This window comes from Chondrus crispus, genomic scaffold, assembly GCF_000350225.1.
Source record: "Chondrus crispus Stackhouse genomic scaffold, scaffold_29, whole genome shotgun sequence".
NCBI lineage: Eukaryota > Rhodophyta > Florideophyceae > Gigartinales > Gigartinaceae > Chondrus > Chondrus crispus.
The window spans coordinates 681-69,390 of record NW_005179194.1 but is presented as its reverse complement, the minus strand read 5'-3'; the positions used below and the strand labels follow the sequence as shown (position 1 = coordinate 69,390).

At 50.9% G+C, this 68,710-nt stretch overlaps 13 protein-coding genes; 7 read left to right on the top strand and 6 right to left on the bottom strand.

Annotated features, from left to right (window-relative positions):
* The first annotated feature begins 30,602 nt into the window (after positions 1-30,602).
* CHC_T00005389001 (hypothetical protein) lies at positions 30,603-32,069 on the top strand. The gene has a single exon (XM_005717254.1). It carries the CDS (start codon positions 30,603-30,605, stop codon positions 32,067-32,069), a length of 1,467 nt encoding a protein of 488 aa, XP_005717311.1.
* A 64-nt stretch (positions 32,070-32,133) lies between these two features.
* Positions 32,134-33,508, bottom strand: CHC_T00005388001 (hypothetical protein). XM_005717253.1 is given in 2 exon segments: positions 32,134-32,512; positions 32,513-33,508. The coding sequence occupies 1 exon segment, from the start codon at positions 33,506-33,508 to the stop codon at positions 32,513-32,515; it is 996 nt and encodes a 331-aa protein (XP_005717310.1). The 3' UTR covers positions 32,134-32,512.
* Positions 33,509-33,512: 4 nt separating this feature from the next.
* Positions 33,513-35,519, bottom strand: CHC_T00005387001 (hypothetical protein). The gene is made up of 3 exons (XM_005717252.1): positions 34,789-35,519; positions 33,628-34,448; positions 33,513-33,541 (listed from the first exon to the last, which is right to left on the bottom strand). The coding sequence occupies exons 1-3, from the start codon at positions 35,517-35,519 to the stop codon at positions 33,513-33,515; spliced, it is 1,581 nt and encodes a 526-aa protein (XP_005717309.1).
* A 401-nt stretch (positions 35,520-35,920) lies between these two features.
* Positions 35,921-37,075, top strand: CHC_T00005386001 (hypothetical protein). The gene has a single exon (XM_005717251.1). It carries the CDS (start codon positions 35,921-35,923, stop codon positions 37,073-37,075), a length of 1,155 nt encoding a protein of 384 aa, XP_005717308.1.
* Positions 37,076-37,353: 278 nt separating this feature from the next.
* Positions 37,354-41,284, bottom strand: CHC_T00005385001 (hypothetical protein). XM_005717250.1 is given in 2 exon segments: positions 37,354-37,675; positions 37,676-41,284. 1 exon segment carries the CDS (start codon positions 41,282-41,284, stop codon positions 37,676-37,678), a length of 3,609 nt encoding a protein of 1,202 aa, XP_005717307.1. The 3' UTR covers positions 37,354-37,675.
* Positions 41,285-41,617: 333 nt separating this feature from the next.
* On the top strand, positions 41,618-42,341 carry CHC_T00005384001 (hypothetical protein). XM_005717249.1 is given in 4 exon segments: positions 41,618-41,849; positions 41,850-42,017; positions 42,130-42,288; positions 42,289-42,341. The coding sequence occupies 2 exon segments, from the start codon at positions 41,850-41,852 to the stop codon at positions 42,286-42,288; spliced, it is 327 nt and encodes a 108-aa protein (XP_005717306.1). The 5' UTR covers positions 41,618-41,849; the 3' UTR covers positions 42,289-42,341.
* Positions 42,342-43,575: 1,234 nt separating this feature from the next.
* Positions 43,576-43,809, bottom strand: CHC_T00005383001 (hypothetical protein). The gene has a single exon (XM_005717248.1). It carries the CDS (start codon positions 43,807-43,809, stop codon positions 43,576-43,578), a length of 234 nt encoding a protein of 77 aa, XP_005717305.1.
* Positions 43,810-43,813: 4 nt separating this feature from the next.
* Positions 43,814-44,116, top strand: CHC_T00005382001 (hypothetical protein). Its single transcript, XM_005717247.1, has one exon. It carries the CDS (start codon positions 43,814-43,816, stop codon positions 44,114-44,116), a length of 303 nt encoding a protein of 100 aa, XP_005717304.1.
* Positions 44,117-44,546: 430 nt separating this feature from the next.
* Positions 44,547-46,292, top strand: CHC_T00005381001 (hypothetical protein). Its single transcript, XM_005717246.1, has one exon. It carries the CDS (start codon positions 44,547-44,549, stop codon positions 46,290-46,292), a length of 1,746 nt encoding a protein of 581 aa, XP_005717303.1.
* Positions 46,293-46,348: 56 nt separating this feature from the next.
* Positions 46,349-47,032, bottom strand: CHC_T00005380001 (hypothetical protein). The gene has a single exon (XM_005717245.1). The coding sequence runs from the start codon at positions 47,030-47,032 to the stop codon at positions 46,349-46,351; it is 684 nt and encodes a 227-aa protein (XP_005717302.1).
* Positions 47,033-48,960: 1,928 nt separating this feature from the next.
* On the top strand, positions 48,961-50,214 carry CHC_T00005379001 (hypothetical protein). The gene has a single exon (XM_005717244.1). It carries the CDS (start codon positions 48,961-48,963, stop codon positions 50,212-50,214), a length of 1,254 nt encoding a protein of 417 aa, XP_005717301.1.
* Positions 50,215-50,391: 177 nt separating this feature from the next.
* Positions 50,392-51,207, bottom strand: CHC_T00008556001 (imidazoleglycerol-phosphate dehydratase (IGPD)). The gene has a single exon (XM_005717243.1). It carries the CDS (start codon positions 51,205-51,207, stop codon positions 50,392-50,394), a length of 816 nt encoding a protein of 271 aa, XP_005717300.1.
* A 7,698-nt stretch (positions 51,208-58,905) lies between these two features.
* CHC_T00005378001 (hypothetical protein) lies at positions 58,906-61,801 on the top strand. XM_005717242.1 is given in 2 exon segments: positions 58,906-61,029; positions 61,030-61,801. The coding sequence occupies 1 exon segment, from the start codon at positions 58,906-58,908 to the stop codon at positions 61,027-61,029; it is 2,124 nt and encodes a 707-aa protein (XP_005717299.1). The 3' UTR covers positions 61,030-61,801.
* The last annotated feature ends 6,909 nt before the right edge of the window (positions 61,802-68,710 follow it).

The following is a 68,710-nucleotide window of genomic DNA, read 5'->3' as shown; positions in this document are numbered from 1 at the left end:
AAGCATCCGAGTTCCACATCGTTTTAGGAGAGCTGTCGGCTCGAGTGGATCTCGTCGAGAAGGAGCGAGGTGAGGCGACCGACGGTCTGGAGCCAGAGGTCCTAGCTTCGTTGAAAATTTCAGTCAAGGACGCAAGGCGCGACGCGAATCAAGCTTTGGAGTCCTTAGGTAAATTTAGAAGCAGTATCGACGACAGGTTTGACCGCGCCGCTCATCGTCTCAAGGACCTTGAACAGGTCGCCTGGCAAGAGCCGCTCCCAACGGGTCGACCGTCGATCGAAGAAGGACAAGGCCGCGGTACAGCGGAGTTCCAAGTCGAAGACTTCGAAGAAGAATCTGCGACGCCGGAGCAAGAGTCACGGTAGTGACGAGCCGGAGGACCAAGACTCAATGGCCGAGTCGAATGGTCTTTCCGAAGATGGTGACGACGGTTCGTCGAACCATGCCAGCGATTCCGAACATCGTTCAGAGGAAGGAAAAGGAATTTCGCAGGGCAAGAAAATTACCTCCAGACGGGGCGGGATCACTCCGTCCGCCTCGCGGAGAGACAAGGACGCTGAGCCAGAGGACGTTGCAACGCGACGCGGGCCGCGATGGGAAGAGTCTGAGGAGTAGAATCCGACCAACTACCTCTTCAAGAAATTACTTTCGTACCGAACGTACCGCTTGCTGAACCCGCAGACATATTTGTCAAGTTCCCGGCGGACCGCCGTGCGAAAAATTAGGAGAGATATTCCGCCTAAGGTGAAGAAGTACAACACGTTCACAGGTGACGACGGGGTCCTTGTGTTGGATTTTTTGGCAAAATTAGTTCAAGAGTTTGATACTCAAGAAATGAACGAGGGGCAAGCGATCCGCTTGTTGCCCGAATTTCTAAGCGGCATCGCCTTGAGACAGTACACTTCGGTGTCTCAGACGGCCGCGTCCCATCACGGAAAGGTATCCGTTTGGCCGGAGGCCGTACAGTGCTTGTTGAGGAGTTTCGCAACCGACGAGGCGATCCGTCAAGCCGTGCTTGCATTGCGAGAAGTTCAGCAAAGACCGTCTGAAGACGAGATGGAATTTTATATCCGTCTGACGGACGCGAGCAATCGATGTGGAAACGTATATTCGATGGAAGAACAAATGACGATGTTTATTGAAGGACTCGATTCGAGTATCAAGCCGATGGTATCGCAATACCGACAAGACAATCGGGACGTTTCGTTTTTGAGACTAGTTAATTACGCGAAGGTGCATGGCTCGGCGAGCCGCGCTAAGGACAAGAAGACTAAGAAGGTCACGATTCAGACGCCGTCGAAGATCAGGGCGGGTAAGAAGCCGAGGGCTTCTTATCCCGGTCGTAAAGTTCACGCCGCCGTCCACTTAGCGGAGTCAATCTCCGCGTCAGATGAGCGCGGTGCGCACGGAAGCAGCGAACATCATTATGAAGGAGCATTGGTAGCCGAAGGCGAGTTTATTGAGCCATCGGAGGGCTACGGACACGAGGACTACGGGGACAGCGGGTCGTCAACTTTACCGACGCCCGCATACACGACGGCGTCGTTTTCAGAGCCCACGGATCCTGTGATGATGTTTCGGGGGCGCGGCCACACGCCGGCGCCGCGCATTCCGATGGAAGACAAGGGTACGACGTTCCGAAGACCAGGCTAGATGGGAAGGCTGCGACACCAAAGAAGGCCGCCAGCCCGTGGAGGACCTAGGCCGCCCAATCCCGTCAAGACGCACGGACTGGTATGGTATCATTGTTACGAAAAGGGGAACGCCGCGCCAACGTGCATTCTTTCCCTCCGGGAAATGCACCGAGTTTTGGAAAATTATGAGGCGTTGTCTCCGATGGAGAGGTTAGCGGTACCATCGACGAGTTACCTGAAGGTCAAGAATTGGTTCGATTCGCAGACGGCGAGCACGCCTAGTGCTTCAACGCCGAGGCCGAACGAACCCTTCAGAGGGCCCGCCGCGGGCCCCGCGTCGTCGGACGTGAGAAGGAACCCGCAGCGGCAGGAAAACGAGAGAGGGGAATCTCGCATGACCCGCGAGAGGCACAGGGTCGACGTACTGTGTCCGGGGCTCGGCCCCGCTCCCCGTCTCTAAGGGAAAAATCAGACCCCGATGAGGAGGTTGTTGGATTGGTGGATAAGCCCAAAGGGTCAGCTCAAGTCAAGAAAATTTTGAGCCGAGCCCGAGATCATCCGCTGGAAGAAGTTCGAAGACCCTGGTACAGGGTTAAGCGAAGGGAGTGTCCCGAGAAGATTTTGGTTCTTGCGCGAAAAAACTACAAAGTTTACGCGGACATTGGACTAACAGTCGGATTGATGAGCCGGGTGTTGTCTGTATTAGACACCGGCGCGGGACCGAACCTTGTGCGAAAATCGTAACTCCCGGCTGGAATGGAATCTCTAGTGTCCTACGGACCGACCCAAGACATTGGCGACGCGAACAACAGGCCACTCCAGACTCTCGGAACCATCAAGATGCCCGTGAGACTTGGACGATTTGTGGCTGCTGCCGAATTTATTGTGTGCGAGAAGCTCGCGGTACCGCTGCTTCTAAGAGCGGACTATTGCGATAGGTTCGTGGAGGCTATCTACCCACGGAAGAGGACAGTTGAGTTGGCGGATTTCTCGGAAGTTCCGATCGTAAGGCGGTTCTCGGCGAGAAAATCGAAGAAGCATCTGGTCCCCGGAGGGGGCGAAACTGATGCAAAAGGGGAGCGAGTTCCCCCAGGGTGAAGGTGGCAAGAGCCACGACCATTGAGCCAGGGACGCAACACGTAGTCGAATGCACCTCGAAGAGGACTGGCTTGGTCGTCGCTCAACCCTACGAACCCCTATACGACAAGCACGGACTGGTAAGCACCAACGGTGTAGTTCAGGTTGAGCCTGACAAACCTTTTAGATTGCTTGTAGCGAATTTTAGAAATTGCCCTGTCAGGGTTCAAAAAGGCCAAGTGGTGGCGGAACTACTACCGCACCGAGGGCCGTATTCAAGAGTAATTCCACCATTGGTGAGGTACTTGGAATTCAAGAAAGAGACGAGGAAAAATTTACAAATTCCACACCGCCGCCTACGGGCGAGCGAAGGTGCGAACTGTCGGAACAAGATCGCGAGGACCAGCAAGGAGAACGGGAGGAAGGGCTCTCCGCGACGGCAACTACGAAGCCGGAGCGGCGGATTGAGCCTCCCCCGCCGGACGTGGAGGAGCTCGACCTGAGCCACGTGCCGGACCGGCTGCGCGAAATATTCCGTCGGATGTTAAAAAAATATTCCCGCATGTGGGATGGGACCCTTGGTGAGATCAACACCACGGTCCACCGGATTGAACTGGCCCCGGATAGAAGGCCAATTGCACAAGCTCCCTACCGAGGCGGTCCAAAGGCTCGAGAGGTCGAGGACGCAGAAGTACAGAAGATGTTAGAAGCAGGAGTCATCGAGCCAGCACAGTCAGAATGGGCGTCGCCCGTTTTATTAGTGCCCAAGCCGGACGGATCGATGCGCTTTTGCGTAGACTACCGCAGGTTAAACGCGGTACCGGTGAAGGACACGTACCCTTTGCCGCGCATGGATGAGTGTCTGGACTCGTTGGGAGACACCAAGGTCTTTTCCGCGTTGGACGCGATTTCAAGGTATTGGCAGATGCCTATTCCGGAAGAGGACCGCGACAAGACAGCTTTTTCGTGTCACTCAGGTCTCTACCGTTTTTCTAGAATGCCCTTCGGGCTAACTAACGCGCCAGCGACGTTTCAGAGAGCCATGGATATTCTGCTCTCTCCGTTCCGCTGGAAATGCTGTCTGGTATATCTAGATGATATCATCATCTTCAGCAAATCCTGGGAGGAGCACGTCGTCCACGTTGACGAAATACTGTCTGTATTGGAAAAGGCAGGTGTGGAGCTCAAGCTTCGCAAGTGCGAATTTTTCGTCGAAAAGATCAAGTACCTGGGCCATGTCGTTCGGCCAGGCACATTGGAAGTTGACGCCGCGCGAACCGCCGCGTTTGAACAAGTGAGGTACCCTCAAACGCAGACCCAGCTCAGGAGCTTCTTGGGACTTTGTAATGTCTACCGCAGATTCGTTCCGCATTATGCGAAAATTGTGCATCCTCTAAACCAACTATTGAAGAAGGGACAACCGGTCCAGTTGGAAGGATTCGACGAACCATGCGGAAAAACCTTTCACAAGCTGAAAGACGCTATCTTGGCGCCACCGGTGTTGGCGCTGCCGAAGAAGGACCTACCATACTCGGTATACACCGATGCAAGCGACTATCAAATCGGCGCTGCATTATTTCAAACGCATCCGGATGCGCAACGTAAACCCATCGGGTTCTTTTCAAGAACGTTAGCCGCAGCCGAGAGAAACTATTCTGTATCAGAAAAAAATGTCTAGCGGTAATTTGGGCCGTACAGACTTTAAGACCATATCTATATGGCGAGCACTTCATTGTGCATACCGACCATGCCTCATTGAGGTGGTTGATGAACGTAACCGACCCCAGCGGGAGATTAATCCGATGGAGGCTCCGCCTCTCGGAATTCGATTTCGAAATCAAGTACAAGAAGGACAAGGCTAACAGCCAAGCTGATGCCCTGTCAAGACTACGGACCGCTGGAGAAACCGTCGACGAAATCGACGACGAAATCCCATGCTTTATGGCCGAACCGGCCGAGGGTACAGTGGAAGAAGAGGACAGTTTTGACGCGTTAGACGACATCCTCGCTCTTGAGGGGGGGACCGCCCCTGAGCGCCTCGATCAATTCCAAGCTGTCACTCCGGAGGAGCTCATTCGCGAGCAAGCCGTCGACCCCTTCTGCAACCGCATCAAGGAAGAAATGGACACCGGAAAGGTGAGAACGTTCAGCATGGAGACCGAGGAACTCGAAGGAACTCTATGCCGTACCGCGGCGGAGTTTGTACAAGTGGTGATACCACAATCGCTAAGGGACCGCGTCCTAGGGTTGAGCCACTACGCCAAATTGGCAGGCCACCCGGGAGGCAGGAAACTTTACAAGACATTGAGAAGATATTTTTATTGGCCTACGATGGCCCTCGACTGCTACGCAGTCGCGAAGAATTGCGCCGCATGTGCGCGGGAAAGGGTGAAGTTAAGAAAAAACACAAAGGAAGTGAAGCTGTTCACGCCCAAAGCTCCGCTGGAGTTTGTCACTATCGACATCCTCGGCGAGGTAATTACAACTAAACGAGGAAATCGGTATATTCTCGTGATCAGCGATCGATACTCGAAACTGGTACGAACCGTACCGTTGAAGAAGATATTAGCTGCGCACATCGTACAAGCCTTCGTTCACCATTGGGTATTCGTGTACGGACCCCCGTTCAAGCTGCTGTCCGACAATGGAACACAGTTCACGGCTCGGTTCTTTCAGAACGTCTGTCGAATTCTCGGCATACGCAATGTGTTCACGACTACGTACCACCCGCAAGCCAACGGCCAAGTTGAGAGGTTTAACCGCACGCTGACTTCACCGTTGCGAAAATATGTTGGAGAGCATCCCAAGGACTGGGACCTATTTAGCGAAGCCGTGACGTTCGCATACAACACGCAAGTTCATCGAACTACGAACATCGCGCCCTTCGAGCTGGTGTTAGCTCGGGCGCCGAGAAGCATTGCGTTACAAGCACAGCCAAGTTTGGAAGGATTTAGCTCGAATCGAGCGTACTACCTGAAATGGCAGTCGTGGTTGGAAAGCCTGATGAAAGGCGCTGGTAAGAGCTTGCGGAAAGAACAAGCGCGCTACAAGCGAAATTTCGACGCAAGGCTCCGCAAGCCGAAGTATGACATCCCTTCAGGGTCATACGTATTCCTTCGGAAAGAGCAAGGCACGGCCACCGAGCCGAAACATAAGTTGGCACAAGTGGCTACGGGTCCGTATCAAGTGAAGGAGTCAACTGGGAATACGGTCGTCATTGCCATCGGCGACCAAGAAGAGCGCTTGTCGCGAGATCGAGTCGAATTGGCCCTAGTCCCATGGACTACAAGCCGATATTCGGGCTACGACAAGCGCTACAATTCCTCAACCGAGAAGCAGAACGAGAAGAACTCGCCGCGCAAGCGAAGGACAGGACGGATGACGGATCGTTGGTAAATCAGGAAGCTGCGGGCACCCCAATCGATCTACACGAGATGGGAGGTTCGGAAGAGCAGGGTGAGGATGAGCCGCTGGCTCTTCGGAAGGGGGAAGGACGGTTGGACACGCAGGAAGAAGGAGGCGAGAGTCAGGAATATGTGATCGACAAGATCGTGGACCACGGCTACGACAAGGAGAACTTAATTCTCCGGGTGAAATGGTACGGCTATACGCCCGAGGACGCGACGTGGGAGCCATTCGAACACCTACCGCGCAGCACAGTTGTAGCATACTTCGGACAGATAAAACTACAGCTGCCACCGCAAGTCGCGCACGCACAAGCAGGATAGTTCCTATGAGGAGACGCACACGTGGAAGTCAGTGCGACGGCCTGCAACCTGTAGAACGGAGAGCGTCCCTAGGTCAAGAAATTGAGAAGGGGGGAGTGCAATAAGTCAGGAAATCTTACTTCGGGTTCCGCACATGAATGGGGAGACGTGCGCCGCCCCACTGAAAAATTGAAGCGCCACTGTAGTGTCAGGCTGAGGTAATTTACCTCCTTGGATACGATCACACGCGGCCGCCGCGCGCACGCGAAGTGACGCCTGGATCGATGATCCGCCCTCATGGGGCGTGATTTAATCAAAAAATAGAGATGTCGACAGAGAGCTGCGTGAATGGAGGTGAAAGTCGAAAATCGAACAATGGTCAGTCTTCCAAAATTTAATCAAAATTGAGGGGAAATGTGGTACTTGTTGGTCGCACGAGGAGTGGTTTTCGAGTGTTGCAGCCGAAGGCATAAGCGCCCAAGCCCGTCCGGCGGTACGGTTGATAAGCCGCACGAGAAGGCGCGAGCCAAGAAAGAAATCACGACCCCAACCCTTCGCTTCGAACTCGACCCCGATCGCACCCTCGATTTTTCTCCATACAACATGCCCGACGAGCAAGAAGTTTCGTCACGAAGGGGCCGTTATCGGGCGGTCGCAGCAGAGAACACGCGCAACTTATGTTGATAAGAAGACACGAAAAGGGAACCCCCTGTGACAAAGTGGGACGAGAAGCTCGCAGATAGGCGAAAACAGACGCCACCGCACGCTTCCAGGAGTGTGACTCGTGTCCAGCGGCACGACCTCGTCACTCGATCGAGGTAGTCCCTCCTCTATATTATAATACCATCACCAGCGGTACCGGTTTAGGCGAATTGCGCAGGACCAAGAGACATCGACGTCCACACCCACGTCGCCATATTGCCGACGAAACACTGACACGTTCGCTACAATAACCTCCAGTCTTTTCTCTTCCGTGTTCTTGTTTTGGTTGCGTTTCTTTTTTTGTTTTTTTGGGTTACTGTACGTAGGAAGCCGGACTCCGCGCCGCGGGAACCGACGAACAAGTCGTGTGACGCGCACGGGTCGAGTCCTGATCTAGGCAGACAGGCGAATCGTCGGTCGCAATTAATTTATCATGCGTGTATCGAGTCAAGAAGAAGAGCGAGTTTGTTGTAGTGCTACCAGGGGCGAGAAGTTGCGAAATTTCAGAAGCTTGTCTTGAGGATAGGTAACACACGAGTGGGACGAAAGAGAGTCTGACCGACAGAAGATCATTGAATGAGTCATCCGCGAGCCACCCGACCGGCACTCACTAACGAGGATCGAAGAATACAGTGAGCGAGTTTTCACTACCGGGACGGTATCGCAACTACGGGGAAATTCATCGAGAGGCCGGTCTCCGTTGAGAAAAAAATAGTGATAATGCCCTTGTGTGCGGAGGGTCCGATGACGGTTTGACGAAAAACGGTTCTTCAAGATGGACACTGCGAAGTTGGACTGTAAAGGACGTGCGCAGACAAACCTGTCCTATCTCACCTGCTGTTCGAGTCTCGAGTCGAATTGTTCTCTGTACGACCTAGAAAAAGCAGAAGCAACAGCGCGAGCTTCGCATCGAGAAAGAGAAGGAAAAGGACGATGACCGGAGCAATAACCAAGGCCTCGAAAGTCGCTTGAGGAGAGGAAGGTCAGTTTTAGCAAAATGAGAGGAAAGCGAAAGGGGATCGATCGTGAGTCAGTCGAAATCGAGTCGGAGTCCCAGGTGCGCTATCATGTCACACGTGGACGTCGTGTCTGGTACCGTCGGAACATGAGATGATGCGACGCAAGGGACGTCCGAGTCGAATTGAAAGCGTTCAGGGCTGAACGCATTTTAGAACCATAGAGACCTACGCCTTTTTGATTCGGTCACCGACTCTCGCAAACGGGGTTATCAAGCGGCCATCTAATAAGCCCCGTGCCCATGGAGGCACCGGAAGGTCAACGAGGGCCACTCCTATGGAGCAAAGTGATAACCAACGAGCTTATTGTCGACGAACCATCTGTTGCCTGTAGCGCCTGATCACGCCTAAGCTCACGCCCTGTTCTTACCCTGAGAGACAGACTGCAGCGATCTCCCCGACCCCTTAGTTTCTGTTCGTTGTCCCCCTTTCTTTTTTTCTACTGTTCTTTCGTTCCGCTGCATGTTCGTTCTTTTTGTGAAGACAGCGAAGCGTGACGAAGCATCCAGAGGAGAAGGAGCGTATCGCGTTGTCAGTCTCCAGACGAAGACGCTTCAACAAATTCCGACCCGATCTTGTTTGAACGTTGACCCGAACCGGGACACAGCGTACATGGACACGATACGTCTCGCATGAAGGGCCGCCTCAAAGAGGTCGAGGCTGTGGACGAAAACAAATCTTTCCCAGTGTATGGCACAAGAGAAGGGGAGGTGTAGGAGACGCCATCGCTGCGAATGCAACGAAATTGCCATCGCTCTTTGACCTAGGGAAGTGAATTAAGGGGATGAATTTTTTTGGAGGTCATTTCCGCTGAAATAGGCCAGGGACTCGATTGGCGATAGAGAAATATTGTTGTTTGCGAATGAGACCAATGCTCGCCGAGTATTTCAGATTGTTATTTGCAGATGCCAAGTAAGAGGCGGTCGCAGACTAAGGAAAAGCGGGAAGCGACTACGTGGATGATTACCCCGCCGCGCTTTAGGATGAGTTCCTTATAAGGTTCCAAATTGGGATACCCCAGTTGCGGGTCGTTCGAAATTGAGGACAAGTCATGGAGGCGCTGATGTCCTTCGAAGAGCGTTGTTACACAGCCTGCGCTAACATGTTATGGAAGGCGCCAGGAGGGGAAAGATGGACTGACAACAGGAAGAGTGGCGTTACCCGAGGGAAAGACGAGCTCGCAGCACGATACAATAACAATGATGAAGTGCTGAGGGTAAGGGACAACGCACGGCGAAAGAGAGACAGAAGAACGCGCAACAGAGAAGTCTCGCGGTCGCCTGCTAATTAGGAGACTCGACTCGACGAGGTCCCGCGTAGACAAATTGGGGAGAGGTAATCAGGATCGCGGCCCGTTGAGGATGCTGCGATAGTGTGGCATGGGGGAAAGAGATGAAGAAGTCGGTACCCCGGAGTACTCGACTCGGCGCGAACCAGGAGGAAGAGGACGAAAATTGAATGAAAAATTAAAGAGAAGGTACTGAGGAAAAGAGGAGAAAAAGGGGGACTAAGAGGGTTCGACTGCAGTGACGGGGGCGCATCAAGAAAGCAACAAATAAGAGGAGGAAAAGGAAAATGAGGAGAAAGATGACGTACGTGTTGGATAAAGAGAAGAAAAATGCGACAAGAGGAGGAAGTTGATAGGAGAAGGAAATGCAATTTATTTTCGGTGGAACGAAGGGAAGTGTCGATGATGAGACGAAACTCTCAGAGGACAATGATCCGAACATGGATCGGCAGGACGCGACCATCGGCAATAGGTCAATGGGACGATTCACCCAAGGGTTTTTTCCTTCCGAAGTGAGGCGACAAGCTACGCCAGTAAGCGCAGGTCAACGGGGGACGCTCCTCGAAGAGCCCCCTCGTTTATTACGAGAGCACGGAGCAATGTGCGATAGACGCTGGCGGCGCCGTCGTTCATTTTGATAACCTCTGGAGAGGACGGGGCGGTCGAACCTCCCCTGGTCGGTTGGACTGCGTCGACGATTGGTGACAAGGGGGCGGCAACTGGAACAGACGCAGGAGAAGGGGGACGAGTCGGGACGTGCACAGGGGAAGACGGTGCAGGAGGAACCGAGGGGGTAAGGGACAAAGAATTTTCCTTCCTTTCTGGAGCTGCGCGCACGGACAGACTTTCAGTCCGGCTAGCTGACGAGGGGACCTCTCTCGTCTCTGATAGAGGTTGACACCTGGCCACTGGAAGTGAATGAGACCGCAAAGGGGGTTTGACCTCCTTACACTCGGGGGCTGTCGTCGCCCTTATCGAAGCGTTCACGGGGAGAGTGGGGCCGGCCGGATCGACAGGGAGTGAAGTCGGTGAGACCGGTAGCACAGGGCGAGAACGCAAAGGCTCCCGGGGACAGAGGTCGCGCTCGCGGGGATCCGCAAGGAAGACGGGCAATTCAACCGGAACGGGAGTCTGACTCCCATACTGCCGACTCAGACGCGCCTCGTCGCAAGAACATTGCGATCCCGTCCAGGGGTTAAATCAAGCGTAGTCCCCCGCACCACGATGAGCACGACCAGGAGAGAAGGAGGGGCGTTGCCGGACGAAGGAACGAGAGGAATTTTGACGCGGAATCAAGTCCCAATCGACCTCCTCTATTTTATCGAGGAGAGAATGCAGTTCGGCGTCTCCATCAGCACCGCCCAGGGGAACCGAATATTCGAGGCGTCGCATGAGGCTGATGAGCTGGGGAGGCAAGTACCACAACCTCCAGCAGTCGTAGGTCTCCCACAGGAGGGTCACTGCCACTTTGGTACACCACTCTGTGAGGAAGACTACCCAAAGGCCGTGTCGAGGATCACGTAAATACCTTCTTTAATACGTGTACACGGGGCCGAGCTCAGCCCAAAAGCCTTGCCAGACCTCAAATTGACTCCACCACGACGGAATACGTTGATAACGATTCGCGTAATGGGACCTCGAGATTTCACGCGCCTCCAACATCTGGTAGGCCACAAAATAACCCGTGTCAGACCGAATACGGCGTTCGAAGCGCACTGTGTGCTGGAAGAAGGGGATGGTACCCCGCTTGATAAGTCGGAAATTAGCCGGAATTATGGCGTTGGTCCACATCATAGCGTCGCCCGAGACGATCCGTTGATTGAACCAAAAGCAGTTAGCTTCACGAGGAGGGTTGTCGGAGGTCCAGGCCAGCATGTTATCGAGGTAAGACCGCTCGCCCTCGGTGCGAAACTGCCACGCGTCACAACCGAATTCCTCAGGGATGAGATCCTGCGTCAATGGCAGCTCAAGCCTGTCAGACACAGCGGTCATGAAACGGGTCGATAACACCGCACGACCACGGGGTGGAATGTGACACAGGATGGAGGGAGGAATGGCGATGCGAGCCAACCAATCGTAAGACTGAATAGCTTGAAGGGGGATTTGTCCTGGAAGCATACCGGCGCCGTCGGCGAACGAGTAGGCAATGTCCTCGAAGGTGCATACACCGATCACTGAGAACCATTTTGCGGAAGCGAAAAGCTCAGGATTAAGGCGCGTGGCCTTATCGTGGAGTTTCGACGCAGCAGGGTATCGACGCGAGGACGGAGTGTTAGGACCGGAATCGATGTGTGCAACAGGGCCGGCATGTTGGGAATCAGGGGGTAATCGAGGGATGGAAGGAAGACTTAGAGGGTCGTGGGAAGTGGAAGAAAAGCCCACGCCGTGGCGCTTGCGTTTGGTACCACCACTCGAGTGGCTCGGAGATGAAGGAAACATGAGGGCCGTCTTGTTCTTGCACTTTCACCGATTACCGGATACGGCGGTGTAGGGTTATGAGAAAAACGGCGAGGAGATTATACGATGGCGGAGTGGCGTACAAGAGCGCTCGGAAGGGGGATATGTAGTGCAATACGCACCTGAAAAGGGGGGTGAAAAGAAAGGAAAATATTTGGATATGAAAAGTAGTCCGGGTTGGGGGACACACGTGTGAATAATTGCACAGTTTTAATTTTTAATTATTTTATTTTATTTAGTTAATTAGTTGGCATTAGTTTTGCTGACACTAGATTAGATCTAGGATCTAGCGCCGCAAGCTACTGTAGTGACTCCGGCGGGGCGATATATACCTTAGCCCTCTGACCACCAAGTCAGTAAAGGTAACCCGAGTTGCCAGAGTTGAATATCGCCTTGGTCGAAGTCCGTCTTTCCCAAGACGCTCCCTTTTACCACAGATTACGTTATCCTTTGCGCTCAGGGGTTCCCTTTCCTTTTCCTTTTTTTTCATCTATCCTTTTCCATTTCTATCTCTATTTATATTCCCTTATCTTGTGTTGGTTCCACAGTGCCTGATTGCGATCTGCATTGTGACGACTGGAGTCATCGGGCTCTTGTGTTGGTTCTTTTGTTTGTTGTTGGTGCCATCGGCTTTGGTTGCGACCGGACCGGGGTAGGTGTCTTGGCCATCGGGCGACACGTGGGTGTAGCGATGCTACTTTTTTACGTCCACCGACGGAGGCTGTTGCTACGACGTCTCCCTCGAAGGTCCTGTGGTGTATACAGGACAGTGTTGGTTCCATCGGATACAGGTTGCGACCGTTCCGGTGTCGGTACTTTGCCATCGGGCAGTACGGAGGTGTAGCGCTGCTACGTGTTTGCTAATTCCCGTCGGGCTGCGTTGCAACGCCCCGTCGAAGACCTTATCAACGGTATAAGGTGTAACAGGCGCTCCGCGAGCATTGGATTTACGACCCATCGGGCCCGGCTTCCTAATCACCGCCCCGAACTCGCCGAGCAGCTGCCTGTACAAGACTCTACCACCATTCGTCCCGGGGCGGGCCTCTTCCTTTTCCCCCCCCTATCAGGGACTTGAGCTACTGTGGGCCGCAAACCCACTTAAAGGGAAAGGGAGAATCGGACACTCCGTAGGGCTGTGCCGTCGGCAACTCTTGTTGATTGTTGTTTGTTGGTTGTGTTGTCGCTGGACCGTTGGACCCTTGTTCCGGCCTGACAGGCACATTGCACTACAGTACCCCTAGCCACCGAGTGGCAGAGGGCGACTCCCCCTCCCCATCGACGGTAGAGGGAAGGGGGCCACGGGGCGGAAGACCGAAGGACGCGCCATCCATCTTGAGGGACGCCCCCGACGCGAGGGGAGCGGCCGAGCCGCACCGGGCGGCAGAGAGATCGGAAGGCGGGATGTCGGCTGCTGGGACGGAAGGGGTAGCCGGGCGAAACGAAAGGACCGGCTTGGATGGCCCCTCACCGGGGGCCACCAGTTCCAAGGACACGGTCGTGGACCGCAAGCGGGACTTCTGGAAACCCGGCGGAGGGAGCGGGCCTGCTTGGGCCAGGACGACGCCATCCTCTCGCGGTCCGGATGACGCACCTGGGAGTCCGAGCCCGCTCGTCGGCGGGGTCCCGACGACCACCGCTTCCGCCATCGTTGGCTTCACGACGCCCGGGGGTGACTGCGGGAGAGGAATAGACCGCGGGTCGGCCATGCTGACACGGGCGGCGACGCGAGAGGGGACGACCAAATGGAGCTGTCAAGGACGGAGTGGGACAGTGCGCAAGGGGGAGGAAATTCGTATACCAGGTCGGATCTGCTCGGGGTTCAGAGAGTGGGACGGACAGGTTCTACAAGCCTCAGGAGTGAACGCGGACGTTCACTCTTGAGGGGGGGTGATGTGGTATAACCCCAAACGGAAATTAGATTAGGATTGGATAAGAGACAGTAAGGCAACGAGCCTTACAGCCATGCGCGCACACACGTGTCCTCCACGTGTACGGGACGCGTACTACATGTAGACTGGCAGCCCCGCCGGCTGACAGCGTTATAGTGTCGGTAGGCCGGCACTACTGTAGAGTTATTGTAGACTACAATGTACATTAAATATGAGCGGACCACCGGCGGTGGAGGACGACAAGCACGGACTTATCAAGGATCCTCCACCTTTGTCCGCCCCGCTTACTCTTAGATACTTCCGTCCGGTTTTCCCAGAAATAGCACCGCGTGCGGGTTGAGGACGCGCGCAGCACGCCCACGAGCCGGCTCCGCCTCCGCCCGTCGGTACTGGATCGTCACCCAGTACCGCTCCGGGGCGTCGAGGCGTAGACCCGCTCACGCGTGCGGGCGTCCTCCCCGATCCCGCTCTACCACCGCTACCTCGAGCCCGTGCTCGGTACCGTGGGTGGGCCGTGCTTCTCTCTTCCCGCCGATCGGGGTCTTTCCGAACGGTCAGTACTGACCCCCCTCGTCGTTGGGGGTGATTATACTACAAGAACCCACTCAAGACTCTACCACTCTACCAGGGACACGTTCCCATTCGTCTTCTGGCACATACGCCTAGTGGGGCAATACTTCGATATATAAAGTATACGCCCTGAGTTCGCTCCCGTCTCCGAGGACGGTTGGAGGCTTGGGTGTTATACTACAGCGGCAGATGGCTACGGAAACATGCTCAATTTCCGAAAGTTCCAGGTTGGTGTTTCTGGGTCTTTATGAGACCAAGACGTTTGGAACTCAGGCGAACGCTCGCAAAGCATCATATACCGCGAATTGAAGCCTTCAGCATGCTCATGCCCGGAAGGCTTGGCGCCACCTTCGGCAAAACAGATGGGCGCGACCTGTTGATGCACTTTGACAATCAAGCTGTTGTTCACATCGCCGACTCTTTCGTGTATTTCAGCCGTTCCGCGATACGGGAGCTGTGACGACTCAAGATCGTCCTCGACCGGGCCACTATCCATATCAGCGCAGAGTGGCTACCATCAGTAGCCAAAAAATCGTCGACGCCCTGTTTTGGGCGCTTTCCCCGAACATACCTAAGGATCAAGAGGTGGCAGTGCCGTTTCGTCGTGGCTAGTATAGCGGGCCTGGTGAACTCCTTTCCCTTCCGCCCACTCGGAGAAAATCCCGTCTTTCTGCGCTGGCAGGCTTGGACAGAGCTGGCACACAGATGGGACGTGAAAGAAGTACGGCTGCTATGCCCATCTTCGCCAGAATCTTCGTCAGAGAATCGGCATGGACTGCTCCGCTCGCTTGCCATAGGAGCAAAGATTGAGTGCTCGCACAATTCGGACGTGTGGTACACAGTGGCGCATGCGTGTCGCGTTTTGAACGGTAGATGGGCCCTCCTGTCTGTCATTCAGGGAGGGGAACCTCTTGTCATTCATCGGCTGGCTTGCCGAAGAACGAGAAGCTCGAAGGCGGGATGTAAGCACCGCATCTCTGCCGCATTATATCTCTGCCGTCTGGCAACGTCAGATTGCTGAGACTGGTGGCGCAGCTCGGGATTTCCAATCATATCCCACCTGGTAAGGGCTTTCGGTAAGTGGTAAGAGCAAGAGTTTCCGCAGTGAACTGAAAGATGTGGGTTACCAGCTTCCCATCTTCGTTCCGTAAGGGAGTTGGGAATTCCGAGTGCAAATGTAACTACTGTGTGAGACGGCGAAACCTGTCTGTCTCCCTACTTCTTCAATGGTCTCCGTGAGAGCTCTGTAGTGTCAATTCATGCCGATTGCATGGAATTACAGGCTTCCTTCCTCACTGTCCGCGCTGGAACCGTTTTCAAGGGGCGAAAGGCAAGTCGTGATACTTTAGTATCTATTTGGTCAATGGCAGTTAAATAACCATTGAATCTATCGCTGCGCTGGCGTGCGATATGATCCGATCATAATCGGTGCTTTGCCCTTGTGGGAGAACTCCCCTCACCCATGGGTCGCGGCACACGTATAACAGGTACAGTTGAGCTCTCGAAAGGGGAGTGGCGCACGTGTCCGGTCACGCACAGTCGTCCCAAGGTGTGAATTCGAGACCGCCTAGTGACGAGTTAGAAGCCAGCGTGGGTAAACTAACCGAACGGCAATAGTTAGACGCGAATGGGACGGGGCAGAACTTGACCTAAGTCTATACGTGGAGACAGGAGTCGGGTCTTAGCCTTTCAGAAAGATGCCCGGACAATTGTCCCAGTGCAGTACCTGCCGCCTTGTGCGCCACGGGTACTGTACACAATAAACTAAGAAGCGGTCTCTGACACTACACATGCGCTCTACTGTACACGCGTTCTTAGGTACGACCGATCAGCACGCGCCCAATCACACCACATTGACACCACACCGCCATCTATACAGAGTACGGCCACCAGATTACGTATCTATGTGCGCGCCGGTCGCTATACTACAGCACTAGAGAGCGAAGACACGGAGACGTCTGGAATTCTAAACCAACCGTTTTTTCTACGTTGGCGCCGCTTCACATCACCCCGCCGGAAGGAAGAAGGTATATTTTGCACAGGCTTCGGATAGGGTGCCAAACAGAGAAACTACTGCTCTGTATACCGCTCAAAGTTCGCATGGAGCGCTTCGGATGGGCTCCGGGCGACGCAGATGGGGAAATTTTTATTCCTCACAGTTCATCGCAAGGGTGCCAGGCATTATCGATCACCGCGCGGAGGCTAGAACGTTACCTTCTTCATCCTTACCGCTTTTCTAACGGAACAGGTTGGACTTGCAGGCCGTGACACGAGTTGTTGTAGCCAGTAACGTTCTTATCTGGTGAGGACCGGTGCCTCACATTCGGAGCAAGATCTTCCGCAGGCACCGTGCGTCGTCTCTGTGTAGCCGGTACGGCCCTGAGTCCAGGCGGGGGGGGGTTGTGTGATCAATCCCTCTCCCGCCCTAAGGGGGAGGGGAAGGGGATGCAAAGCGGAAGTTGGAGGACTCTTTAACAGACACAATTCAGGGTTTACGCGTGGAAGAATTCTGCAATTGTCTTTCGAGAAATGGTCGATGACCGTTGCAGAATTCTCCATCGAAATTTTAGTTGCGAAACATTTTAGAAGCAATTACGATAAGACTTTCATGAGTAAAACCTTGCGTATTCCCCTTAGCCCTTATGTAGCCATACCGCACCCGAATGTACGGTACGAATCCACTACCATGAACAGTGGCGAGCAGCGCGATTATACACAAAAAGCAATTACTAGACGAGCAAATACCTTCAGCATTGCTCTCCGTTCCCTCGCTGAAAGACGTCAGCATCATCCCACATCTGTTTTCCCATCCTCGACGTGCATGTCGTCCATTGCTTTAAGGCTTCAAACTGAAAAAATGAATTGAACATGACAATCTCCAGAAGCAATCGCCTTCATGCATCGCAGTTCTCTTTCAATTTTCATTCCTTTAGCAATTCCGAGTGTGTCTTCTACTTCCGTTTTTAATAAGAATGATGTTGTAGGGGTGATACATGCAATGGCATGGCCAGCTGAACAAACAAGTACTACTCGTAATCGCTACGCTGTCTCACCCATCTTATCTTCGTGCATTGTCCTCCGCCGGATCTGCACTACATCTACATGAAAGGACATGGAGTTCTTCTTTCGCAAACATGGATCCCAGCTTTCAGAAATATTCTGCGAATACATCGAGCATCTACTTGACACAAAGGTTGAGTTATAACAGGGAATATCAGCTCTCAGTATCTTCAAGCCCAAGCAGCAAGGTTTTCGGAGGCTATAAGAGACAAGAGTTAGGGACTAGAAAACTGCATTGGGTGTATTGATGGAACTGTCATTGGCATTGATCCTCCAAGTGGCTTTGATAGTCAACTGGTTGCAAACAATGGACATAAGAGGAAGCATGCACTGAAGTTCCAAGCCGTGAATAGCCCAGACGGAATGATACTGCATGCCTTTGGTCCAATGGAAGGGCGCCCCCACGACTGCACACTGCATGTTGTCGTGCACTGAGGGGGAAGAAAGTAGGTCTCCCCTCAGGCAGAGCACCGCGCGTTCGGGGCGCGGGGGTTGATTCGGGAGACCACCCGTGGGGTAGCCACCACGGGGTCCGGGCGTCTAACGCAGTAGGGAAATTAAGGGAAAAAGGGGGAAAGTAGAGCCCAGGAGGGGCGGGGCGGTAGGGACAGCTGTCGCGCGGAGGGCAGGGTGCAGCGGGACGATGCGCGCGGTAAGAGATAGGTGGGAATCGGGACGCAGATGGCTCGCAGGGTACTGTCGTAGGACGGGGACCGACGCGAGGCTGCGACCCTGTTCCAGAAACCCGAGTTGTAGACCCAAAGCTTCGTGTCCATTTACTTAGGGTCGGACGTCGGCTATATAGTAGCCGGCGTCGGAGTGGTAATTACTTAAACTAAAAATACTAAATTAAAACGGCAACAATGGCCGGAGAAACTCCGCATGGGGAGGTATGACAATCCCTTACACGTGGGGGTTGACACTGTCAGCCAGGGCTTCGAGGTCCGGTTACATGTGTCGGGTGGTACACGCAGTTGTGTCCGCAGGGACAGGTGTCCGGACGGAGGACAGGTGTCACAGAAAAGCGGGGTGTGTCAGTGCACCACACATGTAAGCAGTGATTTGGAGGAGCAGCTGCGGGCCTTGATAGACGTCGAGGGCAAAAGGTACTGCCTGTACGGTGATTCAGGCTACAGCAGAAGGTGGTTCATTGAAGTGCCTTATCAGGACAGCAATCTCAGTGCTGAACAACGAGCGTTCAATAAGGCCATGGCGTCATCGCGTATTACCGTCGAGTGGATGTTTAAAGAGGTGAAGATGTACTTTCCTGTGCTGGACTACAAGCGAAAGATGAAGGTACTTGAGTATCCCGTAGGATCTCTCTACGTTTCTGGCATGCATTTCTGCAACATGCGAACCTGTATTTATCCGAATCAGATATCGCGCTACTTCAACTGCACGCCGCCAAATCTGGAAGACTACCTAGAGGAGTAATTGTTAAACTCGCTCATCGGCCGCCCGTGCGGAGCTTTGCTCCGCACGGGCCGCCGAGGAGCGCGAAAGTTCGCAAGCACGCATTCGCGGAATTTGTCCGTAGCCCCGCAGGGAGCCCCACGAGAGCCTTTCCAGCACATATTATAGGTGAAAACACATTTTTTAAGTACACAACCTTGAAACGTGGGTTTAGAAGCCATTTCTTTATTTGTTGTTGAGGGCCTCCATCAGGAGCTTAAGCTCCTGGCAGGAGCTAGAGTTGGCAAAGTACAATTGTACTTTTCCAACTCTAGCTCCTGCATCTTTTTGCGCTCTTCGCGGCGTTTCTCACGCTCGCGCTACGCTCCGTCTGTATCGCTGCGCTCGCGCTCGAAGTTTAGTCGCTCGCGCTCGAGCTCGATTTGCGTAAGGTCGTCGTCGCGTAGATTTGGGCTGAACGGCGCCATGTCCATTGAAGGCGCAGCACGCACGTACTTAGATTTCGCTTTCTTGGGCGTCGGTCCATCTTATGCTTCCGCAATGCTTCCCGAATCGGTTTGCTTTCTCTTCGTCGCTGACGCCATAAGCGTCTTTCCAATGCAATCCTTCTCTTCGTCGCGCTCGCGCTGCGCAGTCTTCTCCGCAGTTTTAGTGGCCAACAAATCTTCTCGCGCTTGTCGAATATCCGTCAAGAGTTCGTCCATCTCGCCAACCTCCCCTGTAATCCCTGACATGCGGCGCTCGCAACAATCGTGCTTGTCCAACTATTCTAGAATGCGCTTGTAGCGGTCGCGAACAGTCTTCCAAGTAACTTTCTTATGCATCGCCGGATTTTCATTCACCTTACCTGACGCCTCTTGAAACTTGCCTCGCGTCTCACAAAAACGCGGCAAAGTGAGCGCCAGCGGCCGCAACTTCTCGCACTATTACGAGGTCTTGCGCAGTAGAGAATCGCGATTGTCTCCCGGCCTTGCTTTTGACAGTACCGCCATCATCGACGGGCGCGATAGGGGAAGATGGAATGAATTCCGACATTTTTGTTCAAGGGAGAGGTTGAGACGACGGGTAGGATGGAGACAAAGATTACCACAATTGGCGCGAACTAAGTCAATATTACTCACGAGAATAGTAGTCAGAGTTTCTGTAACAGCTCACTACTGGGTTGCAGAATTCTGCAATTATTTACAGGTGTCTCACGTATTGCAGAATTTTGCAATTTTATTTGCAGAAATTTCTAGGCGTAATCCCACTAATAGTCCTTTTTAATTAAGCAAGAATTGGGCTTCATTTTGAAATACCAAAAGTTAGGTCATGGATGCGTTTTATTTTCGCACAGCAACAAGCTTACATTTCTGGCTAATTTGAAAACAGGTAAGGAAATAGTGGGACGGGCTGGCCAGGTCTCACAATAACCTTAGCTTGCTCAAATGCCCATCTACGCACAAGTCCGCCTTAAGGGCGGTCTGCCCTTCTTCACATATTTACTTTCTCTCCCTCTCACCCTCCTTCCCTCCCCCTCCCTCCCGCAGACCCCACTGCGATGGGTTCAATTCTGGATGAGGACGCTCCAGTTCCGACAGGTGAAACGCCAGCCACTATCCCTCCGGATCACCCTTCACCGCCGTTACCAGAACAGTCTCTGCGCTCGCCCCCATCCCTCGCTACGTCGACGGCGTATACCGGATCCCGCCGCCCCTCGCAGCGGTTTGTCACGTACAAGGAAGAAAAGGCTTGGGTGCGCATGCAACTCCTTCCATTCGGGGCGCCGCTGCAAAAGTTAAAAACTTTACATGCAATTTGTGTCTTCGTAGCAGACAGCGCAAGAACACGTCACGTCGCCGACAGTGCCATACTCTCCGAGCAGAACTGCTACGGTATGTCCTGGCGAAGGTCCCATATGCCCCGCATAACAGGGGAAACGTGCGACACGGCGCCAACACGGTCCCGGAAATGGCGAAGAAGGTTGTCATCACATCCATGTCTGGCTCTTTGGAAGGTGATGACCCTGTGGCAGATGCTTGCGGTTCGGAGGACGACGCCCGACACGTCCACGATCAAGTGGTTCCTAATTTCAAGCACGCGGCATCCAAAAAAACCCTTACGACTGACGACGATGCGGAGAAGGCTCTCAATCGAAACCAAGAATCCAGACCTCAGAAGGAGAACCGTAACCGCGAGCGCAAGGCCACTTCCGAGGCAAACAAACGCCGCAGGCAAGAGCTACATGAAACCAGAAGTATGGCTGCAGACTTACAGAATATTCGCGCGCAAACGCGCGTTGCCAATGCGGCGACCGCTAGTGCTGCTCTGAAGCGCCGTCAGCGAGCAATTCGGCATCCTGGTCAACTTTTTCGCCCAAAGCCATAATCTGCCAACAAAGCAACCGCTGACACCGCTTCCCCTGCGCCTCCCAACTGACCCTTTGGTCATGGAACCCGATCTCCTTGCAAATTATGTCACTAATTTGGCACCCACCACCGCTTCCAACGACGCATCTGGGCTCTCTGGTGAGGACATGACAGATGCCAGCTCATCAACCCCAGGCCATGAAAATGTAGACGGCACCGGGGACTGTGTTTGAGCCGCGCGCTTTGCGCGCCCGGCACGCGTCTCGGCTGAGTCCCCCGTTCGGTGGCCTGCGGCTCCCTCGCTCTCGCTGGGGACTTTGCGCTCGCCGCTCCGCGCGCCGCTCAAACACTAAGAGAAAAAGGCAATCCAGGAAGGTTTATTCATTCAGATTTTTCTAGACGTCCATGAGCTGCTAATTTCTCTTCGTACTGCCACCTAGGTTGTAAAGCGAATCCTGTCTATCGAACTGTCAGTTAGATAACATAGTCGCTGTGTTGTAAGCTATCGGGAACAGTTACTTCTCAAAAGGCCAACGGCGCAGGAATATGGGGAACCTGTTGTTAATGTACCCGATTCCCCACTCGTTCACCATACGCTGCTGTAGTGTAGTGACTCTGCGCCCTTTATCCCTGGTCGCCGCCGTCGCGGGGCCGCGTTCCCCGCCTTTGACAGTGTGTCACACGTGTGCTCATCGAAAGTGTACGCGTACACTTTGGATGAGCCCACACGTGTATGCTGTGCGCTCCCGTCTATGACACGTGTACTCATCCAAAGTGTACGCGTACACTTTGGATGACACCACACGTGTATGATAAGCGCGCTACACGTGTACTGTGCCCGCACACTTGGGGAGGTACTGCACGTGTACCACACGTGGCAACACGTGTATGGCAATCGTATGACACGTATACATACCTGGTGCCCACAAGTTTCTACGCTAATTAGCGTCCAATGCCAAGTGGCAATTCTAGTGACGATAATTAATTATTAGTTACCCATTCAGTAACCGACGCCGACGACGGCGCTCGGCCTATATAGGTCGGGTGTCGGTAGGTGCTACAGTAAAGAGGCATCAGGTGATCGGACCCCATCTCTGGTAGGATCCTCTACGGTTCCTATCTAGTTGGCTAAGTCTGGTACCTGCACCTTTCGTCGTCATTCTTTTTCTTGTTTTTACTTTACTTTTCCCCTATTTTCTACATTTCTACATTAGCTTTCTTCTTCGTTCTTCTTTCTTCTCCTTGTTTACTCCTTCTATCGCACTCCCGCTGGAGTGCATCCCTACGCGCACACCGCGATCTACCCGCGGTACCGCGTCGACTCCCCTGAGTTACCCGGACAGAGGGACTCGAACACCCTGGTGGTGACTGTGCCTTGCGTCGCGCTTTCTAGAGCGAGATTTACGCCCTCGTTGGCGGTGTGGAGGTGCACTGCACTACAGCTGCCGACGATTATATCTATTCTAGCTCGATCTGTTAATCCACTCAGTGCTTTCTTTCCTCTGGTAAAGAACTACCAGCGCACCACTGCCACCAATGCCCATATCTGCCATACCATGCTGTTCAGTCGCAAGGAAGTCACCCGGATTCTGATACACGTCTGAGCTTGTGTACAGATTTTGGTCGCTTTTAGCGCCCTTGTCGGAGATATCTAAACGTATGAAGCGACCGTACAAGTCGCAGAACACAAGCACAGATCACACGTGAGCCTTCTTGTATCCGTCATATGCTCTCCTGTTCGTGAAGCTCTCCAGGCTTCCGCCGCTTGTCCTTGTTCCCATCAACGAAAAACACAGCGCGGAACTGAGAAGCAAACCTTCCATGGAACCGCGCTCCGCTGCGTCCGGCCATCTGATTAGTCGCGGCTCTATCGCATTTAGAGATTTGAACACGGCAAACAAGACATGATGGAAGTAGTTTGATACAGTTCCTATCGATATGCCATACCTATGTCCGACCCTCTCCATACCAATTCCCCCTTCGTTAGACCCACCCAGTATGTCCAAGAACAACATGAAAAGCATCTCTTCTGTGTTCAAACGACGCTAACGAGATGCAAGAAACTCTCAAGCATGCTCTCGTCGCACATCCATCGCGTTTTGTAGCTCGACCCGTACCAAGCCATGCAGGCCATCAAATTCATCGCGGCTGAGATGCAAAGTCTTTTCAAATAGACCCACATCGGGGTCAAGCAAAAGTATGTTTTCGTACACACGAGCAGCGGTACGCTTCGCATATGCCGCTGTTGACCCCGATTCCACGTTTCCCTTTCCAGGTTTGTCCACATCACCCTCCGAATTTCACTCTTCCTCTTTCTCTCGACGTACCCCTGACAGTGTCACTCCCTGATACACCAGCATGTCCGTATGTGCCGCAGTTTGTGACATTTGTGTCATCAGGAGAGGGGGTAAAACAAAACTGTTGTCTCCCATGCTGGTGCACTGATTGTGGTTGTGGAGATCGCATCAAGTGGCAATAGTGTACGTGTACACAAAACAAAGGTCTGAGGCTTTTTTCAAGTCTAAGAACCTCCTCTAACCCTGTGCCTTGATGCAGACGATTCGACGTCACTATAAAAAGGTGACGGTTTTTGAGAGTTCTCAGAGTGACGGTCTGGCAACCGTCTCAAAGGGGCGCAACTGTTTGAGAGGTCTCAAAAAGTTTTATTTGATTGAGAACATTTTCGAGATGTCACCGCCGCCGTCGCCTTGTGCCAGTAATTGTGCCACGTATTGGGGATGGTTTTGAGATATCTCCTAAACCATCTCTTTCTGCTACTACTAGTAGCATGTTTTGTAGACCATATGGAGACTCTCTCTCGGGCATTGAGAACTCTCCTTCGGTGCGAGACGTCTTCCTTTCTTTCGGAGACTCTCCGAGTTTCGCCGATTCGTCAACTACCAATCTGCACAATCGTTACTTTCTGACCCATTTTTGGCGATCGCCGCGCTTTAATTTATGTCGCGTCGTGATGTTTCCCCTAATGCGGATGTCTACAGGACTCAGGACTCGTTTATTACTGAAACTGAGCCTCCGCCTTCTCTTTTAACACTAACGCAGGCTAGTGCATTAAGAAGAACGTTACCAAATCTGTCATCGCAACCTTCATGCGGGCTTCCCTATCTGAACTTTGGCTCATCGCCGGGGATTTTTGATATCTCTAGTATACCCTCATCACAATTTTCTCCAGTTCCATTCAATGGGTTTCCTGAGAGACAGCCAATCATTCGTTTGAATAATGCATCTCAGGTGAAGCAACAGACGCCAGGCGACAATGTCATACAGATGTATGAGGATAGGCTGGATAGCCAGGAAATGGTGGATTATTTGGATGGAAGCGACCTCCCTTTCTCAAAGGAGTACCACAACGGCCCTGTTGACGCCACTTCAGACGCCAACGCAGATAGAAGTAGCTCTTCCTCCGTCATGGAGGAAGAAACGATTGTCTCTGTGTCTGAGCTGCAATCTTTGCAGCCCTTTCGTACATTTGTAACCAACCCTGGAGCCAATTTTGCTTCTGGCGGGGAGCTGTGTGAGGATCTTTGGAGTGGTGTGTTTCATAGTTTTGATGAGGATCGCTGTGAACAGCCAGGAGAATATTTAGAGGACAGAGATATTGAAGAGTCTGAAGCAGAAGATGTTAATGACGATGAACTGGCAGCTCGAGCAGTCGGCCAGCAAGAAGGAGGCCTTGCTGAATGGGAATATGAAAGTCGGTTTTTGGAGTTCGATGTTTCTGTCGACGAAGTGGATTCCATCCTGAAAGAGCGTTTCATTCAAGAAGCAAATTCTATTTTAGATAACGTACTCTCTGAGCTCTCCAGTAGGGAGAGCGATGCCCAGTGCTATGAAAATGAAACTAATGAGGCCAACGAATTGGGGGAAAACCAGAGAGCTGCCGGACCGCAACATTGCCGATTCTCCCTGACACAGCTTAACGCGATTCAAATATACTTACCCGACAGTCTTCTTGAAAAGTTAAAGTCTGTGGCTAATCGTTCACTGCATCATAGAGGTTTTGCTCCTACAACAAGTCAGGAGCTACTAGGTTACTATTTCTTCATGTTCTTTGCGCATCTTACGATGAGGGCCCTAGAGTTGTATGTGATCCCAACGAAGAAGATTTTTCTACTGTGTGGGGATTTTAGCCGATAGATATCGGCAGGTTTGGTCATCACTCACAGGTTGCAAAGAGAAACGAAGTGCAGTTGACTACACAGCCACTGGCTGGTGTCGTTCCGCAAACAGAGCGACATATCTAATCACTGATATAGAGTCTGAGGTGGCCGCCGTGAACAGAGACTTACTCGACGTGCCTAATTCGACCGTCCTGTCGTTGGACGATGACCATTTGCGCATGACTTCGAGAGCTGTTTCTCGACATTCCTTTCTACAGCAGCACAATAGTCCCAAGAAAGGGTTGGGTCCAGTCGGGAATACTTTAGGATCCACTCTCACCTCAGTTTTCTTTGCATGCCATTTCACTCGCTGTGGTGAGAAGCTTGTGCACACGTGGGAGCGCATCGTTCAACTACTGCAAGGCGCTTCCACGACAGGAGCACTGAGGCCAATGGCTGAAGCATTTTTTGCTGCGGACCGGGGTTACAACTCAAAGGAGACCCTCAAGTTTGTCTGCACTACGCTTGGCGCCACATTTTGGGTACACATAAACGTGACCTGACGTATCCATACGTCTTTGGAAGCGGTACTATTTCTAGAAGGTCGAGGGGAATGGTGGTTTTGGAGAGTGGGTGCTGGGCCGTCTACATTGCAACTAAGAGATGGGAAGGGCCAGCCCGCCGTGTTGGAAGGGATCTCGAGGCCTGCCTGTATAGAGAGTGCTGCTCTGGCCGCATAGCGCCCATGATTCACAACAATAGGAAGCTATTCAATTCACGCAGCTTTAAAATTCTCCCCCACAGTCTGTTCCGCGTTGAGGATGTTCTGCAGTCAATTAAGGAGAACCAGGTTCTGTATGACTCAGAAAAGAGAGGCAGGACTGCTGCATGCAGCACAGCGTCGCCTATGGAAGATTCCGCTTCCAGGAGTTTATCAACCACCCAAGTTGTGGACCAAGCTGTAGTGCAATATGCCTGTCGGGCCGGAACCAGGGTCCAACGGTCCAGCAACAACACAACCAACAAACAACAAGCAACAAGAGTTGCCGACGGCACAGCCCTATGGAGTGTCCGATTCTCCATTTCCTTTTAAGTGGGTTTGCGGCCCACAGTAGCTCAAATCCCTGATAGGGGGGGCAAAAGGAAGATGCCCGGCCCGGCATGAATGGTGGCAGAGTCTTGTACAGGCAGCTGCTCGGCGAGTTCGGGGCGGTGATTAAGAAGCCGTGCCCGATGGGCCGTAAAGCCAATGCTCGCTGAGCGCCTGGTACACCTTATACCCTTGATAAGGTCTTCGACGGGGTCGTCGCAACGCAGCCCGACGGGAATTAGCAAACACGTAGCAGCGCTACACCTCCGTACTGCCCGATTGCAAAGTACCGACACCGGAACGGTCGCAACCTGTATCCGATGGAACCAACACTGTCCTGTATACACATCAGGACCTTCGAGGGAGACGTCGTCGCAACAGCCTCCGTCGGGGGACGTAAACGAGTAGCAGCGCTACACCCACGTGTCGCCCGATGGCTAAGACACCTACACCGGTCCGGTCGCAACCAAAGCCGATGGCACCAACAACAAACAAAAGAACCAACACAAGAGCCCGATGACTCCAGTCGTCACAATGCGGATCGCAATCAGGCACCGTGGAACCAACACAAGGTAAGGGAATAGAAATAGAAATAGAAATGGATAGGTGAAACAAAGGAAAAGGAAAGGGAACCCCCGAGCGCAAAGGATAACGTAATCTGTGGTAAAAGGGAGCGTCTTGGGAAAGACGGACTTCGACCAAGGCGATATTCAACTCTGGCAACTCGGGTTACCTCTACTGACTTGGTGGTCAGTGGGCTAAGGTATATATCGCCCAGCCGGAGCCACTACAGTAGCTCGCAGCGCTAGATCCTAGATCTAATCTAATGTCAGCCAAATTAATGCCAACTAATTAACTAAATAAAATAATTAGAAATTAAAACCGTGCAATTACTCACACGTGTGTCCCACAACCCGGACTATTTTTCATATCCAATTAATTTCCTTTCGTTTCACCCCCCTGGTAGACCCCAATATTGCACTACAGAAGCAGTACAACGGGTATCCGCGCTCACCTTTCATCAGTCGGAGGACGCCATCTGGTTCCCATTGCGCGCGTTCCGTTTCACGTCTCGAACGGGACACTCATTTATTGCCGCTGTGACACGGGACTTCGAGAGGAATTTCGGTGCGATGGCCTGGAAGCTGCGGGTAGAACTATTGCTAGGGGTTCCAACCCAATGCCCGCTGAGCACGACTCCTGTTTAGAGCTACTTCGGGTCAGGTGGGAGCGCATTTGCATTTTATTTGGGATGGTTCTGCGCTCGGTGCCTCAGCCATCACAAAGGCGTGACTTGGAGGAAAGAATTGCTCGCTATTCAAGAAGTAGAGTCAACGCCTTCACTGCCAACGACCTTCAACAGATGTTGCAAGTGTTTGGAAGGGGCGTGGCAGGCTCACCTGCAAAAGTAGTATTGCTGACTGCCCTTTTCAGCTCAAGGCAGACCTTCAGGCAGGTGGTGTAGACCTGGACACTGCAGAAAATGTACCAATGGCAGTGGGGTCACGCCTCGAGGATTGGGCAACGCAGCTTCTTCACACCCTACGCGAAGCCTCCCTTCATGTCTGGGTGATAAAGCTACTGGTGTCCACCGTAGGGATGAAGGAGGGGTCGAGAAATGAGGTCGAGGTTCTCAGGGGAATTCCTTGGTTCCTACCGGACCAGAAAGGGGCATATTGTCGCGAACGGGCTGTGTTTGATGGAGTGGTTTACGCGTTTTCTGGTGCGAGGAAGCTTTCGGTCCAACACATTCGTACAGTAGGCTTGATTGAAAGCAAGAGCAGTAAGATGATAGCAGATAGTCCAGACGCTATCATAGCGTGCACGGATGAACTGGAACAATCATTTGTTTGTGCCGCAGAAATCAAAACATTGACTGCACTTGGAACAGTTAACAAGGCCACTAACACACGGAAAAAATACGGACCGTTTGTTATGTTGTCAAACGTCGGCTCGTGCGGCACATCTGACGCATTATTGAGGACCTTGGTGCCATCGTCACCTTACAGAGTGCAGTGTATGCACCATGCAGCTACTTTTGGGCCTGAGACACATTTTATATGTTGTTGGTACAAGTGGAAACGTTACCCCATGGTCGTACTATCTACGCTTGTCTCATTGAATTTTCGGAGAGCATACGCCACACCTACACGCATGCTTTAGATAGCATTAGTTGCGTGGGATTCGAGTGGGTGGGGGGTTCTTAGTAATGGCATCCGTCGCCTTATACGCTCTAGAGGGAGCCCTCTACCCCCAGCAAGAATGATCCGCCTGACTCCGGCGGTTTATTGAAATTACCTTAAAGGAGGCATTGATGTAATGTAATATCACGATACATGAAGGCGTTACCCCGCTCAAACATTTCGGAAAACCTTGTGACGAGCATAATAGCCCTTCTATTGGTGATGCAGTTTAACAATGCTGCGATATGCTTTCGTTTAAATATGGCTAGAGAGCAAGGGAGATTACCTTCTGTAAGAGAAAGTACTGGTAACAAAGGATACTCTCAATGCAGACATCGTGTTACTGAATGCGAAACCTTTGGAAAGTTTGCTAGGCTCCTTGCCAAAGATTGGACAGCATGGCGCAAGTTGAACATACAAGAAAGAGGAGAAACAAACCCATCCGCGAATCGTGTCACTCCTCTTTTTACTAGGGGCCAGTTGAGAGATTTAATGTCTGCCAAAACAAGGAGAAAAGGCTAGATAGTTCTTTGAGACACAGTCGGGTGGTTGGGCAAGCAACGTACTGTGTTTTATGTAGTTGGACAATTAGGAGAGTGCGGAATGGAAAACCGGTCTCTAAACGCAAAGGCTCAAAACAGGTTCAGTGGTGCAATGTTTGTCGTCAAGCTATCTGCAAGAATTGCTGGAATTCATGGCACAGCGCAAACAAACTGAAGCGTGGTGCCCCCAGCCATGAAGATGTTGAAGCTTTCAATGATTCTCTAAGAACAAAGAGACGTATAGCGAGGCATAATTAATCATAAATCGTGCAAGCCCAACGAGAATTGTATCATGCATGGGCGTTCAGCGCCAAAACCCCTACTCTGAGCATGAAAAACAGGCTCTACAAAATGTTTGTAGAACCCTCTCGCTGCCCAGGGAGATGTTCTCCGTGCATTTTGAGACGTCTACCTCCGAGGATACATTCTCATTGTAGCGAGGGAGAGCCTCATAATATTTCACAGAAATATGTCACAAGTCTCAGTGAGAACTTACCATCTCCAGGAGAAGTGTGAGAATTTGGATACTTTTTTGTGAGAAATGTGAGAACTTTGGCCCAGTTCACACATCGGTCCACCCCCTGTTTTTACAGTAGATTCTAGTTCGAGAAGTACTTAGCTTTTCTATGAATGATCTTGCGTGGTAGAAAGGGGACAGTTGGCGGCTTCCAGAGCACTTTGTTAAGGACTCTTAACTCCATCGAGAACTAGAGTTACGGGAAAAAACCCCGATTGGTCCGAACTTTAGAACGTCTACAACCGCGGCACAGGGCTAAATGAGGGTTTGTTTTTAAGGAAAAATCCTTAATTAAAAAGGGTTAATGTTTAGTTGATTGATTTAATGTTGGACCAATAAAACAAATGTTTTAACCCGAATTTATTTCGATGTAAAAAATGCATCTTTTCGAACCGGTGGGAGTAGTGAAAAGGTGCGTAAAATCTTAAGTTGTAAAAATTCCTATTTTTTACAACTTTAGACTTACCGGTGGGGATGCTCTTAGGCATTTTGTATTCTGATACTGGACGGTTACACATATACTGTGCACTTGGCCACACGGCCCGACAACAGTAGCTGACTTCTATGGATGCGAGCTCCCTAAACCTCTCTAATGATGCAAAACTCTTGTCGCACTTTGTGCCAGTCGTTTTATCCAAGTGCGTGCACTACAACTTCGAAACCCCGTTTAAATCCCAGTTGATTTTCCGATGCAGACACAAGCGATAGTTGCAGCTGATCATCGTGGAGAAACTCATATCGGACGTCTGTTTTATCCTGTTGGATAGTTGGCGCAGCCTTACTGTTTCTTCTTTTGCGAGGCTTACTTTTTTTCAGAAAAGCTGAGAAGGATCAGGGACTTCGTTATCTAGACTCCATTAAGCAGGACTCATCGTTTGAAGTAGGTCGCGAAGTGTTGTGTTGCAAGTGCATTGGTGATTCTTTTCCCACGGACAGGAACTCCAATCACAGACTGGGAGAATCTACCACGATACACAAGGCATTTTTTACTATGTCAGAACAAGACGCAAGCATCCCGCACTTCATCTTGCTGGTCACCTTCAATGCTGTAGCCGTTGGGGCATTCACGGCGTCCATGCCGTTACTACCCATGATGCTACCTGATGGCTCACCAGTCATCTTCTCAGCTATTACCCTAATTGCTTTCGCAAGCCCTTTTCTTATTCTCAACCCAATTTTAACATCTGAACGTATTAAGGCTTGTATTCTCTCTGAAGTTCTCATTTGCGGGGCTTGTATTGGGACGGTTGGTAACATGCTGCTGTCATTCACTTTGCTAGTGGCTCATAGGACCGCAACCGATGCCTTTTTAGGCAAGTTCGTTTTGAGCCCTTCCGTTGCACGAATATGCATCCCGATTACGATGGCCATCAGCGGCATTGGCGCTTCCATGTCGCATCTTGGGATCGTGCGATGGATTGAGGATAGCTTGCGATCGCTAACTGAATCTGTGAGGCAACTGGTTGTGGGAGAGCGTATCGCTGCCTCAGAGCTCGCCATCGGGCTAGGGGCAGCTGTTTCACCTATCTTGTTTTACTGCGTCGCGACAACAAGACAAAGCGTTTTCGTTCCTTTTTTGATTGCCGGGTGCCTTCAGATGTGTCTTTCAATACGATTGTCAACTGTTCTTCGAAGTCCCACTTCAGGGACACCCTCTAGCGATGGGATCGCATCCGAGTCAACCACCCGAGAAGGCTCCCAGTGGATGAGCAGTGAGAGATTTGCTAATTCCGCGTATGGCTCTATTCGAGAAAATGATGAAACTATCTTCAAGATCTCCGAAGCGGAAGCGCTTCTTGACCTACAGGACGACCGAGATCCAGGCGTAGGCCATGCACTGCGTTTTCCATGGGTCTGGATAACACTTTTCCTTGCAGTAATTGCGTCCTCATCGACCTCTTTCTTGCGACCAATCCTAGCTCCTCGGCTTCTGCATGAGTTGCACGAGCCCCAAATCGCTGTCGCCGCAATTTTTTCACTTTGTACACTAACGGCTACCATTGCTGAGGGGAGGATGATCTTGCTGATAATGGATTGGCTCGGGATCCGAAATGCTGTTTTCGTAGGCCTTCTTGTTTGTTTCTGCGGCTTTCGAATACTCCTAGAAGGATCTAGGACAATTTTCCCTGTGACTTTGATAGTGCTCGGATCAAGCACTGCTCTTACTTTGACTGTGTTGGATTTATCCCTGACAACGCACATTCCAACCAACAACGCTTCGAACAGCTTAAACTTGCTCGCCGGTTTCGCTTTTTCTGTTGGTGAGGTGATCGGAATGCTTGTCGCTGGATTGTGTTATGATGGCGGGGATGGGTTCGTAGAGACTGCATCGAAGTGGTATCACTTCATGTGTATTGCATATGTGCTTGCCTTCATCCCGTATGGAATTATGTTGATCTGCGAACATGTATTTCCTTCCGCGGCTAGGAGAGTGGTGTCGTATAGAGTGCCGCTTTGAATTCACGTGCGTCTGTCGTAGAAGTGAATGCTGCCAAATTCGGGCTTCATGTGAATCCAACAGCAGCATGAAGAAGTTATGCAGTGGTGTTTACTAGAACCTATTGATGACACTGCCCTCCAGGTGAGGCCTCATGTCACTACACAAATGCCTCTGAGACTGTAAGCCTCTCAGGCGTTCTCGATTTCGTTTTCGATTCGAATAGCTTTGGACAGTTTTGCGAAGGGGCAATTGCGCACTCAGGTCTTGTTGCTACACTAGTAAGTGATTAAGGCGGGATGCGATGTGATTTTCCAGGAGTATTGTCGTCTGAGCTTGCCGAGCGCATTGTGAAGCGAGACGTAAGCAATGCTTCTATGTTGTTGAAGTAGCCACGCAGCCTTGTGATCTGTTAATTTGTCTAAAGTCCGCGATGAAACATCGCGATAGTCGTGATTGACTTCTCACAACGTCCAAGACCGTAGGCATGAATCACCACCCGCTGTTACTATGCATCCTGCAGAGGAAAATGCAATTCCAGTGACGCCATTGCGATGCGCGGTCTTCAGCTTAGCCGGTTCGTCCTCAGAGTTGACCGGCCACACGGCAACGGAGCCGTCCAAACCTCCAGACGCTATTCTCTTACCGTCCTGAGAGAAGCAGATAGCATCCACCCGGGCAGTATGCACGTTACCACCCCCAGTGACAGATGCGCGAGTCGTGGCATTGTATATCTTAACGCGACGGGATTTTTCGCCAACAGCAATAAACTCCTTGTCGGGAGAAAACGCAATCCGGTTGGGGGGCGAGGGCATGCGGATGGCCTCTCCAGCAGGGGAGAAAGAAGAACGATTGAATGTGAAAAATTGCAATTCGCCAGAGCCGCCAGAAATCTCAATTCCCACAGCAATCAATGAACCATCCGATGTGACTGCTACACAACAACCGGTGTGGCTGTTCTCAAGCTTGAGCTCAGCAGCAATAGACTTGCCCTGGGGGTCGACAGCCACCATACGAGTTTCGTTGATCATGACTGCGGAGAATGGGGCGGAAGACGAACGGGGTACAGTGATACCAACTCCACCACCCTTAACGGTAAGAGGTTTGTCGAAAGTTAGAGTTGAAGTTGGGGTAATGAAAATCTTTCCATCCTGACCGACGTTGGCAACAATCTTGTCGTTGGCATCCAAGGCACAAACAGCGTTAGCAGGACCCTTCCCATTGAAATGAAGATCGGAAGGTCCAACGTCATTGTCCCAGGCGACCATAAGCCCTGAGTAGTCGGCCGAGTACAACTTGTTCGCAACGGCAGCCATGCCCACAATCTGCTTTGAATGGCCTCTAAGAACTAGCTTTGGTTTGTCTGCAGATTGATTGGTGATCAAGATCTCGGACCGCAAGGAGACCGAAACAATCTCGTCCGTCTTCGGTAAAAGAGTGCAGCCAACTTGCATGTCCATAACATTATTTCCGTACGTGATAGTGCTGAGGCACTTACCATCGGGCACGCTCCACATCTTGGTGGTCTTATCATTCGCCGAAGTGAGAAGCTTCGAGCCATCTGCCGACCAAGAGAGACCGGTAACGGAGGCAGCATGGCCCTCGAGAGTGGCGATAATCTCATCTGATCCAGTATCAACGATGGTAGCCTTTCTGTCAGAAGAGGCGAGGGCGAGCTTGGTACCATCTGGTGAAAAGCGGACATCATTCACAAACGCCGTGTGATGACGCAAAAACTTAGGCGTGTCGATATCTCTGACCGGGGGGCCCTTGAATAGACCGACAGACATGTCCTCACTGCCCGTGGCCACAAAACTAGGCTTCTTGGAGGAGATATCACAGGCTATGACACGCTTGGTATGACCTTGGCAAGCCCCGGCTGCACCACCTGTGGGAAGCTTCAGGACCTTTGCATACGAGCCTCTGGCATCACCGACGCAAGCGAGGAACTTTCCGGCGTGGTCGAAGGCAATGTCTCTGACCGGGCCGGCCATGGCGGAGATTTCCGACTTTTGGGCAACGGTCTTCGGATCCCATAGTCGAATGAATCCGTGGGCGTCGCCGGAGGCGACGAGGGAACCGTCACGTGAGTAGACAACGACTGTGACTTGAGCCGTGTGAAGCGAGAAAATGCGTGCCTTAAGCGGAGCGGAGGCGGAACGGACTACGGCGACGCGACCACAGGCGTATACGATGTCGTCCGTGGTGCCGGTGGGGTCTGCGGAAATGCGGGAAGGCTCGCCGCGGGTGGTATTGGGGACGCCGGCGTAGACGTGGTGCTGGTTAAGAGTTGCCATGGTGGGAGTGGTGTTGTTTCTGTTTCTGTTGGGAGGTTCGTTTCGGGCGAAGACAGGATGCGGGCGGGTGGAAATGAGTGCGTGCGTTGGAGAGACTTGGGGGCTGGTGGAGGGAAGTGGTAATTTATGCGTTTGTGAACGTTATCGAGCGAGGCAGGATTTGTTGTTCGATTAGGGAATGGGGGGACGGGGGGGCGCAATTAAGCGAAAAACCAGCAAAAATGGCGCACAGCGATTACGTGTATGCTACTGTACTATACCACGACGTGCTCCATCCGGCCGCAACGAGCGCACGTTGGAGCCGTTCACGAGGAGTGAACTGCAGCTGACACTGCCGCCTCCTGGGGCGGTGTATTCGGGCCTCGCCACGTGTGTGGGACCACTCCTCCAATAAGAACAACCCCCTTTTCGCACACGTGTACAGTACTCTTCTGACGTCTTACAGCTCGAAATGGTTCTGCAACACTGGCCTCCAATCCCTCCAGCTCTTAAGCCTTGGTTGCTCCTCAACCTTTCTATTATACGGCTGGTCAAAGACAATGTGCGTCCACTCCGGTTTTTCGCACGCCCCCGCCACGCGCGGCTTATCGTCTATCAACACGCGCCCCTTCACGACCGTCTTATCCCTAGTAATAATAATCCTGGTGAGAAACTCCTCCCCCAAGTGACGACGCACCCAGGCGTATTTCTCTGCCACGCATGTCTCCCATTGAAACGGTAGGGGAGCCGTGCAGAGTAGGACGTGTAAACCAGCGGCCGTCATCTCCTTGATGGCCTCGACAGCATACGGTTGCGGCTCGAATGAGATGAAGAAACCGGGTTGAGACATGATCTTGATTGCGAGTGGTTTGAGGTCGGCGGAAAAATTTTGTTCAAGCTCGAAATGTTCGCGCTGCTTGATTAGGTCCAAGCTGTCCGACGGGCGCTCGGCGACCCAGCGCTTGCCGAATTCCAGGTCAAAGTCAACCAGAGTGTTGTCCATATCCACAAGCACGACTTTGTCGAGCGAGAGCGCCATGATGGGGCCACACTTTACGGGAGTCTGGTAGAAGGGAGTCGTTCGGCAGGGCCAGGTGCGAGGCGAGGTTGGGTGCTTTGTTGGCTGTGCTGCGGTCGGAAAGGAGAGGGCGAAAGGGTAAACGGCAAGGCAATTCTGGAACGCCGGCGAGGACATCACCTCGGTAGCTCTCTCTCTTATTGCTTGGGATCAGAGGCAAGTGGCTGTGCGACAGGCCAAGTCGCCATGCAGTCCCTGTGGACTGCATTGCTCGGCACTCGCCCACCGCAAAAATTGTCTTTCCCGTTGGCCACGCGCCTGGCCGAGTCTTGTGTGTGCCGTTCTATTGGCCCAGGCATTGTTGGCCAAGCGAGCTCGAGCAAATCGCAGAAACCAAGCACGCCCCACCACACCCAATCAAACCCCACCCGCACTGCTGGACACCGTCACGTCCATGACACGCCCATGCCCAGCCTTGAGTGTCCGCAGTCGTATCCCTCACAGCCTCCGCATCAACCTGATCCCTAGTCTTCTTCCCTCCCCCCTCTCCGCCATGCCTTCTCGTCCACCTCTTCTCCATGTCCTTTTCTCTCGCTAACTTCCAACACCAGCTTTGCTCTTCCGTCCCTGACCACCGCCAAGCCGCCCTTCAGGACTTAACCGAACAACTATCCTCGCTCCCGGCTTGCGACATCGCTGGCTTTTCAGCCCTCCTTCATGCGGTCTCACAAGCAGATCCCCACCCCTCCGTCCGTCTTGCAGCCGTAAAAAATCGCTTCTGCCCCCCCACTGCCACGGCCCTCGCCTTATTTGATTCCAATCCCACAGTCCGTCTGCACGCTGCCCGACGATGTGCGTCGACCGACCAACAACCCGTGCCTGTGCCGGATGCGTTTGACGATCTGCTCGCGCTCCTCGCCGTAGAGAGCGACGAGGATGTTGTCTTGGAGGTCCTGCACACCTTAGGGACTATCCTCGCTTCACATAAAGGGAATTTCGCTCTTGACCATCTCCTTGGCATCTTAGGTTGCGCTTCCCCAGCCCACCAGGATCGCAACGACGTTTTCTGTCACCGCGACTCATACGCTGTCATTCGCGATATGGCGGAGCACGATTCTTTTCGTGTCCGCGCCGCCGTTAGCCATGTGCTTTTTGCGGTTGCCGCTCGGGGAAGTGCATCGGCCGCCGGAGAAGGAGGTGAGAAGCTCATGTACGCATGTTTCGAACTATTCGAGTTGCTAGTCCAGGACACAGATGCCGTCGTGCAGATGAGCGCTGCTGGGGCTCTTGTCAAATCTGCCCTCGAAAAAAGGTGGAAGGGAGGCGGTGAGAAAGTCAGACTGTCTGAAGAAACTGCCGTTCATGTGATTCGCCTTCTGGAACCTGTCATCGCCACGAGTGAGTTGCAAACAGAGGAGACAGCGAGAACGCTGGCGTTGTTGTTGACTTGCCCTCTTCGGACCCTGTCAGGCTATGGGCTCGTTGAAACCTTTCTGCGGAGACGTCTTTATTCCGCAAGATGTACAAATATCGAAGGCCAGAAACCCTTCCAAGCACAAAATGCAGACGGTTTGAGTAAACCCGCAACCATTCGGAGCAGTGCATCTACACTGCGATTTCTCGAAAGCACCTTGCGTAGTATTATCGATGTGAACCGTGACTTTGTACGCGTCCTTGACCTCACGAGGGCGCACTCCGACAAGTACAGTCGCTTCAAGGGGATGAATGTATAGGATGCTTATGCCACATCTCACTCAGGATTAGACTCATGTGGTTCATCTTCGTTCACAAACATGTGGTAACTGGGGGTACCTATGACCACAGTCAGTTCCACCACCCTATCTGGTCCATTGCGGCATTCTTCCACTAGGACTCAACAAAATTTTCACTGCTGTCTTCAGCAGGGCGACAACTTATGTATGCAACAAGTTATCAAACGAAGGTATTGACCGTCCTGCAATCTTTGGCAACAAATTCGAAAGTCTCGGATATATAAAACCGCGAATAAGGGTGGACGTTAAAGCATTTAAATCCACAAACCAGGCAAAAGAAGTGCTCATGAGCGAGTCACCCAGCGTGTTCGCAAAGATTGGCGATATAGCACAGCTCACTCGCTAACAGGAATACCGCAATTGGACACGTTCGCGGAGCCCTTCTCAACAACGAATAAAACAAGTCCTCCACTGGGTAAACCATAAGACTAACAAGCCACAAGAAGGGACTCGACAACCGCCAGCCTCCTTCTGCTTCTCACACAGAATGGCGCAGAATGACGCAGAATGAGGGCAGAAGCGGACGCGTTGGTAGACTGACTACTTGTGCTCTCTAGCACTCTAACCACTAGACCCATCGAGCCGTTCACTGTCGCGGACAACATATGTACGATCATCTGTCACGGGAAAGCGATCTAGGAGAGCCACAGCCCGCTTTGAGTTTCTCTTTAAACCCTCCGACACTACGGGCAAGTACGGGACTTGTCGGAGCAAATCAAGAACTCGTCTCAGTATGCGACAAGCATCTCCTTCTTGTAAAGACGTTCCGCTCAAGAGCTCCACCCAACTTATACCACTGGCCCATGCCTCCACCAACCCCATCAAGTCTGCATCTAGAGAAATGGGAATGAACACATTCGCTTCGGATTGCACTGCAAAGAGTCGCACTCTCTCCCCAGCTGCTTCTCTAACTGCTTCTTTTGTGGCCGGAGAAACTTCGTAGCTCATGTAAGTATCTGGTCTGGTTGACTCCATCTGTGTCGCTCCTAAGATGGCTCCGAGGTGAACTGGTGAGACATGTTCAAGAGATGGCTGCAGAAGTACCAGGCTGCTCCAAAGCTCATTTTCGGATCGCACCTTTGCTCCTATGCTCCCGATACTGGTGACGTCGTAATTGTCATCAACGAAACCGTAATGTTGAAGAACTGAAACTATAGCCATGAACTCCTCCCAACTGCTGTTTTGCATGGTCTCCTCGTTCGCCTTGATTTGATTACTGTCGTCACGTCCATTGCCTTGAATAGTAGCGTAGCGCTTGGAAGGACCCTCTCGTTTACTTTTTCTTGTTTTCGTACCGAAAGGATCCATGCTCCCGTCCAACGTAGCCTGAATTTTTGGGATCGCACGTCTAGCTGCCAGAATGACTGCTACATCTTCATTTCCGTGAAGTTCTTGTTCTGCCACCTTTCGCTTAGCGTGACTGACTCTTTCCCGTTGTGCAAAAACTTCTGGGGGGTGGTCGTTTGAGTTGGGGGGCGTAGCAGTTGCCTGAGACCCACTCATCTGGGCTCGTTCTTGACGCCAGTCCCTCACTATTTCAACAATACGCTCCAATCCAATCGGTAATGGGGCGGTAAATTGCTCCCCGCTAATTGAGTCCCACTCACTGCGTCCGGGCAGAGTCACTTCATTCCAAGCAGGAGCTTCTATGGCGACGTCTATGGCTTCCTCATCGTAGAACAATCTTGAGACAGCGTTCTGGTTGAATATTCGGAGATATCCGTTGGCATCCACAGCTGCGAACATAGGCAAAATTCCAACCGACTCATTGTGCATGTCCAGTAGAACTGCTTCCACAACACCGTGTGTTTGTTCCGCCTCGACGTTGTCGATGCCTTCCAGTTCTAAATCTGACGAGCTCAAATAAAATGACCTCAGTTCGGCGCCCAGATCTCCATCTGCTGCTGCGGCGAGGGCGGCAGAGTATCCTCGACGCTTCTGCCGCCTTTGCGATCCAGTCGACCTTCCGGGCTTCTTCTCTCTCAGCAAGAGCTTCGTTCCAGTTGGCGCAAACGTTAGAGTTTCTTCGATAAGTTCATCATCCATTTCAATGCTTTGTTGAACCAAAAACGATAAAGCGCGTTTTTCCGCCTTGACTCTCTCCAAGCTTTTTACATAAGTTCTCAACTGCTTCTCATCAACCGAGGATACAATTGTCCTCGCTTCCTCCAAGACGGACTCAAGCGCCAATTTTTCCCTGACAATTGCCTCAATGTTGCCAGGAAGAGACCTATTCCCTGTTGATTGGTATGCAACTTCGTTAAGCTGCTTCTCTCGCAGAAAGTTGCCAAAGGACCTATCAACTAGCTTCTTTGCATCCTCTAACGGCCGAGCAGACAGAAGATTGAGCACCATTCCGTAGTTAGGTGTAAATTTTGACTGCAATGCATCGACGTCAGCTGTCAACACCTTAAATGCTTCCAATGCACCCTCGTTACGGGATCGCAGAACTACAGAATGCCCAAGAACGTCTTTACCGCGCCTACCTGCTCTTCCCGCCATTTGCAACACCTCACTGGTTGTAAGAGAAACAATACCTGCATCACCGGCGCGTTTGGACAACGACGAAATAACAGTGGTGCGAGCTGGCATATTGATACCTGCCGCTAGCGTTTCAGTCGCAAAAACAACTTTGATGAGTCCATCTTGAAATAGCTCTTCGACGCATAGTTTCCAAAGCGGCAAAAGGCCGGCGTGATGGCTCGCAATGCCTTGAAGTGCAAGGTTTAGACGGTCAGCCTGCACCAATCCGGGATGCTCTGCTACAAAAGCATCCAGTCTCTCTCGGATCCTTTCGCGTTCCTTGACGGACACTAACTCTGTTCGTTCCGAAGAAGCCGCAACCGCAGCGCGATCGCAGCCTGCGCGACTAAATATAAATATGATACAAGGAAGCATGTCATTCCTTGAAAGATTTCGCACAACATATGGGAATGACGGAATCTCAGCGTAGCGATCTCGTGAACGTTTCTTGCTTCTAGTAGCGATCTCGTGATATTTGCCCTTCATAACTTCAATGCCATCTCGAGAATCGCCTCTATTTCTCTGTGCTCTGCCGTTCCTGTCGCGCACATCTTTCAAGTCCTTTACGCGGCGAAGCAACTTCGGATGAAGCTTCACGTCGCGCTCAGAGTTGCCACCTCCCTTTCTTCCGCGACGCCCAAAACCACGTTTATGGCCAGTCTTCCTAGTATCGTCTGCAAATAAAGGAGTCATCCCCTGTTGGTCGCAGTACCCAAATTTCAGTGGAACGGGGCGCACGCTGGATTCTATCAAAGCTGTGCCTCCCTGGACGTTCGAAAACCAATCTTTCACATCTGCTGTGTTCGACATCGTGGCGCTAAGGGCGACAAGCAGGACGTGACTTGGACTGTTAATGACGCTCTCCTCCCAGACTGTACCTCTGTCGCGATCATTAAGGTAGTGAAACTCGTCAAAGACGACTGCAAAGAGGTCATCCGTAACAGACCGATAACTAACAACTTCGGTGGAGTCTGCGTAGAGCATATTTCGATAAACTTCGGTCGTCATGACAACAACATCTGCGTCGCGATTCACTGTGACATCGCCTGTGAGCAAGCCAACTCGACGCTCGCCGAAAAGCTTTTTGAAGTCATAAAACTTTTGATTAGATAACGCCTTTAGCGGAGTGGTGTAGAAAACTCGTAATCGTCGACATAAAGCAAGGTAGACAGCCATTTCGCCAACAATTGTTTTCCCAGCACCAGTTGGTGCAGAGAGGACAACACTCTCTCCATTCGCTAGGGAATGTAGCGCTGATGTTTGAAAATTGTCCAGCTTAAAGGGAAAGGTTGAAAGGATTAATTTTTCCTGCGCGATGACATCCTGGGGGTCTAGTTCATTAAAGCGAGCCCGAAGCGACTCAATTGCATCCTCTCCCAGCGATATGATATTGGAAGCGGTCGTATGTGAAGCTGTTTCATTCGTTGGCAGCGAGGTCGAAATGCTCGGGGTTTCGCCTGGGGGTGGTGCACAGGCAAACGTGCGTGAAGCTTGATTTAAAAATTTTGAGCGGCTCTTTCGAAGGGGATATGGTGAAACTGTTCTTGTTAGCAAACGATGCGAGGTCAGGAAGGAGGAGAGGACGCGCACTGGCAAGATGGGACGGGAAGTTAATGCGAGCGCGGAGCTGCAAAAAGCGGCCGGCATCACGACTGATGAATAATTCCGTATGAGTGCTAGATGGACCGCTGTAGAGTCATGATAAGGTCGTTAAAGAGTCCGCTTGAAGACGGTATGAGGAGGGAGATCAACTTGCCGATTGGGAATGTGACGAAGGCGACAATATGACAGGACGCAGTCTCCGGTCTACCAGGCCTCGCTCAGAAGATGTAGAGCAATTGCGATTTTTCAATTACAAAATTAACACTTGAATGGAAGTCCTAAAGAGGTTTTAAAAAACACACGCACACAGACGTGTGCTCTAGACGTGTTGTTCTTGACGCCAACAGCGGGGACGAATACATTCACTGCAGAACCGTCCACGCCGTGTCAACATATTCGCCGCGTTGCACATCCGCTCATCCGCTGAAGGAGTGGTTTTAGAGCGCTCCCGACCATCACGCCGTGCTCTCCTCAGATTTCTCGTCAAAGAAAACAAGAGAATTGTGCATTGCTGCGCTCTCTTCATTATTTCCACGAACAGATCCGATCAGCCTAAGAGTTACGCGCTCTTAACCGACATCTCCATTCAGGCTTTTCTATCTGTCCTTCAATGCGTGATATCCTTCTATCCGGTACTGCGGGTTTTTTTTCTTCCTGCGCGGCGGCCTTTGCAGTTCATAGAGCACTCTGGAAAGCTGCTGAGGATCAATCGCAGCAATTGGACGAATTAGCGGGTCGTTCGCAAGCTCATTCTGTGATTGCACCGAAACGGAGACTTGTACGTTTTCTTTCTTTGCTACCTACCGGAATTGGTAGTTCTTGAGCGTCGTTTGATGGTACTAACAATTTCTTCCATTCTCTCACACTTCTACTCGGTTCAACATACATAGGCGGATTCTTTTGAAGGCTTCATCTTCCGTCGGTTTAGCCAATGGTGGAATTCAAGTGTGGATAACGTACATGGTCGTCTTTTAGGCTTACCTGACACTGTCAACGGAATCGTTCAAGATGCCAAATCTGGCAATGAATCTCCGCCTGTTTCCAAGTAGACTCAGTCGCTTCTGCGATCTGTAAAGAAAATAGAGGCACTCTTTAAGTAGCACCGGGACCTTCCTTCTGGTTTTGAGCTTTGAAGTCAAGTTAATCTGCAACTGGGATGGGTGAGGGTTTTAAGCGCTTGCGCCGGATTTGGATAGGTATAAGAAATTGTGCATGTCAGAATTCAATCCTTCCTTCGTTGTCCTACTTGCAGAGAAGAGCGTAGCCTCCACAGCTCAGTAGACAAAGCCATCTTACTACGCCGTCCACAACAGCTGGCGGTTCCACATATTTTCAAAGAGTATGATACAGGCCATACTAATCATCAGGTAGTCATTTTGAACGGGTCGAGAAGTCTTGGTCGTAGACAAATTGGAACAGCTTCTGGAAGAAACAGAGAACCAAGCTCGGCCAGTCGAGCCTCTTTTTTGAGGTACAGATTTTTAGTCGTCTACAATACATTTCACATAGAGACTAATCCGATCGCGAGCCAAACAGTTGCCACTGGGTTATGAGATAATAATTTCGGGTTTTCTTCTCTGACTACTGCGGGGTTGAGTGCAGAAAGCGTAGCAGCATGTACCGTAGCATACAAACGAGACTTTGTTCCATTTGGAGGCCAGAACAATTTTAGGTGTCGTAACACAAGCTCAAGTCCTCAGTCGAATCTTCCGTCGATGATTTCTTCACGGGTTCCTCCAATGCTTGCCGCAAACAGCCCGGATACTCTGATGGCGAAGGAATCTTTTCTTCTCTTTATCACATGGCGAAGGGATCGGTACAGGGGGGGGACTCGCATTAGTGCCGCTTTTATTATTGCCACCCTCCCATTAGTGCACCCCGGGACGCATGAACACGAAAAGTGCCACGTGTTATACGGGTCCAGCTGTTAGGCTGTCTCCCGTCCGTGTCAAACACAAAAAGCCCTTTTTAGCCCGATCCTCCTCAAGCTACTGCACACCGTCCACCGACTTTAGCTTGTAGTCGTTATGGCTCCGGTTCCAGAAAAGACGAAAGCGACTCGCAAGCGTCTGACCATATCGCAGAAGCTCGAAATCGCAGATCTGCTCGACAATGGATACCGTACCACAGCCGTTATGCGACAGTTCGGCATTGCCGAGCGGACCGTACGAAACATCAAGGCAACTGCTCCCGCATTGCTCCGCGTAGCCAACCAGAAGCCCCAGTCACTTCAAGCGAAGACCCGTTAGTCCATTATGGTCCCCCATCTCGAACTGAAGCTCCTTGAATTTCTCAACTATGCCAGATCAGCAAAAATGCCAGTAACACAAACTGTCCTACAAACGCGGGCCCTCATGATTAAGGAACAAATGCTCAAGTCTCAGGTGACAGGTAAAGATCGCACCACGCTTGACAAGTTCACAGCATCTCGTGGATGTAGAGAAATTTGTCAAGCGACATCTTCGTTCTGTAGCCCTGCACGGGGAGGGAGGGGAAGTACAAGTGCAGGAAGTCGCAAAAGACATCAACATCCTGCGATCACGTTTGCGCAATTTCGACCCAGAGAACATCTACATGTCGACGAAACAGGCCTGTTTTTCAAGCTGCTACCTCGACGCAGTGCGTGCGGTGCGGAATCCACCTGAAACACAATCAAGTGATGAAGATGAGAGCGCTGGGGATACGATAGGAAGAAGCGCTATACCCTCTGCGCTGGAAATCGCGGAATTGTTTGGAGATCTGGAACTTCTGGCATCTGAGTGCCAAGTTTCAGACGCTTTATCGCATCCAAGGTCAGCAAAGCGCGCGTTTCTCACTGCAAAACATGATAGAAAACCAACGCCGATCAGGCAGATGTTAATTTCCGAGTGCCTGTAAATGGATGTGACGGCGTCACTTACTAATGCCACCCTCCCAATAGTGCCGTTTTTGGGGTCTCACACGGGGCGGCACTAATGCGTAGGGTCCCCTGTACTGCGTTACCCACTTCATACGCACAGTACCCTTGGGTACAGTATACTGTATCAGAATGGTGTATTCTCTCTCTTGTGCTTGGACGGGTACGTGCGTGCAGGGTGCGGCAGGGTACAGTACTACCGTACAGTAGTACAACTGTACAGTGTGTAAAGCACCGTGTTGCAAGTGCACTTCAAATCTCGCTCCCACACGCAGTCTGCCTATACTTGCACCTAAACACCTCTATCGCTCTATCTGCACAAAGCCATCCCTTTGCATAATTAGCCATGAGCGCTTTGCACGAACCTTTCTGTCGTTTTATCACTGCTCCCCACTGAAGCGCGCACTATCCATGACAGAACCAGAAGAGGCAACACCTGCTTTCGGCAGAGCCAGGTCAGGAGAACGGAATTCTAGTTTCCATCACAGCTATATCGTTTGCACAGCCGTCTCTCTTCTTTTTATGCCGATCATTGCAATTCTCGTGCCTATTTTATATTCGCATTGGAGTTCACTGCTTCCATACGCACATCTGTCTCTTCAACGAGCAAAACTTGGAACGGTGCTGAACAACCCAGCAAGCTTTCCCGAGCCACCGTACGTATTATTCTCATCAAGAGTTGTACTTCCTGATCGATTCATCCAGCCTGCCTACATATTTATAAACAATCAGGGCTCCATTGCGATAGTGCAGCAGTCTCCTTCATGGTCATTGGTTTGGAAAACTATAGTTGATGTTTCCCCACACGTGGTCATGCCGGGTCTTATCGATCCTCATGTCCATGTTAATGAACCAGGAAGAACCTCTTGGGAAGGATTTGAATATGCATCTCGAGCGGCTGCAGCGGGAGGAACAACAACCATTTTGGATATGCCCCTTAACAACATTCCTTCAACCTTAAACCACAAAACCCTAGCTCAAAAGATAAATGCTCTCGCATCGACAAAGTCCTATGTTGATATTGGAATCATCGGCGGGATCACAATGCCTCATGTTCCATTTTTGACAGAATTGCTGGATGGTGGTGTACTGGCTTTCAAATCATTCATGGTGGACTCGCAATCAAAAGACTTTCCAAATGTCTCAAAGAAGAACTTGAAAGAAATTATTGGTGCGTTGGACCGGCTGTCATCGGAGCCAGGTGCAGTTTCTAAACCTATCCCTTATATTCTGCACGCGGAGCTTGATTTAGGCCCTGATGAAGAAGATGAACGAAACAGACGAGCTTCAGACTACAATCACAGATGCTACAGTGACTACGAAGCATCTCGTCCTTCTTCTTGGGAAGTAGAAGCTATCCGCTACGCCGCTGATATAGCGAATAACTCAAACGTTCACATTCATATAGCGCATGTGTCTGCATTCGAGGCTCTTGAGCTATTGCGTGAAATCCGGTGGGGCAATCGCTTGAAAAAGGCGATTGTAACCGCCGAAACATGTCCTCATTACCTGATGTGGGCAAAAGAAAAAATCGCTTTGGGAGGAACTCTCTTCAAGTGCTCGCCTCCAATTCGCTCGGACGATAATCGTAAGCTTATAGTACATCAGGCTTTTCAAGATGATGCAAGTTCAAGAGCAATTGACTTGATTGCGTCAGACCACTCTCCGTGCCCCCCAGAACTCAAGACCACGGACGGTAACTTGACTGAGGCTTGGGGTGGCATATCCGGGCTGCAGTACAGGCTGCAAGCTACTTGGACAGCAGCTCATGCGATGAACGCCAGCCTGAGTCGAGTGGCAGAGTTGCTTTGTGAAGTGCCCGCACGACTCTTTGGCATTGACAATATGAAGGGATTCCTGAAGGCTGGTCTCGACGCTGATATTGTCATTTGGGACCCAGAATCATCCCAAGTACTAACTGAGGACAAATGTCACCATCGCCATAAACTGTCGCCATACCATGGACTTAAGGTGCGGGGCATTGTGCTCCGCACCTTGTTGCGAGGGCGATCAATTTACAATTCGCAGGGCACCTCAATGCATGAGCGTGTTCAATTCGACGCGAGGCTCGGGAAGCTCCTGTTTCGTTCGTCTAAGACCGGCCTGAGTCGGTCAATAGCACCAGACGAATGGAAAAGCGCAATAACGCGAAAGTAAAAACGCAGCAAAATCGAATGCATAACTGGGGCCTTCAAAAGCTGGAGTTTACTTTGCTATGAGTCGTCTTTCTTTTCCGCATGCGGGGGAGTCGTGGAAATGGATTCTGAGATAACACCGTGGTTGGTGTAAATGTCCAAGTCTGCAGCTATTGCAAGAGCTTTCTTTGCAATGTCTTCCGCTGACATGGAGTCAATTGGCAGCAGTGCTCTCGCTGCCGCAATAGCGTAGGAAGACCCAGAACCAATTCCGATGATTCCGTCGGGGCTTTCCAAAACATCTCCCGTGCCCGTGACATACAGAGATATGGATTCGTCGCATACAAGCAACGAAGCGTCGAGCCTTCTCAAATACTTATCCATCCTCCAATCTTTGGCCAAGCTGACGCAAGCCCGCAAAAGCTGATCGTGATGATCTGGATGTTCATCGAGCTTACCCTCCAGTCGATCTATAAGCGTGAGCGCGTCCGCTGTGGCGCCTGCGAAACCAGCAATGACTTTCTTTTCTGAACCAAGCCTGCGAACTTTGCGAGCATTTGGCTTGACAACAGTGGCACCCAGAGTGACTTGTCCATCACCGACTACCGTTACTGAATTATCCTTGCGTACGGCTATCACGGTAGTGGATCTTGATGGCTGGATTTGTCTTTGTGCATAAAGGGGCGTTGTGGATCGGGTGATCCCGGCAGCTACCGAACCAATCGTTGACCGCATGACGGCCGACGACTTGGTGAAGAACATAGTCTCTCAGACCAATTAGAGAACACGACCTGATACGACGGCCGCAGAACTGGGCAATGTTACAATCGAGGGCGAGTGTACCATACCCGTGTCCAGACGATACGCTGCGCGATTGCTGTTCGCAGATGTTAGGAATGTCAAAATACCGGCGTAAAACGCTATGGAGGTACAAGAGACGATGCCGCGGTCGGAGAGTGCTCAGCAGCAATAGAGACTGTTTCTCACGTATTTGGCTTTTTTTGCATTTCGATTGTGCTCTTCCATTCATTCCTATCCACACTTAAATCATGGCAACACCGCAACGGTTTGCAAGTTCTGAGAATACGTTCTTTATATTGCCCATCGCATGACTGGTGCGGGAATTGCGGTTGCATTGTTCCCCAAGAGCCTTCGCCAATTGCTTGGCTGAAAGAGAATCCTCCAGGAGAAACAAGTCTCACGTTGCTGAAATGCACTCGGCAGATCTTTCCTCCCATTGTATTACTGTAGGGACCTTTTCTATTGCTCGCGGATGACCAACAGAGTGATTCATTCCAAAGGGTTACTGCGCTCAAGGTTGTAATCAAGGATGCAACTCTACGCCTGATAGCGTTCTTAGGTACGGGCGCGCACCTTCGCCATCTCGCCCTACTGCTATGCTTGCCAGGGGGAGCAGTACATGCTGTGGATCGCTCTTTCCCTACCTGCAAATATGCACGATTTGATTCATTGGATTGACCTACAAGGTCTGGCTACTCACTAATTCGCTACTAATGACAGGAACCCTCCGCCGCGCTCTTAATCACACGGGAATACGGCAATATAACAGGTGCAAGAATCCGTGCGCCATTGGAGCAAGCCACTAATACGGAATTTCAAATCTCTCCTGTGCAGCCTGCTGCTAGCGCCTATACTCGACTGTGTTGGGAAAATGGGCCCGGGTGACGACTACAGAAAAGTGCGTACCCAAAGGCTTAAGTCCTAAGACGTATCCGCTTCTATGTTGCACACCTCAGGAGCAAGCCGGCACGGGAAAGCCGACTCGCGCGTAAATGTGCATAATGCTTGTCCGATATGGGAGGTAGCAAACTGTTAGGGACAACGCATATTTTGCTGACGCTGACTTTGTAAAAATGTGCAAGAGGTCCTCTGAGGAGCTCGCACAAGTTGGGAGACTAGCTGACATCACGTTACTCCTCAGGCCGAAAAACGTCGTCCCGCCCATGCCCTTGTAAGAACACCCACGTGCGGAAGACCGAATTTCAGAAGATGCACAAGTCTGGCAGGAAGACAAGATATCTTTTGTTATGAAAGATGCGTCTTTTCAACTTCCAACCACGTCGTCCCTGCGACTTCCATAATTCTGAAAAATAAGCTCAAAACCCTATCCCGGAGGTGGCGCAATGACGATCGCATTCAACATCGATGGGTGGCGTTCGCATGCATTTTCTGAAGCCAAAAATCTTTGCAGTTGAACAGAGATTCCACAACTACGTCTGATGCTCTATTTGGACAAAATTCGATACGCTAGCTTCGCACCGGTCGATTCAAACATGCTGCGTTGCGCCGTTCCTCTGCCGACCTGGTCATTTGTGCTGGTAAAAAAAATTAAATGCGCTTCCAATTCAACTAAGCCTCAACACGTTCGCGCCCAGCTGGTTCCTCGTCCCGGTGACACGAACCACTGCAATGCGAAGACTGCGAACAGCAGAAGCAGGCATCATAATGAAACCAGGCCGGGAATATGTACATCAGTTAACAGATCTCGTTCCGCCTGTACAGTACGACAAATGTGAGAGCGGTAATTGTCGCAGGCCTTCCTTGGCTGAACACAGCTCAACTGCAATCTCCAAGCAGTACGCACAAATATGATTACAGCGGACAGATCGTGACATCGTCCGCATTCCTGCACTTCAACTGCGAGAACTCGCTGACATAGACCTCATAAAATGGCTTCTCGCGAGCACCTGCAGATCATTCTTTTGTTCGGCATTTGCGCTTTGATCCTCGGCCTAACCTTCCGGTTAGGAAATAATCAACTTCCGGTCACTGCTTCGAGCGAGCGACATCATGGGAAGATTCGCAACCTCAACTCTGAAAATGAGCAAGATTCCTTCCCTACTGCGATGAGCGAAAGTGAAACAACTTCGTTTTCAACACAGCCGCCAACTTCCGCTGCACTGACAGTTTCCAGATTCCTAAGAAAACTGGATCTTTGGTTTCAAGGATTTTGGTCCCCACTTGGCCGTCACTATCTCAGTACAGACACATCGCCATCCCTTCCGTCTAGGCCACGATTCGAGCTGGTTTTCGACGTGGACTCGAGCAAAGATAAGAAGACTTACCAAACGGGAGAAATCAACGGGATTAATGTTGCCTTCCATAACCCTTTTCCGGCACGGAGACTGCGAGGCATAGCTCTTTTGATACATGGCTGTCGACAACAGGCCAGTGACTGGTTCCAACTTCCTGAGCATCGACACATAGCTGCACACCTCCTCCGTAAGAGGCTTGCTCTACTTGCAGTAACCTCCTCGAACCGCGTCACAGGGTGCTGGAGCACAAGGTATCCACACTGGGAAAATGAAGATGTCTCCCGGGTAATGATAGCAACAAAGCGTTGGAGAGTTGACCGCACCATTCCATCGACTGCCCCAATATACGCTGTTGGGATATCGTCAGGCGCGACCATGCTATCTATTCTATCCTCTTCGAACGAAATGCCGAGTATGGTCGGTCAGGCCTTATACATATCCCCTGGCAGCCAACGTGCCCTGAACAATGCCACGAAATCATACCCGAGCACGCTTTTTGTGCGTTTGACGACTGACCGTCACTACGCGTCTGCATCAGCCATCGCATTAGCAAGAAGGGCCTTGCTTACCCGCAATGTACCCATGGTCGGCGAACTGACAATGCCGAAGGTCCAACTCATGCCGACAACGTTGCACCACAGGGAGCCACGAATTTCGGCAGAGATATCGCGGAAAATCTTTGAGGCTGCAACGCACGGTCAGTATCACAAGATAGAGCACGCGATGAAGACTTCCTCTGACGAAGAAATTGTGGCCTTTTGGAGAAGCCGTGATTCAAGGCGTGCGGCCGTGCAAGTGATGCGAGTTGTACAGGGGCTTCATGAGGTATCAGCCGTGTGTGCAGAAAAAGTAGCTGATTGGTTGATAGCTACAGAGCGCTACTCATGAACGGGAACAAAGAGTCGTCAGGGCGTGCGTTGCCTCTGCACTGGAGCCTGTGAAAGAACAAGATGAAAGGAAATTTCAAAAACGACTCCCAGTCTCTTGGCTTGTATGTAAGAGGGATGAAGATGATGTCATTGTACAAAGTTGGTAGACAACTGCTATCACGAGGCGAGAGGTGCATCAATTCTGAAGAGCAACGTCATCAGTCAAAGCACCTTTGGAGCTGGGAATAGAGTCCAACCTTCTCGGATCGAGCTCAACAGCCATTCGCATTGCCCTCGCGAACGCCTTAAAACTAGCCTCAATGATATGATGGCTGTTCAACCCAGCACGCTGGTTAACGTGAAGCGTCATCTGAGCATTGCCAGCGACTGCCATGTAAAACTCCCTGACAAGCTGCGTATCGTACTTGCCAACCTTTTCAGTAGGAATCTGTAGCCCATACTCGACATGAGGTCTCCCAGAGAAATCCAGAACCACTTCGATCAGGCTTTCATCCAGCGGGGCGACGAAATGACCAAACCTTCGAATACCCTTTTTATCACCCAAAGCCTTTGCGATAGCCATACCGAGAGTGATGCCGACATCCTCGTTGGTGTGGTGATCATCGATCCAGTAATCGCCATCGGCGCGGATATGGAGGTCGAGAAGACCGTGTGAGGAGAGCTGATGAAGCATGTGATCGAGGAAGGGGATGCCAGTCTGAACGTCACATTGGCCCGTGCCGTCGAGGTCAACCGTGACTGAGACCGAGGTTTCTCGGGTTTGTCTTGATATAGAGGCGCAACGGGCAGGACGATAGTGATTGTGGACTGACGGGGTTGATGCGGATTTGGTCGAGGCAAGAGGTGTGGAAGGAGGGCCAGGAGCTGGGGAATTTGTGGCACACCGCCAGGTGGATCGGTGCCGACATACCAAAGCGGTTAATGGAAGGATAGGTTTGTTGGAGAGAAGCAAGGGTGGCTTCGGAACAAATGTAAGGAGGGAACGCACCATCATGTGTGACAGTGGGAGGGAAGCAAGAAGATTTTCGACGTTGACAGAGTCACTGCCTCGAGATGCCGTTGATCACTTGGGAAGGTAAGTTTCCAGGCCAACCAAGACGTGAGTTGGGGCGCGAGGAGGACAGGAACACGCAGAGCGAGAAGAGATGCTGCCGGAAGCAGTGCAGGCAACGGGTGGTCATAGAAAGCGACGACGCCAGCACGATTCCATTACTGTAAGATAGTGCTTACAAAGACGTTGCCTTACAGAGCCGCTGAAGTGTGTGGAACAAGTTAACTACTGTACAGTAAAAGCATGTACTGTACAGTAAGAGCGTGCACAGTATGATACGGAACAAAGTGATAGAAAGAGATGTCCTGCGCAGTACGGCCATGCTCTTGCTGTGCGCAGGGGCGATCTCTCTCAGTTTACAAACGATAGAAAAAGGGGCAAACTAGCCGATCGATCACAAGAGAGATCGATCGATATGGACAATTCAATGGACAGAACATTGCTGTACAGTTTTTTGAGGATTGAATATTAATGAAGAAAAATAAGAAAACGAAGCTCTCCAAGGCGGAGCAAAAACATGTCTCGTGGTTTTGCGTGCAGCACGGTATAGGGCGACCCATTTCTACACAATGGTCATGCTGGCGGTGAAAGGCTGTCGAAATAGGGGCAACTTTCGACTACAGTACAGGGGGTCGCAATATAGTGTTACCCGGTGGCAGTGGGCCAAAAACAGCACTATATCAAACTAGGCACCATTAAGATAATGAGATTTACGGCTTTTTTTGCAGCACTGCTCAGAAAGACCGCTCGCAGGACGCCATTGACGCGCAACTGGGATGCGCACGTTACGAGTAAAGACCTCGTGCCAGGGGCCGGTGGTGGCAGAGGCACGGGTGAGGTATGAGATAGAGCGAGGCGCCCGGATGCGTAGATGCACTCGCAGGGTGAGGGGTTGAGCAAGTCGTGTGAATACGAAGTGGGTGGTGTTTACTGAAGTGCTACCCTCTCTCTTCGCCCGCAGCTAGTCAGGCGTGGTATAAGATTCCGAAGACGCGCGCGATAGATCAGTCTAGAAGATGTCGGTAGTGACGAGGGAAAACGCATATAGGAAGTAACGCGTGGAGCATCTATTGCATAGAGTACAAGTGGAGCCTCGACGGTTTCGCAGCGCAAAATTCGGAGAGGGAAAGGTGCACAGGGCGCAATTCGACGCAACAGCCATCACTCATACTTTACATCTCCACTAAAGACTCAACTCTAATTGAGCATTTCTGTTATTTCCAAAATTAGTATAGCTGCCGAGCCGTCGCATTGACTTCCTCCTTTTTCGCAGCCATAAACGCCTCTCTGGAGACCCTTCGTTTTTGGCTCAAAATTCGTGCCACCTGCAGAAGGGTAGCACTATATCGGAGCTGGCACTAACAAAGATGGCACTGTGTACCTTTAGATTTCGTGAAAAAACTATGACTGGGGTCACAGTAGGAGCAGCGGGTCGTCGCCCTTGTGATTAAACTGGCCCGATCTGTTTAGTGCAATCAACAGTTGAATTACACCCAGGCAACACGCTCTTGAAGTCAATAATATCGTTTTCATATAAAGTTGCCGCTGTTGCGGCATGGTCCGCAGGGGCAAGCACGAAACTCAGGATCCGCTGCCGGGAAGCCGGCGCATTGCCGCAGGTCAGCTGCACTTCATCCGCAAGAATCTCACTCACTTGACAGCGCACCGCGGTGGAAGCCCCGTTGGTCTGTCTCGAATGACTTCCACCTTTCGCTCCACCTCACACCCTTGGCCATGACCCTGCTTTCCTGCGTCATGTCCAAGATTGACGGGTTGAATAGTAATGCTTCGGCCAGCCAGTATCCTTGTCGCTTGCAAACCTCGACCCACCTGCCGTACAACCGCATGAAGTCGCACGGCATCACGTGGAGTCGCGCGGCATCACGCCACAGGTAACGCCATGATGAGGATTGCATCAGTGTACTGTAGTACAGTACCGCAACCCACAGAGGTTGAGCTCGCTGAGTCCCCGTCTATCCCTCATCTCCCAAGCCTTTGTATTATACTGTTCAGGGTGCAAACACCGGAAAACAAATGCCGCAGCCGCCCCCCCCCCCCCCCCCATACCACCGTAAAACTGCAAATGCGTAAACAACCCTAATAAACCCGGTTCTCAGTAATTACAAGAGACTGCCTTTTCACTATTAAACGAACTTCCTTCTTCTCGCCGCTATACTTGTCGTTCCTCCCCTCTCCACTGTTCAAGCTCGCCCCCACGCCCTCAAGATCACGACAACCCAAAATGACGGTCTTTTCCATTCCTGCGTTCTTCCTTGTGCTTCGAGAGGTCCTGGAAGCATGCCTCGTCGTCGGTATCGTTCTTGCCTACCTTAGTAAGATCGGTGCCACTCAGTACAATACATGGGTCTGGATTGGTGCTGGTGCAGGTGTAGCTGTTTCAGTGGCCGTCGGTTTGGGTCTTGGTATTGCCTTTTGGATTAGTGGAGAACAAGGATTCGCAGGTAAGGCTGAGAAGACTTTCGAGGGCGTTGCCTTCCTCATCGCCGCCGCCCTACTCACATGGATGATCATCTGGATGATGGCCATGGGCAAGGCTCTCCAAACAAACATGGAGAAGAAGCTCGACAACATTATCGACAGTGACGAAAGCGATTCCAAGAGGCGTCTATCAATTTTCCTCATGGTCTTCGTTCAGGTTCTTCGCGAGGGTATCGAGACCGTGATTTTCCTCATTGGTAGTTCTAAGGCGGATGACCAGGGTGGCTGGAAGGCCATTCCCTTGCCAGGAATTCTCGCTCTTCTTGTAGGACTTGCTATCAGCTACCTCGTCTTCAAGGGTCTCTTGGAATTGGACATTGTTAAGTTCTTCACTATTAGTGGACTAATTCTCATCGGCTTCGCCGCTGGATTGGTCAGTCATGCTTTCCACGAGATCCAAGAGATCGATGCCTTCGGCACTTGGAAGGTAGAAGACCCCGAGGTGCGTGACTGGTACAACCATCCGCTTTGGTCTACCGAGTTCTGCTGTGATGACGGCGAAAATGAATTCTTCGCCATGCTTCGAGCGCTATTCGGTTACCAGGACAAGCCCACCTTCATCGAGTGGGCGACCTATTTTGCCTACTGGCTCATTGTCATTGCCATTTTCGTGGTCATCAACTGGAGCCTCATCCGCGCAAGCAGGTCAAAGGTCAGGAGCTACACCCAAAGCTTCGCTCTTCTTTCCCTCTTGTTCAGTTTCGTTGGTTTTGTCTACACCCTCATTAACGTCACGTGGGTGGGAACTCTTTCTATGACTCTCGCATTCATCTTGTCCGTTGCTTGTAATCTTGCCGTGTTTGACATAACGCTCAAGCTCTTGAAGTTCCTTGCCCCGCTCCGACGTGTGCTTACTCTTGGAAGTGGAATTGGCTTTGGAGTGTTAACTATTTTCATGCTTGTCATGCACCTAGTCGAGATGGAATGCATCGGCAGGGATGAAGCAAATTGTGGAATGGATGTTTTCTTCTTCTTCGGACTCATTTTCGACGGCGACTTTGTTGAGACAAATCGCCTGAAGTCAAGCTGGCCGTCGCTTACCGCCTTGTCATTCTCAATCGTGGTTACTACCTATTTCTTCGGTGCCTTGTCGTTGCTGCTGGTCCTGTACGCGATGAACGTTGGTTCAGATGGCACGTACATGGACGACAACACTGTGTATGTCAAGGACTCGGAGAGCATTGAGAATGGCGCGAATGCTTCTAATGAGATGAACGATATGGCCCCTGAAGCCCCTGTTGCGGAAGTGATCTAAGTGTTTTAGGGACTGTGTGCCGTATTTGTTTCGTGTGCGTCTTTACATGCTATATAAACCCCTATATATGATATTTGCATACCATATCTACAGCACATGTTTTTAGTCGCTGCCTGTTGTGTTGAAAACTGTAGTTCTTTTGGTTTTTGCCCTCAAATTGCATGTCTCACAACTTGCCCGCCGGTGGTTTGTCGGGGACTTTTCAGGTGTCCGAAGATGTTGGCAGGAGCGGACATAGGGCGCTGCGGCCAGTGAAAGTCTCGGCGAAGCGGTATGGAGGTTCTGTTTCACATGCGAACCAGTACGAATCCGAATCACAACAAAACGCGGACCCCAGTATTGTCCTTTTAATGACAACGTGCTCCATAAGAGTTAGTAAAATCGAGTTTTAATAGTCAGTTGCAGCGCAGTCGAAGTATGGGGGTCGTTTTTACTGTTAAAGACGACACTGTTAATATGGTCATCACACCTGAGCAAAAGACAGTGAACTCGATAGTTTAACTTGTGTACTGTTCTTCTTATTTCGCGCTCTGTTTCCTTGACTTGTAAATGACTCACTCACACAGCTCGTCTGCCAGTTTTCGAATATTAAAGAGAAGCCACCTGGAAAAGTAGATGTATCGCTGCCAGCCAACAGCAGCATTCTGTTATCTCCTTTTGCGGAAAGAAGTGTTCCGTGGTAGTATAAAAACGTTTCGGAGCGTCTTCATAGCTTATCTTCACTGCTTTTTCCGACACACAGGAAACCCCCTTACTCGACTGGTTTTGTTAGAGTATTTCTCCAGCTAGGGCATCGCCCGAAGTCGTTGGATGACTTTATGGAACCGGCCTCAAACTGCTTTCGCATCCCGGACTATGTAGCTAAAGCTTTGCATTACAGTAGTAGTACCGCACGGCCTGCGCCTTCCATTCGTCAACTCTTCCGAAGTTGGCAACTGAAAGGGAACTATTAATGAACTATTCCGCCGACAAGGTAGGCAACGCCTTCCTATCCGACACTGCGCATATTTAGTTACAATCGTTTTCGGTACTGTACCCTTGGTACTTTACTTCTGTGCAGCAGTGTTGCACCGGATACTGTACCTTATCGGTACAGTCGACCCTACGCATTAGTGCCGCCGCGTGTAAGGACTAATATTACGGCACTAATTCGGAGCGGCACAATCAGATGGCAGAACCACTACCCGGCCAGAACTCTGTTACAGTATTAGAGTCTGCTGTTGTTGCCTTTGACCCAGTCTCTCATGCCTAGCTAGTAGGTTCTAGAAAAGCTCGTTTTGCGGACCTCAAGTGCGATAAGGCATTGCTCATATCGCACTCCACACCCAGACTCTCCAAAGACCCAAACAACCTTGCTAGCACTACAGCACTCGGTACTGCCCGCCTCTCCGTAATTTCACACTCGCCTTCTGCCACACAATCATCCATCATAGCATCACTGGCAGACTGATTCTGTAGCTCTCCACCATAATGTATTGAATCGCAAGCATCACTAATAGAAGCTTCTGCCACAAGCTCATTAGTCTCGATCTCAATCCATTCCTCCACATCGCAGGGTGCAACGTCTTTGTTCTGAGCGTTGCAGCGGTTTTGGTCACAATTTGTTGGAGTGAAGGAAGAGAGCGTTTGATGTTTCGGATGGTTCGATCTGAAATTTTGAACTGACGCATTACTGTGGTATTCGCATTCCCGACCTGCAGCAGATGCCCAACCTCGATTTTCTGTGCAATCGTAAGGCGCGTACGCTTCGCTTTGGCGATCTTTTCAGGAATCATGTTAGGGTCTTTGAGTGAGGTGCCATCACCAATTGAGCTGAGGCGCATGAGGAGTGGGCGATGACGACGTCGTGCATGACACGTGGCAGAACTTGTGTCTGCCGGTTTTTGCGGCACTAATTCGAGGGTGGCAATAATGAAAGCGGCACTATTGCGCGTCCCCCCTTGTACAGTATATTACCCTAAAGGGTACCGAAGTTCCTTTATTCAATCCTTTTGAGCGAATGCCATCTCAGAGAACGTCCAGGTGTCACGCTTGGAATAAAGGGTACAGTATTTGCATTTGTTCTCAATACAGTACTGTAGTACTGTATAGAACAAGCAACAATAGTCATTGAATAAAGCATTTACAGTACTGTAGTAGCGAAAGACACAAGCTCTGAAAGTATTTCCGGGATTAACCACTAAATTTTCGTGCGTGCCACAGCCACAGCTCTCATTGCTGACTTTCACGCTCGTCCGAAGACCGTCGATCTGGTCCCGAGACAAGCAAAAGAGAGTTAGAGAAAGGTAAAGTTTACTCGGGCTACCAGACCGCGCTCACCCTTGTAGATCCCGGCTAACGCCGAGACCACTTAGTGGTCATTAGTTTCGTCCGACACCGCCCTCCTTCGTCACACCCATTAGGCCCCTGCCGCTTCTGTGGCGGCAGGGGCCGCCAGCGCCGGAGCCTCGGCCGCACGCCGAGGGGCGAGCAAAGTAGAGAACGACTCTTAGACTTTGCTATATTCCGACAACCCGGAGGGCGCGAGGTCACAGAGCGGCCGTCGCCGCCGCCGACGTAAATAGTGCACCGGAGTGCGAACTGTAATTCAGTATCCTTAGTATCCTCCCTTCTCATACCTCAACCATCGCCGCATCGACAAAGACGCACCAATTCTCCCACAATTCCACAACCCATACACCAGCGCATCGCACTGCAGAGATCTGCTCCAGGATCAAGACAGTCATGCCTCGCTACGGGTGCTTTCCCATCACACGGTACCCTGGTACAGTAAAGTTTACGTGAAGCCTGCTTCTGTGATGCAGAACGCCGTCTAGTTTTCGTACAGGAGTTCCAACTCCTGTACAAATAATTGACCCCTTTAATGATATTGGCGTGTACGGTACCGTTACTGTACTTGTACAGCACTAGGACCGCCGCGGCCGCTCCCAGCCCGTTGCAAGCGTGGACCGGCCCCGACTCAGCAATCGCCGCTGTGAATCATGTGCTGCCACATCAAATATGTGATAGTGTACTGAAGTGTACAGGTGTGACATCCATGGATGTGCCGCGGTAGTGAAGGAAAGCATAACTCTACGAACACAGTGGGAAGGCGCAATCAGCCAGAGCCTCGCAGCCGCTCTCTATATTTTTCTGCCTTCCTCTACACCTCGATTTGTATCTTCCTCTTATCAGTCCATTGCATTTGAACTAGCCACTGCGTATGGCAACTTACAAGTAAACCGACACCACTTGTGTCGGTATGCGCAACGGTCGCCAATACCGTTGAAAATCTATGCTATACAGGACCCTTTGAGAATCGGCCTGCAAATTGCCCTTTCCCTCGTACTTGCACAAAAGCTTTGGGCTGCATGCCCTTCCACTGCGACCGACATTGCTGGACCTTCCAGACCTGTACACGCGGACACGTGAAGCACAACGTGCAACAACAGGGCGGAACACGTGGCCATGCAATTACCCGTGAGGGGTAAAATAGGTGCACCTTTGGCAAAGCCTTGTGAGGGCAAGCGGATTGTGGAATTGCAGCCTCTGCACAGTTCCTTCGCTGTTGTCCACGTGTGGGGGGGGCACTGGAAAATTAATTTTTTCGTCGCTTGCAACTCGGTTGCCATAGAATTGGAGTGTGGATTTTAATCATTCGATCTCATCTCTTCCGATGCATAGGGTGAGCAGAGAGGAAAGCTGTAAGAAGAGTACCAGCACTACAAGTGCACAAATGGTAGAGCAGCAGAATATGCCCCTTCCTTGTCCCTATTTCCTTGTCCTGGTTCGCGCCTCAACCGTTCAGAATGCTTCTCTTGCGCTCCTAGTCCCCGCAAAGCGACGAGCCGTCGCCAGTGCACTTCGAGAAAATCCGTTTTTCCTTGCCAATAAGTGAACACCTAATGCAACGCAACATGCCATTACAAGGCCAAGTTGACATGCACTTCGTAGTCTGCGGAGAGGGAACAAAGGACGACGACTGGGTCATGGCCGAATACACCGCCGTGCCGTACACTAATCTTCCCCACCCAACGGCTTTCAGGATTCTCACAGTACCACCGAGCCCGGAGGTGCACCAAAGTCCGATAGTTCGCATATTCCCCAGAGAAGTGCAACTTATTTCCTATTACGCAAACGAGTTGTCCCCTGTTCTGTTTGGCACATTGCGAAATGCGGAGCCGACGATAGGGACAGCCCCGCTTCCTCATTCGCGGGACAAACTTCGCACGAAAGCACCGCAGTTATCAATATCAAGGCATCACATTCGCGGCGCAAACCAAAGAGGAACCCGAATGGAGCACTCATTTAGTCCGTCTCCACGGTCACGGCCCAAGGCCCGAAAGCACTCTGATGCGGAAACCTTTCTTGGTCCGAGTGAACTTTTAGAGCCTTCACAGCTGCCGTTGGCCTTCTTAGCACCAGAATTGAACCGGAGGTCGCGATTTCAATCACCCCAGCCAAGGAATTCCTCGCCTACAGTGTGGCCAACCTCCCTGCTGTTGCCACCAGCACTCAAACCTACAACCTACAAACCCCCCAGTCCGCAAGCTGTGCCCAGAATATCAACCCGCTCCAATGTCTCATCCACAGTGCGGCATGCCCCGTCTCTATCTTCAAGCAAGAAATATGCACATGTGGCATATAGTCCTTCCCGTGCCGCATCTGTATTGACTGAAAGGGCATCGCTGAATTCGCACCTCAACAAAGCACAAGCAGATGTGCTAGAAGAGGATAGGGCCGTTGTACATGAGGCACAAGCAGATGTGCTAGAAGAGGATAGGGCCGCTGTACATGAGGCAATCTATGAGCGCAATGCAATTTGTCACCGTGAAGGAGCACTATCTTCTCACAGGCGACGATCCTCAGCCGCGATTCTCCATGGCGCGGAACGACAACCTGTTTCCGCGACCGCTGCCCTTGACATTCCTTTGCCAGAGGTGCCGAGAATTGGTAAAACTAGTCTCGAAAAGGTCGTAACGAGGGATCCCAGCCCCGAAAAGGAAGAAAGGAGAGTCGAAAGTTTCGTTTATAAAAGTGAAACACAGTCATGCGATGACATAGTATGGCAACTCGAAGCTGCTGGATCGAGCGTCCCGGCGCAAACCAGCGGGAGCAGTCTAAACATAACGTCGAAGAACATTCTAATAGGATGTTCTCGCGGGAATGATAGTCCCTACTCCGGAGAAAGACTGATTTCGTCGACTGAACGAGCGAAGGCTCGGAATGCGAGCACGTCAAAAAGTGTATCCGGTTGCCCTAAACAGTCACGATGTGTGTTCGGAGAGAAACCCCGGCCAAAAGGCAGACAAGTCTCAAAGCATCATAAAAGACCACGCCCGGGAAAGCTATTGTACAAGGAAGAGTTCGAATCCAAAAACAAGCGTTATCGTGGTAATGTTGATTTAGACGCCTCCCCGGTTTGCGTCCTGCGAAACTCTCAGGACGCGAAGACTTGCGTGACAGGACCGTGTCGAAGTGCTACTGTGAGTCATGGGCTTCAACAGACTACCGTGCCCGTGGAGCCGGTACGTTTGTCTGGAGAGAGACAGGCGCCTGCCCGGGATGAAGGCGCCATGACACCAATTCAGAAAGAGAGGCCACCATCCATTGACGATTTTCAACCTTGTATAGCCCAGATGGTGTCATTCGTTCAATGCTACGGTAGCCAAATCAAATGTTGTGATGATCGGAGAATGAAGCTGCAACAACTTCTACCTCTCCTGCTCCAACCTGATTCGTGGCACTCGTACCTACAGTATCGTTCTGCAGAAGAAAGAAGTCTGAGGGACACTGATATGTTCACGGTGCTGACACGGCCGTCGCGGTTTTCCGACAGAATGACCGGCTTGATCGGTCATGGACACGATGTCAGAAAAAGAGATACCCTTGAGGAACCACAACAACACTACAAGAACCAGTCTAAAGATGCTTATTCCTTCGCGCAAGTATCAAAGGATGGCCCTGAGCCATTTCTAGACGAAGAGGATGTTAACCCTGTGAAAATGGCTAACGCGCGATGTCGTTGAAAAGACTGCATTCTGACGAGTCCCTTAACGTTGTCCGTAAAGTCGCGAAAACACGTGTTTTGGCCGCGAGTTTGCTCGGCTTTTCTGATTGCAAACTTTTCAGACAACGAGTTTTGCAAAACTCACAGCATAGCGAAAACTCGGGACATGTGAGTTTTCCACGAGTTTTCACATCCGCCTGATTACTGTACGGCAGTGCCGGATCGACCCGTCTTGAAGGAAAACGAAATGGGGTTTCCGCTCTCTCATCAGCACAAACGAGTCTTATACTGCACAGTTCGTACCGGTTGGCGTCATGGACGCCCCTATCACTTCATCTACCCAGGGTCCATCAACGGATCGAAGCACCACAAGATCTGCCACATACGCTGCTAAAGCAATCGCAGAAGACAGACAAGTAGAAGCTTCTAAAAAGCGGTCCTCTCTAAACGGCCCCCCTCAGCCCGTCAAGAAGACGAAACACATCGCCCTTTCGACTGAGAACTATTCTATCCTTGTGGCGAGCTACAATATTCGCTTCAGCGAGTATTCGCCCAGGTGCACGTGATCCGTCGGACGGCACAACGATGTACCAGACTTGCGTTTGTTGCGGGCAGGTACCTTGCTGGAGGTCAGTCTGCAAAACCCGTCGTGGGATTTTTCAAACTCGGGTTTACTTTACGTCCGGCGAGTTTGTGGGCAAATGGAAAAAAATAACGCGTTGTTCTTGTTTGACTTGACACCAGCGGCGTGGAATTTTTTTAACAATAAAGTTGAACGTTTCAACTTAAAACCCATCGGCATGGGACAGTAGCCACGGATACTGTACACAGCATAATTCCGCGGTTATGCCCATGGCGACTCTGCCCACAGGGGCAGGGGACGCGCAGCAAGTAAAGGGAGGGAGGGAGGGAGAGCTAAACAAGGAACTCTACATCGGAGTCAAACGTCAAGTGACAGCGAAGACAACTTGTCTATGTACTCTTCTATCTCGGTCACTAATTCCACCAGATACCCCTAATAGCTGGGCAGCCACTAAAGGGAGGGTACAGCAAGTATTGAACTGCGTCACAAACTATTGAACGGAAAATATTGCTGCCAAATTTAACCAAATTCTAGGTTTTGGCCATCGCTGGTTGACTTTTTTGCCAGACGAGTGGGAAAGTCATTTAAATACTTCGAAACCTTGTGGGTATATTTAAAAACTAATCCTCTCACTCACGCTTGCGCGGGGTTTTTCGTATTGGGGCGGACTTCTCAAAACATGACACTCCGTAGTTTTGACAGAAGCGCGACAATGTGCACAAACGTAACCTGGTGGTGGTTGATTGAAAAGAAGTTGATGTCATTTTACTCTTGGTCGCCAACTATCGGCGTTACTTATAGTCTACGAAATACAGTACGGGCCATTAGGGCTGGTCAAGTGACTCTCCTCCGTGCACTCTCGGTTGTTGATAATGTTTGCACTCTCTGTCGCTGATAATCAGGTGACTCTCCTTCTTGCACTCTCGGTCGATGATAACGTTTGCACTCTCTGTTAATGATTATTTGGGACCGTCTGAGAGTCAATAATATCTAAATGCGCTGTGCTGTAGGGTAGAGACTTTAGTCTACGATTAATGCATTGCAAGTTTTAGAGCAAAAACACCGTGACATATATTTCATATGTGTAACACACGTGTAGGACAAATATCATACGTGCCACACACGTGTCAAATCAAGAACAATGAAACATGTTCAGAATGTACTGTAGAGTGCCAATGTGTGCAGATAGTAGACGTCTCAACACAAAAATGAAGCATGCTCAGAATTGCTACAAAAGTGCAACTAAGCACATAAACGACACGTGTACACGTTGAAAACCGAAGTTGTTCTGTTTGTGTCGATATCATTCCGGTGCAATTGATCCGGAATGTTGCACAAGATTTGCTCTAAGATTCACTTCTGTATCTGCAACTAGACTACTGTATCCCCTGCCCTTTCGTTACCTTGATTCGGACAAGGTAACCCACATGGGGCGAGCGCGAAAGGGCGGAAACTGAGAATGACGAAAGATCGTGGTTTCTACAGTGCTCCCCGTCTGTGTCAGCAGACGTGGCAGTAAGTTGGAGACAAAGAACCCGGAGCGACATAAAAGAGGAGATAGGAAAAACATAGGAGAGAGGGAGACATCAGAACCATCAAATAAACTTGTTCACGTATTGAACTACCAGCGCACGGCTCCAGCGAGCTACCTTCTGTCCTGTGACGGAAGACTTGCGACAAAACCGCATTTTGATCGACATTCGCGAATAAAGACAATTGCACAAAATGAGCAGCAGTGTCCCGGGCGCAAGCCAAGACAATGCAGCAAACACCGACTCTAACGCTGCGGCAGAAAGAGTCATGGCAAACGCTGATCGTGGAACTCGCTTCTAGCGTGGTTTGCAACTCTCAAATGGGAGGAAAACTGGACTACGAAATTTGTTTGTCGGATACGAAGCACAAATGGAACTTGCAGGTTCAGAACTGAAGGAAATTATAACTGAAGAACTGACACCGTCGGAATTGGCTCATCCCGATATAGTCATTAACCCGAAAATGTACAAGAGACTGCGTGCATTTCTTGAATCCCGAGGGATACAATGCAATTCGACCGAATGTTCGGGTCGACGCATTCCCCGCAGGGTCATATGCGCTCTTTTTGAAAACGTTGATCGAGAAGGCTGCCTCAGGGCGCTTGCGAGATATGATCCCATCAAGAGAGGTGAGGACGTGATAATCACACCAAACGTCTCACCACAAAACCACATTGGACGCGAAAATCCTTTTGCCCAGGCGCATGAGCGCCCCCAAAGGAATCAGGTTCCAACGGATAACCACAAAGGGAAAGTGTCGAAGATTTTTGCTGCCAATTTTCGAAACACATCTGACAAATATTCGGGAGCTTTAGAGGAGAACTGGCCTCGATTTCTGATGGCATACCAGCAGGTATCCGAAGAAGCTGGTGCCAATACCGAAGATAAGGTTCAATTCTTGCGTCACGTTCTACGCGATGAAGCACTCGATTTTTACTACGACCAAGTGCTCGGCAAAGCACGAAGCTGGGGTACCGCTATTGCTATACTCAACGACGCATATTCATCACAATCTAAGATGGATGCAGTTACGGAGCGCCTACGCTCCCTGACTCTTGCTGACTACGAAACAGGCGGCCGTTCAGAACGTCAAGCTCTGAAAGAGCTTACCAAATATATCGAGAAACTGCCCCCCATGGCGCACCCACAGTTGAGAAGTGACTTCCACAAGAGGTCTTTTCTAGAAGGCGCTGTACAGAACAGAGAATGGGCACTCATGGTTTCGACGAACCATGAAGTAATGAACATGCCGTACATACGCTATCGCACCACATTAGAAAAATTCCAAACCAAATGGAGTATCTTCGGAAACAACTCCCAAGCTCGCTCCAGTTCGAGCTCCCACCGAGCATCCAGATGGAAGATCAACTACGCAGGACCCGCCAAGTATGGAAAAAGGCCACAAAGGCCTGGACCAACAAGAAGTAAGCCGACCTGCTTCAATTGCGAGAAAGAGGGATGTCGTGTCAGGTCCTGTACACAGCCAGTAAATCTAGATCGTATAGCTCGAAACCTGGCTACTTTCCGTGCAAACAAGGGTTCTCGTTCTAACTACGTAGAGGCATTCTACGAAGTTGCACAAGTCCTCGTCGCAGCAGGGAGAGAGGGAACCATTTCTTTCACGCGGGATTCAGATGCCGACACGTCAAGCGGCGATAGTTCCAATGGGAACACAGATTCGGAAGATAATAACGCCCACTCAGTGTCGTTTGTTGATGACTCTAAAGCAGCTATCGGAATACTGGACACTGTCTCTGCATCCGCCGGGGCGGAAGCACTCCAGTGGTCGGGCAAAAACGCGGCTTTTTAAGTCGGGACTTACCTTGCCGACAGGTCCCGTACACTAGGCTGAAGAAAGCACCTGACAAACCATACAACGACGATTTTGCATCCTTTCGGCAAGCAAGTCAAGCCTTTTTTCTACCCCGCCAGAGAAGAAGTAGAGATTTTCATGTAAAGAGGGAAAGATGGAGGCGATACGCATCTGTACTCAGTATGAATGCCGAGACGAAAGGCAAGAGATACAGAAAATGGCATTTCGACGGCGCTTGCTTAGACGGCGGTGCATCGAAGTCTGTTATCGGGAAACGCCAAGCGCAGGCATAATGCCGTATGTTCAAAAAGGAATTTCGCCTATGCCCTTCATTGGTGACTCACATTTTCGGAAATGGATCATGTGCAAGCATGGGGAAGCTTGAATTACGCCTACCACTCCCGGATGGGCAGTTTCTTCCCTTGCTTATTGACGTGGTTGATGCCGACATACCCTTTCTCTTGGGACTAGACGTCCTTGACAATGAAAGGCTGGTCGCTGACAATGTCAGCAACGTACTGGAGAGCCGACGCGACAAATGAAAACTCCCAATTAAACGCAAGCACGGCCACATGTTTGTGGAATGGGGACAAGAATCCATTCGATTTACCAAAGCAGAGCTACGAAAGCTCCACCTCCACCTTTTTCATGCCAACGTCCAGAAACTGTACAACTTGCTCAAGCGTGCTCGCCCAGAGGAAGTCACCGCAGACACAAGGCGGACGTTGGAAGAGATCGCTGATGCATACCGAAATTGCCACACCCACAAAGCCGGCCCATATCGCTTCCGTGTGTCAATCCCGGGAGAGGAAGTCAGATTCAATCATGAAGTTGCGATCGACCTCATGTGGATAAAACGGAATCCCTTATTACACATCGTGGACACTCAGACCAGATTTCAAAATGCTGTGCTTCTGAAAGGCGAATCCGCCAAAGACGTGTGGGATGCTTTTATCGAGGGCTGGGCTTCTGTGTACATCGGATATCCAAACCGTATACGTGCAGACCAGGGCTCTATTTTCACGTCAAAATTCTGGAATGGTGTCACATCACTGCATGGAATCGAACTTCAGATATCGGGCGTCGAAAGCCACAACTCTATTGGCGTCGGGGAACGATACCATGAGCCTCTCCGCCAAGTCTTTGACAAAGTGTTGACAGACCACCCCACTATCGATCCCGAAATTGGTCTCCGACTCGCTGTGAAAGCTCTCAACGACACCACAGGTCCAGATGGAATTGTACCATCAGTGCTGGTTTTCGGGTCTCTACCATCTTTCCCCGCAGTCAATATGGATGTGCCAATGCAAAAGGAACGCATGGCCGCCCTTCAAACAGCAAGGAAAGAAATGGCTTCCGTCGTTGCCCGCTTACGTGTGCAAGAAGCCCTACGTTCTAAGATACCGCCTTCCACGCATTTTCTTATCAAACCTGGGGACGCGGTGCATGTCTATCGCGAGGGAAAGTCAGGCTGCAAAAGAACAGGGTCCTGGAAAGGCCCTTTCACTGTCGAAAAGGTCGCTGGCAAAATTATTACTGTAGAATGGGACGGAAAGCCGAAACAATTCAATATTTCTCAAGTCTTACCCGACTCTGAAGTTAATGGGGAGCATGAGCTACAAAAACTCGTAAAAGCTTTCGATCAGTTCCGTTCATCCCCACCGCCAGGTATCCTTGTCACTGAAACGCTGTCTTTTGGTGACCCTCGCAGTTACACATCGGAAATGCAAGAGGCCAAACGCAAGGAACTCTCTGGGTTAGCAGAGAGAGGAACATTTGAGATCGTCTGTCGCGAAGACATAGAAAAGGGTGACCAGCGACCCAACATTATGGGAGGCAGATTTGTACTTTCCATTAAGAATGTTGGCACAGGCGAGGAGACATGTAAGGCACGTTTTGTTGTCCAAGGCCACACAGATGCTGAGAAAGAATTGTTGGTGCACAACAGTACGACGTTACAAAAAAGCTCAATTCGATCACTGATCGCTATAGCAGCCATCTCCGGAATGAGACTCTGGACACAGGATATATCGCAAGCATATTTGCAATCCGCTCGCAAACTTATGCGCGATATATATATCAGACCTTCTAAGGAGTTCAAACTTAACTCCAATCAGCTCCTTAAACTTCTGAAGCCGCTATATGGACTCTCAGAAAGTGGAGACTACTGGCATGAAACCTTTTTCAAACACTTGCATGAAGACTTTCGTATGACTCCAACGGCAGGTGATTTGTCCTTTTTCTTCAAGGTTGTGCGAGGGAAACTACAAGGAATGATTGGGACGCATGTACATGACACTATTAGCGCAGGGACAGGATTTTTTGCGGATAAATCAAGAATCACAGAGCGACAGTTCGAGTCCAAAGCTAGACAGTATGACTCCTTTATTTTTGCTGGTATCCAAGTGGAGAAGACCTGTACTGGATACCTCATGCATCAAGAGAAGTATGCAAAACGTCTCCACGAACTCTCAAAGGATTGCACATTTGCACAGTATCGCTCTATGCGCCAGAAACTTGCGTGGATGACTAACACAAGACCTGACATCTGTGCATCAGCCAACTTGGCGTCACAAGTCACAGAAGGGAAATGGACTCGAAAAGATGTGAAAGACTTAAACAAAACAATTAATCATGTGCAGTTAACGCCACGTAAGGGACTATTGCAGCAAAAACTTGACAAAGAATCATTATGCATGAAAGTATTTACCGATTCCTCCTTCGCAAATACACCATCGCTGCATTCTCAACTGGGCTTCATTGTTTTGCTTTGCGACGCAAGTGGAAGGGCTAACATAATTCATTACTGCAGCTACAAATCGAAAAGAGTTGTTCGGTCAGTGATGGGTGGTGAATGCTACGCCTTTGCCGATGCGTTTGATTTTGCCTTCAGCTTGAGACATGACATGCAGAAAATTATGTCAAAAAGAATACCACTGCAACTGTATACGGATTCAGATAGCTTGTTCAAGGTAATAATTAAGAACTCTTCAACGACGGAGCGACGCTTAATGATAGACCTTCAGGCCACAAGAGAGGCATACGGCAATAAGGAAATAGCAGATATTGGTTGGGTTCGCAGCGAAGACAACCCCGCCGACGCTTTGACGAAGAGAGGAACATGTTTGGTCATGAATCGTTTATTTGATGAAGGTAGAGTGGACCTAGAAGTCTTGCAATGGGTGATCCGTGTAGACGGAAAAATGGAGAAACGCTCCTAGTACCTCGACTTTCCATCCTTAGAAAACCGGCAGTGTCGATATCCTTCCGGTGCAATTGATCCGGAATGTTGCACAAGATTTGCTCTAAGATTCACTTCTGTATCTGCAACTAGACTACTGTATCCCCTGCCCTTTCGTTACCTTGATTCGGACAAGGTAACCCACATGGGGCGAGCGCGAAAGGGCGGAAACTGAGAATGACGAAAGATCGTGGTTTCTACAGTGCTCCCCGTCTGTGTCAGCAGACGTGGCAGTAAGTTGGAGACAAAGAACCCGGAGCGACATAAAAGAGGAGATAGGAAAAACATAGGAGAGAGGGAGACATCAGAACCATCAAATAAACTTGTTCACGTATTGAACTACCAGCGCACGGCTCCAGCGAGCTACCTTCTGTCCTGTGACGGAAGACTTGCGACAAAACCGCATTTTGATCGACAGTTTGACGTGCTGATTGTTTTTGCTTCTACACGTGTCATATCTGTCATTGTGTGTCATGCGTGTCAGCATGTGGTCGTACAATTACAACACATTTTCACACCAAACTCGTCCGT

Bases quoted from the DNA above. Each gene is read 5' to 3' on its own strand.
- CHC_T00005389001 (XM_005717254.1), top strand. From the start codon at position 30,603: ATGTCAGAACAAGACGCAAGCATCCCGCACTTCATCTTGCTGGTCACC.
- CHC_T00005386001 (XM_005717251.1), top strand. From the start codon at position 35,921: ATGTCCTTTTCTCTCGCTAACTTCCAACACCAGCTTTGCTCTTCCGTC.
- CHC_T00005378001 (XM_005717242.1), top strand. From the start codon at position 58,906: ATGCAACGCAACATGCCATTACAAGGCCAAGTTGACATGCACTTCGTA.
- CHC_T00005380001 (XM_005717245.1), bottom strand. From the start codon at position 47,032: ATGTTCTTCACCAAGTCGTCGGCCGTCATGCGGTCAACGATTGGTTCG.
- CHC_T00008556001 (XM_005717243.1), bottom strand. From the start codon at position 51,207: ATGGTGCGTTCCCTCCTTACATTTGTTCCGAAGCCACCCTTGCTTCTC.
- CHC_T00005382001 (XM_005717247.1), top strand. From the start codon at position 43,814: ATGTCGACGAAACAGGCCTGTTTTTCAAGCTGCTACCTCGACGCAGTG.
- CHC_T00005383001 (XM_005717248.1), bottom strand. From the start codon at position 43,809: ATGTTCTCTGGGTCGAAATTGCGCAAACGTGATCGCAGGATGTTGATG.
- CHC_T00005384001 (XM_005717249.1), top strand. From the start codon at position 41,850: ATGCGTGATATCCTTCTATCCGGTACTGCGGGTTTTTTTTCTTCCTGC. The intron at 42,018-42,129 runs GTACGTTTTCTT...CAACATACATAG, and splicing joins TTGCACCGAAACGGAGACTT to GCGGATTCTTTTGAAGGCTT.
- CHC_T00005388001 (XM_005717253.1), bottom strand. From the start codon at position 33,508: ATGGACATGCAAGTTGGCTGCACTCTTTTACCGAAGACGGACGAGATT.
- CHC_T00005387001 (XM_005717252.1), bottom strand. From the start codon at position 35,519: ATGTCCTCGCCGGCGTTCCAGAATTGCCTTGCCGTTTACCCTTTCGCC. The intron at 34,449-34,788 runs GTAAGACGTCAG...TCCCTCCACCAG, and splicing joins TTGCAGAACCATTTCGAGCT to CCCCCAAGTCTCTCCAACGC. The intron at 33,542-33,627 runs GTCTCTCTTGGT...CCCGATGGTAAG, and splicing joins CCATGCTGCCTCCGTTACCG to TGCCTCAGCACTATCACGTA.
- CHC_T00005385001 (XM_005717250.1), bottom strand. From the start codon at position 41,284: ATGCCGGCCGCTTTTTGCAGCTCCGCGCTCGCATTAACTTCCCGTCCC.
- CHC_T00005381001 (XM_005717246.1), top strand. From the start codon at position 44,547: ATGACAGAACCAGAAGAGGCAACACCTGCTTTCGGCAGAGCCAGGTCA.
- CHC_T00005379001 (XM_005717244.1), top strand. From the start codon at position 48,961: ATGGCTTCTCGCGAGCACCTGCAGATCATTCTTTTGTTCGGCATTTGC.